Source organism: Hyalella azteca, unplaced genomic scaffold, assembly GCF_000764305.2.
Source record: "Hyalella azteca isolate HAZT.00-mixed unplaced genomic scaffold, Hazt_2.0.2 contig2444, whole genome shotgun sequence".
In the NCBI taxonomy this organism is placed as follows: domain Eukaryota; kingdom Metazoa; phylum Arthropoda; class Malacostraca; order Amphipoda; family Hyalellidae; genus Hyalella; species Hyalella azteca.
The window spans coordinates 7,319-71,856 of NW_025932718.1; the positions used below are offsets into that span (position 1 = coordinate 7,319).

Here is a 64,538-nt window from a genome sequence, read left to right on the forward strand (position 1 = left end):
ATTTGCAGAGCTGCAGCCTTGCTACTTTTTTCACGTTAGTGTTGGGAGGCGGTTGGTTAGGCAGCACATGGGTGTAGAGCTGCAGTGTGGTGGTGGCGACTGTGCCAGAGACAACCTTCTTTCTCTTCTAAACTTAGCCGCGTTTAGAGGCCAAATCGTGTGCTCTGATCTGTGCTCTCATAATGATGTGCTCAAAATATACCTAATTGCGTACAAAGACCCTTTGGACAAAGCGTTACTTGTATTTACTACCAGAAACTAAAAAAAAATGGTTCCTTTTATGTAGCAATTGTCTTTATCATTTGCACGGTTTGGCATCTCATAAAGCGTTTGATACCTTCAGCAAGAATTAGTAACAGTGCATTATATATATGAATATGTTCCTTTGGCATCACGCATGTCGTGAATCTGTCAATCCCTCGACTTGACATCCCTGCATGAAAGATTGAAATTACTTGCAAGTTATAAATGGACTCGTAACAAATTACCCCTGCACGTATAGCTGTGTCGATCTCATTAGTGTTTGATGCAATAAATTTTCCGCAGTGTAAAGAATTATATGATATTTTTGTGTCTTATCTTAATTGTTGCAAATTTATCGTAGTTTCTCGCATCACTCCTACTTCATTGTCGTGAATTCAAGCCGATGTTTGACTCGTGTATCGCTGATTTGAACTATCAATTTATTATTGTTAAAAATGGAGAACACTATTAATCTGAATCATTCAGACGAAAATATCGATGATGATGATGATACAAGCATATCGAGAGTTCCTTCCACGACTTCGCCGTCTTTCGACTTCCCCTCATCATCGTCCTCTCCGTCTCGGAGAATCTTAAATAAGCGTCGCAACAGCGCACAGGGACCCGTAAGTAGTAGTTTTGACGAACAGGAAGAGATCGATCACGAGGAAAGTCTCAGACGTTTGCACTTTGCCACTGGGAACCAGAACTCTGGTGAATCTTGCAGCCAAGATGATGGTAATCTTGGCGAAGCTGTGCTCATTAATGAGGATAAAATTTACGATGGAACATCAAGAAGCTGCATTCACGATTCCGCTGCTAACGAGCGTCAAGACAGCAGCCGGCATATCTTCAGCAACGGCTCCAAGATTGACGTTGATTTCGAGATGGGCATCAGGCCAGTCTCTCTCCCTCTCGAGCCTTTAGTGTTGCCTACCCGCCTTCAGAAAGCCACGTCCGCACACTCGTTACTGCAGCCCCACTCTAATTGTTCTCATGCAGCGCTGCAACATGTATCTTCATCAGACGCCGCCAGACGATCTTCTCCCCATCTGAACTCTTTGTCAAGTGATGGTCCCTGCCACCGTGTAGTACCTAGCAACAGAGGTTATTACGAAGTGGACCCTCCTGTACGAAGAACTCAAAGGTTGAGCAGCAAAAGCTTTGGCAGTAGCGGCAGCCACCAGGTATCTTCACGTGAAATCCTTCAACGTAGGACGAACAGAAGCCAGTCGACGTTGCTGCCAGAAATACCTCACACTGGATTCGTTCGTCAGATATCCCCATACTTTAGTCACATGCTGATGGACAGGGAAACACCTGCGCTCTCTAACCGCCGTTCGAGCGTCAGTTGCAGTTTCAACAGCCCCAGTAGCCGCAAGCTCTCGGCATTTTCTGCGCACAGCAACGGGTCGCTTGCTCCAGACGCCAGCTTCGTCGCCCCACAAGAAAACGAGTCTCGCTGTCATTGTCAATGCCACTGCCATGGCCCGAGCTTCGCCTCCCCTCGTGAGTTCTCTAATAGAGACAGAGAAGGCAAGACCATCAGTGATATTGCTTCCTCAGTCTTCGCCGAAATATCTTCAACAAGCGTGGTAAGTTAGGAGAGTGTTTGCAAAGCAACCACCTGGAGAAATTTGTATTTGTAAACATTTAACTTAAATTAAATCTATAATGACTCTTTAACCCTCTACCGCCTGACATGAGTAATCGGAGCAATATTGTCACTAGCCTACTTCCCAAAAAGGCTACGTTATAATGAGCTCAAAATGACTTGCACTGATGCTTGCCGCCACGTACGACAACTTTAATTAATATGTTCTCTGTTGCGTACAAACGTCCTCAGGTTGATACACTCGATAGTTTACGTATAATTCAAGTTGAAAGTTATGTTCCCGGAGAGTGACATACGGCGGTAGAGGGTTAATAGTTTTCTTTAACTCGGATACCTGCACACAGTGCACAGCCTTACTCATACATATGACTTTGGTTTCCCAAAATTTCTCGTACTATCAGTATTCTACATCCTATCAATAAAACCCTGTCCCCTTATTTTTACCCCAATAGCTTTCAGTTTCTCCTTATGTTGCACCCTTTTCCAAATCTCAATTCTTCCTTTGCTTCCTCCTCACATTTACCCGCATTGAATAATTCTGATGCGTCTGTAACTCGATCCCAAATTGAGAGCTGACAGCAAGGGGCCTATAAGGCGAGTCGCTCCGGGCCTGCCTGAAGTGCTCTTATCGACTGGCCCTTACTGGAAGTGAGGGCGCTCGCACATTAGGGCAGCCATGTCGGTGTGGGTGGCGTGTGGGCTGCACACTTACCCTTTGGATATATTACTATTTTACTGCGTATAAGTGCTCGCCCATTAGTCAGGTATGTCGGTGAGGGTGGCGTGCGGGTTGCACACTTACCCTTTGGATATATTACTATTTTACTGCGTATAAGTGCTCGCCCATTAGTCAGGTATGTCGGTGAGGACACTTTCCCTTTGGATATATTACTATTTTACTGCGTATAAGTGCTCGCCCATTAGTCAGGTATGTCGGCGAGGGTGGCGTGCGGGTTGCACACTTACCGTTGGGATGTATTACTGTTTCAATGCGCATAATTGCTCAAACATTGGACAGGTATGTCGGTGCTGGTGGCGTGTGAGTTGTGCACTTACCGCTTGGATGTATTACCGTTTATGTGAGTGAGGACGCTGGGAAGTTACTAAAACGTTGTTCGGAATGATGCCAATGAAGCTTCCCAAATTTTTCTGTGCAATGCAATGTTAGAATAAAATATTTCGAATGTACATTTCGACATCGCATTTTTTAGTTTACATACACCGAGTCGGCCTGAACAAGGAAGCCGAAATGACCCAAAGTCACTTCGGCAATGAAAAGAAAATATATAAGACAATAATTTGAGCAGAGCTGAAGACAATCGACTGATAACGATAAATGGTGATCGCAGAATGTGGTGTGCACCAAATGTGATTTTTCTAAGCTAGTGAAGAACAGAAACGCCATGAAAATTTTTTGGGGACTTACTTTATTTTTAACTAGTATTGGTTTTTTATCCTTTCTAAATATCAGCGGTCAAAGCGACGCGAATAATAATTTTTATCAGAAGCATAATAATCAACAATACAAATCGATGTTTATGTTCATCAAATCTTTTACTGCAAATCGTTCATTCCCAATTTCTCACGATCGGTTCCGCTGACCGCTGCAACGAACCAGTAAGATTCCCGGAGATTATTTCCCCCTAATCACTCGAGATCAGGATATAATGACCACTAATACTGAAGTCTGTTCACCTCCACCAAGAAGGTCGTCGTCCGTACCTGTCTTGCAGAGTCGGAGGTAATCTTTGGAAAGCCCGCGGGATTTTTGAGATCTGGAAGATAGTTTTGTTCTGATCTTTCCGAGAATCTTATTCGGTCTTCACAACGTATTCTTTGTTCTTGAAGACCGCCAATACTACCTTACATTCTTTTTCTTTGACGCGCAAATATGCATGATAATTGAATGACCAGGATAGTAGTTATTTTATTCCCTTGAATCGCTGGCCAATCGCTTCAAAATTTGGTTCTTAACACGTATTTTCGTAGTTAAACTGTTGTGCAATTTAAAGGCAATTCGATGGCTTTAGTGGTGTGAATACAATAGCGTCATGTCCCTGGTGTGTGGTAGCGTCATGTCCCCCAATATTCTCGTGTCCCCATGTCCCAGCCATGTCCATGTATAACCCCGTAAATGGAACTGTTGATTTAATTATTACCTCTGTTTGTGTCCTACCATTCCATTTGTTATTGATCCTCCAGTTGTTCATTAAATTATCGACCGCACTACCAAATTCGCTCATTTTGTGCTTTGCCCTGGAGATAAAAACTAGCAGAATGTTCTTGCGTGCACAAGCACTTGTTTGTCGGTCTGTGCTCGGACATAACACGATGATTGGCACCAAATTATACCACTTCAAATATCTCTGATTCTCTATCGTTAATCCAACAACGATTTGTGCAAAATATTATTCTACAACATCAAAATGTTGTTGTGCAATTGTCAATTTACAGTACTGCACCTTATACTCAAGAGCTGAATAATTCTTAAAATAGAATAACTATAATTTCATTCAAAACAAAGATGCCACTCCCGTTTGTTATGTGGATATCTGCGGCAACATTTACGCAAAACCTCCCTGTTGGTGCGCATCCTCCATATGAGAACAGGAAGTAATCTGCAATGCGTGCACTACGTGCGTAACGTGGCTGAGTTATTCCCTTTAAAGTCGCTATCGGAAATCTATTATTCATTTTGACTTGGCTAGCGCAAAGTTCCCGAGCTAACTAATGTATCGGGGGCGCAAGGCGACTTGCTGCCTTTATGAGCAAATATCTTCACTAATGGCTCTGATGTGTCTAAATTCGGGATTCTGGTTTACCACATTGGAGGGGACACTCGTTAAATTTTTATTTATTTTGCGAGCTTCCGTGATGCAAGCCGCTTGAATGTCATGAATTCCATGCTCTATATTCCGATCAAACATCATTTGATTGTTACCATAGAGCTTTGTAGAAACTTCTTATTCTTTTATCCTGAAATTTCAATCATTTAACCACAATAAAGTAGATCAAATAGCTTGTTCCTTATCTCATTCTTATCAAATTTTCTTCGAAGTTATTTTTTATCTCATTACGAGCCGTAGTGATGTTTGCAGATTATTTAGTTAATATTTATGTTTAGTAAATCATTTAGCTTAATTTTACCACACACTTGTTCTTCATGCTGGTGTTCCCACATCGCCCGATTTAGTCTTTCATGATCGAAATAGAACCTTTTTTGTTTTGTTTGTAGAATAGTGAAAAATTCGCGCTGACGCTTCTCTTCGATCATCAAACCGGCCTAAGTACCACCATAACACCAAACACGCATGTCCGTTGCACAGTATACGTTGTACGCTGATCAAATCTCCGAGACACACTTTCCGGAAAATATGATTACACCTTTTTACAGGACCTTAATTTTCCTGTCAGAAAATTGGCCTCGTGCTTACAAAGCGCAGCCGTGCTTGTGTACAGAGCAAGAACTTCAATGGACTACGTTTACTCAGACCATCGGCCGTCACTTTGTCGCCCCTTTCGACACATTATCTCATGACACTGTAGGCACTAAAAGGAAAAACTTGAGATACGGGCTGCGTTGCTGGTCCTTTATCTAGGTAATCTATTTTGTGTAGCATCTGACGTACGGTCGCCTGGAGTCATGCTATTAATATTTTTTTTACCGAGGGTATACATGCGTTTAACAGCTTTCATTTTGCTCCCTGAACACTTTACTAGCGGTCCAGCGCTTGTGATAAAAATCCCGAATGGGGTTTAAAAGATCCCGGCCGTAGCTTAGCTGTGTTATGAAGAACTCCCCTTGCTGCCTAAATTGGAAAAAGTTTTGTTTACTTCCTGCAGATTTTCGCGTTTTTCGGGATTTCCGCAGCCTAACACATGCAAATATGCTCATAGAAATTTCATCATTTGCATTTTTTAGGCATGAATCTGTATAGCTATGCGCCTTCTTGGCATCCACTGAACCCTCCCATGCCATCTGATGCGCCAGTCGTAAGTCTAAGATTAATTTTAGTTGCCCCTGAGGAGAGCTTGATGTTCTTGCCGTATAATTACAATTATGCGGCAAGCCTTTGCACCGACGGTGCGCTATGCATGACACATCGGTACATATAACAAATTCGCTTGTGCATCACAAGAGACTTGCTCTTAAATATTATTTTAGTGTGCTGGAGGCTTGTAACATGACTTATAATGGGTGCGATAATTACGAATATAAATACAATACAAAATTTCAATTCGCCCACCAGATCAGATATAAGTAAATTATGTGATCTAATTCCCTAATCCTCACGTTGTTTTCGATCTGCTCGCGTATTGTAACACGAGTCATTACAATTTAAACAATGCCTTCTTATTGTTTTTACAGCCATCCGCGTTAGCTCGCTCTGCCCTTGTGCTGTCTTAATCTGTATTGATGTTTTTAGCAGCATTAACTACTATAATAAGCGGACGTGAATAGAAATTTGGCGTTCTTAATCCAGTACAAGGAAGTGCGACCAATTCTAAGATCATTTTCAAAACTTTGAGTATTCAAGGAGTAAATCGCGGTTTAAGAATTTACAAATATGGTCCCTACGTTATGCGATCAAATAGCTATATTATTAATATATATACATTTAAATATGGAGAGAAAGTAACTAAGTTCAATTTAGTTCAATGCTATTAGTTAATTATTGTATGTTATTGTTAATTATTGAAACTATATTGAAATTTCTGTCTGACCTAAAACTTTTTCTTTAAATGATTATATTTCAAATTTTGAGGATATTAGCTATAGGGTAGTGATGAAGGTCATGAAGTCTCATGGAATGATGGCCAAAAGATTTGTAACAGGCAGATTGGCTTAATAACGCAACCTCCAACACAAACCGAGGAACGTGGTCGGCCTTTCGGCAAGATTTCAAGCGACCTTCTATGTATATTCTATGATAATTTTTTGGCTGAAGGGGGTGGTTAAGGTTGAGCGATCATCGGCTTTAGAGAGACATGATAATGTCTCTTGGATTCAGGAAAAGAAACATTCCATCGACCACCGATCTTTAAATTAATGTTTAAAGAGTGACTGTAATTTATATTAAGGTAATTATTCACCATCTAACTCCATATAATCGATTTTCGCCATTAAATTGTATAAGCGCTGCAACATAAATCCGTTTGCTTTTGCCAGATCCTTTTTGTAATCATCGTCTTACATCGATTCGGCAAGAGTAGTTAGATGCTAATGTGCTGATAATATATTACATGAAATACTATTGTTTGCTGAGGAATGAGGGAGTGCAATACCAAGATAATCTTCTACCTAACATTTTCCTTCAACATTTTATGATGTTCGAACACGAGCGTTTTTCATGTTACTGAAATATATAAATATATCAATATATATAAATATCTTATAGAATCAGACAAAATATTCAGATCATTTACTGAAATGTCAGGTTAAAATATTGTTTTATTTTTAGTAATAATTCTTGCTCATGCATCTGGATTTATGTTGTGATGTTGCGTTTCAAATCATCCAAGCTGGAGGGCAATTCATTCCAGCGTCGAGCAAGCAAATAAACCTGATCAAATTGGTGAAGTTTATTGCTCTAGCAGCCAGACTCTGGATTTATGTTCATTTCGACAAGTCATGAAGCTTACGAGCCTTTTTAATGAGGCATTCAGGCTGCACTCGATTTCAACTTTAATGTTTTGTTCCTAATTTCTTTTAGAATATTCATAGAGTTTACGTACCTCTTTTTAGAGTGGAGAAGCATTTGTGTTTTATTTCCAGGAGAAATTAGCAATCATGCTGGAGATGATGTTTTATTGCTTGACATTACGAGCTGCTATATTTGCTCACTGAACTAATGCTCTTTTCGAATCTCAATGGATAATAACATATTGTTAGAGAACGGCTTTTTGACACTCTTTACAAAATTTAAATCTGAGGTGAATTCTGTGTTTAGACATTTCCATTCTCATTCCTGATAATATTGATAAATTTTATACGTTTTGCGCTAGTTCTAAGCAATGTTCTAGGCTCGGCATTCAATAGGAACGATCATCGTTATCAAGGCTTGGAGATGAAGTTCCTTTTTGTTAGAGTTTATAGCAATCTCAATCTAATGTTGCTGTTATTGTCATGCCAGCGATGCGCTTGATTTTGCAGGAGTGAAGCGTATGTATGTGTGCCACGTATCGCCAAGAGAAAGAATAAAATCGTGCATATTTGCGAAGTAAGGCGGCTTCATGTGTTGTCATAATATTTATAGTTGATCGAGAGAAATGGGCCTTTCAGTCTACCTGATATGACGGCAAATGTTCATATAGGCAGCTCAGAGCAAAGCTGAAAAATTTTTCAGCTATAAACAGTATACAGTAATTTAGTCTTTCGGGCATTCTGAGTGGCTATGTGAAGTACAAGATTGAAAGAGATTATTTGACTTTCTTAATCCATGCATCAAACACAATTGTATTATCTTGGTCTTGGAAAAATACGCTTTCTTCCTGATTCTTCGAAGATACAAAATTATGAATGTTTCCTTTGTACTCGAAACAATCGAACGGTTGCGTCATATTAACTGATATTTATATTAGTTAATATGATAAATAATAAGATATTATTTATCATATTAACTGATAAATCTGATTTTGATATGAAGATCATTTCCTTCCAAATAAGACGCTTGTTAACAGGATAAATGCAATCGCTCCTATGAAAATAAATTCGAATTTTATCAGTCAATTCGTGAAGAACCTGCGGCTGTTTCAGGCGCATCAATCTGCGATGATTACCTTGCCTGTCAATTGATACAATCAAGGCCACTGCGTTTGATGGTCTTCAAATTTGGCGGTACATCAAAGATGAGAAATTCACATGGACTGTGTCAGACCTTGAGAAGAATGCCTGGTTATCATCAAAGGAAAGTCAAGAACTGGTCGGGCAATACGCGTGGAAGTTATTAGTCTGAAATTGTTAAGAAACTATTATTGCACATCAGCGAAACGCCTACTTGAAACTTGTGCCTTGAACTACAACTTCTGCATTGGTGATGCTTGACGTTCAAGGTTTCGCCAATTCTGAACGTTATTGGTTAACTTTATCTAGGTTATGTGATTTATGGCTAACCATTAACCAACAGTTACATTTTTCATTTGACTAAGTTCTTTCAATTTTAATTACTTGTTATCGCAATTTTTTAGAGTTGAAACTTGGTTTCGTTAAAACTAGTATTTATTTTCTATTTTATATATATTTTTATCTATTTACTACTCCTCAGAATTCCTTATTAACTGCTTTCAGAGCTAATTCAACGAAAATTGTGTAATTTGAAGAATTCTTAATTATATGAAGTAGACTCAAGCTTCAGCTAGGAAGATATCTCTGACCTAGAGTGAAAATTAACCGGCAAGTTGAATTATTCAGTTTGCATTGATAAATAATTATTATGAAATAAATATGAATACAATTCTACAATGTCTAACAAGTAATTATTCTTTACCAGCAAGTTGGAATGCCTATATCTTCATATATTTATCCTATTATTAATTATTCATGATTTTCAATTGGAGGAAGATCTCAAATAACCTGCGTACTGCAGCTGGCTAGTAAAACTTTGCGATTGAAACTCTACGAAGAGGAAGGAATTGGTAGAAAAACCTCGCATAGAAGAGGTTGTCTGTACTGTACGTAGGCGGCCATAGAGTTGCATGGAACAGGGAAGAGTAAAAAATATAACTTAGTACTCACTGCAGTAAGTGACAGATAGCTGATTTTCTCGCCGACGAAAACATGAAGTCACGGACGGACAGACAGACGGACGGACATGACGAGTACAAGAGGGCATTTTTTCCATAAATGAGAAAATGCGCTAAAAATCATTACAATATAACAAACTAACCCCGCAGCCAGATAATGCTAGCGCTGTGGTCGGGCTTTCAGAGGAACGCTGCTGCATGGGAACGCGAGACCAAGTTCAACTTTTGATGAGCAAAGTCGTTCCATTAGAATGAATATAATTATTATCCAAATTTCGAATCACATCAGTTGCTGATGTTATTCATCAGTTACTGATGTTATTCATTAGTTGCTGATGTTATTCATCAGCTGCTGATTTTATTCATCAGCAGCTGATGTTATTCATCAGCTGCTGATATCTCTGACGTCGTCTTCTATTTACAAGTACGTCGTTTCGAGAGAATGGGTCTGCATTACATAGAAGGAAGCACGCATTATCAGCGTTCCTCTTTAGAGTCGTTGCTCTCGTTCACAAAAGGAATTTCACTGCATTAAATTTTTTAGAATTGATTTTTTACACTGTCGAAGTCAATAATTATGTTAGAGTATTAATGTGAACAGGTCAATGAGATCCCACTTTCCTGTGATTAGTGCGAAAAAATTGAATTTGATTTATACTTATTTTGTCTATATTAATTATTTTATTTTTTACCTACCTTTCTTATCAACCTTGACAGTAGAATTGATATCTGAATTCTGTACTAAAATATAATTTCGTGTGTTCATAAGAATAATTTGTATATGTTCAGAATAATTTGTACACTTTCGTATGTTCATCGTCTGTTTCCTGATTAATGTTAGATCGTATTATTGTCCTTGGCATTGAGACCAATTATAATGTGTTTACGTTTAATCTAAGAAAACCCAAATGCTCAGCCTCATACGATGAAACGACAACAAATTATGTAGATTTTTAAATCAACAATTAGGGAATTCTTGACCCATATTTTTATCAAAATGACTTTTCATAACATTATTTAGTCTATCGGGTTCAATTCTATCATAATAAGGTCGTCTTTGTCCATATCAAGTCTGGTCGAGTATTAAATTTAATTTTGCATAAGCCCTCTTCAATTTATTCAGCACTTATTGAAGTAATGTGCCACCGGTTTAGCATCGGGCGCTTATAGCCTCGACTTCCATTAGACGCATCACTTCTGGCGACCACATTGAAATGGATGCTCGCGAGGCTTGTGGACGTTCATTGGCCCTAATACATGGCGGGATGTTGTGGAGCCATTCCGCTCTTTTATTTTTTATTATAATGTTGCTCATTTTTCGAGGCAAGGAGCCGTTTCTCTATAAGATTATTTCCTTTCCAATGAATTTATTTATTTTTTCAGGGCTCTTTCATGATATATTCTATATATATTCTATATTTATATATATTTCATATTTTTTATTCATTTTCCGAGTTACTTTCATCAATGAAAAATTTAAACTGATAAAATAAACTGAAGGGACTGATTATGAGAAACAATGCTGCGGCTATTTGTCTTTTAATTTGTCATTTATCTGTCCTAAAATGTAACTCAAATTGTATTCCCATCAACTGCAGCCGGAAAGATCGAGTACTATTTCCCCATCACGACACAATTTCCATGCATTTAGATTTAACACCTGTGCACAATGGATGCATTTAATTAGCAGTCAACAGCTTTGTCATTCATGATATTGGGAATCATTCACTGATAGTAATGAAAAAATTCACCTCCCTGCTCCCGGGTCCCTACATATCGTTGAAAAATTGGTTTCATGATTCCGCTGCATAATTATTACTAATTCAGCTGTATAAGTAAATGTAATAATATGCGTTTAAAATTTTCTTTTTAAAGACAACTCTTCTAAAGAATCCAGTGTCTCCGATGTTACACATGTACGATGAATTTTTAATTTTATTTTCAAATATTGAAAAAATAATTTTTCATTTTTTTAATATATAAAAAATTTAAATTTTCAAAATGATTTATTCTGACAATTGATTCATGCATTGTATCCAACTTTACGCAAGTGTGCAACATTTCAGATAGATTGGACAGGTAGAAGTATGTTAAATATCGATTATAAGATTTGTAGCAAACAAAGAACAAGAAGTGAAGTTAAAGAGAAGTGTTGAAGTAGAGGTAAATAATGGTCAGAAGGGCTCACTATGTGAATATCAGACTTAGAAGCATTTATTGCGAGTTCAAACTCAACTTATTTCAACTCTGACCGCCTTTAAATCTCTTGAATTAATGGCTATATTGGATATGGTATTGGCTGCCAATAGTTACTGTCTAGGATTCGATTATTTATGATACAAGTTTATTTTACGTATACAATTCTTCGTGTCCCCAATAGAACTGGTACTTGAAAATTATGATTTATTATCATTTCTATTTCTATCAATCCATCATTATGTTCACACGATGCCTTATCAATGCGAGATTTTTTGTTTCTTAATAATAGATGCATTAAAAATCCGGCGATGTCGTGGTATTGGTGAAACTTCTTCGTCAGCTGTTACAGGAAGAAATGCACTAAAATCCACGTTCGTACTCAAAGGTTGCTTCGCGTATTCATACCTTTGTAATAGGCGATACCTTTTTGATTTGTGTACGCATTCATACGTCCAGTTAAGCATATTCAAGTGTGTTATAAAATATTTTGTATGGATTGTAGCCAATACACGAAAATTATAATAAGCATGTTATTGAGAAAATTTTTTACTTTATTTGAAACTATTGCAAGGAAAAACTATGTGAGGTCCAAATTTAACGGAAATTTGTACTATTCAGCGCTACTCTTCTGCTTTCATTATTTGCTTTCCGTTTATTAATAAACACTCCTTCATTTTCATTTTGGATTCTGTTGAACGCGCTATTGGAACAATTTGCAATCTCACAGAAGGGCGAAATAAATAAGAAGGATTGCAGTCCTTTGGCTGCAGGGTTTTTTCCTCCTACTCATTCAATCCCTATCCATTTATTCGTTAATATTTTACGAAGGAAACATCTAAACAATTGCCATTTCAACTACGCTAAATAAATTCATTCCCGTCATTAATTATTTCTACATGATTATAGTAGGACCTTTTACTAATAATTAAACTTCGTTTGTAATTTAAGACGTTTTTCTCAAGTCCCATTCACACCTACCGTGCGTTCCTTGCAAACAAAGTTTCCATTCTATTGCGAACAAGTTCGGTGAGAGCACTTACCCCGCCCTCTCGTGACAGGGCTTGCGAACGCTGTTCTCGAACGTTGCCAACCGACCGGCTACTGGTGGGAACCTTGCGAATGCTCCTGAGTTACGCGTTCAGTATGAACGTCATATATTAAAGAGAACTCGAGCAACTATTGTTAAATGGATGAAACTTTGTTATTCCAACTTGAGAATCAGACAATTATTTGAATACTTCACACGGCGAAACTTCATCGGTCAGCCTTCTGAAATTGCATTTAAATTTCCCGGAATCTCGCGGTTTGACTGATAAAGTTTTGATAACGCCGGCGTGTTGCTGGGAACTTCGTCGAATGCTCGCTAACAACTGCTCGTAGAAGTTCTCAGGCTGTGTGCCTGGGACTCCCTCGCGCTTGTTTAGGAATGCTTTGTAACCTTTTAAACGATCGCAAGTCAGCCAGCGTACATACGCTTTATTAAAGATTTTTCCATAATTTTTCCTTTAATAGTCGTTGAATAAAATTCAATTTCAACGACATTTTCTCTCAATGACAACCCTCATAAGTCAAGTTGTTAAATACACGATGAGAACCGCATTTATCCACAACCTAATGAGAGCCAAGGTTATTTTTTATTCTCTTGAAATTCTCACGGCATTCGCAATAAAACCCACCTTTACCTACAATCTAATCATAGCCAAGGTTATTTCTGTTTTTATCTGTGGTTGATTCAGTCCGTGGTTTATAAAAAGCGCCTTTCCCTACAACCTAGTACGAGGCATGACTGTTTCTAGTATCGGTTGCAGTTAAATTTGTACGTGGTTCATAAAAACACTTTTACCTGCAATCTAATCCAAGCATAGATATTTTTTCTTCTATTTGTGGGTAACATAACCAATCCGCCATACAAGTAGCTTCTATATGCAGCCTAATCATAGTCGACCAAGGTTATTTTCTCGTTTATATGCAGTTATATTACTTCACACGCCAGAAATCGTCTTTCCCACTCCCAAATCATGGCCAAGGTTATTTTTTGTTCATATCGCCATCTCAATATTTTGTGTTGGCTGCCACGTTGTGGCTCATCCGGCGCGACAGCCGCGGCGCTGCATGCGTTGGGGCGATGCCAGCACTCACATGATCTATAGCTGAGCTTACCGTCCCTGCCTTACGCTTCACCCACCTTTATATCCGTATGGCATTCATCAGTGTAATTTTTTATTATATGATCACTTTGTGTCCTCTATAATGACGTATACGAGCACATTTGGCTTCAATTTTTACGGTTTAAAATTTTTTCGCGGATATTCTAAAAGCCGCCGCAAGTCGTAAATAGCTCTCGCATGTTCTGATCGGTGGTAGTATTAGATGGTCATTTAAAAAAAAATGATCACTCTTTGTATCATCTGTAATGATGTATACGCATATTTTGCTTCGATATTCTGAGTTCGAAATTTCGAATGTCACGAAGCCGTCATAAAAACGGTGTTGCATTGTACTCAGCAGTTGATATATGAATTAATTGATCTCTGTCGGAGACTTGAAAACATTACTATTCTCTTCCTATCGTGAATATCCCTTTTGTCTCGTCTAATCCTATTTTGGAGGCATTCTATTCTGATGGCATGTTTTTGAAATCACTTCTCTATTTCTTTAGTTCTGGTGACATGAATATGCCATTGTGATTAATACAACGTCCACTTTCTGCCTCTCACCATTTCTGGATTTGCACAATAATATTTCACATTTTCGCCTCGTGTCTCTTCCCTGAATTTTTGTCACTTAAGAGAATATAACTCCGCTCACGTAGACTAAAGCATTGAAGGATTTTTTTGGTGCCGCCTTTACACGCCCGTTGTTGAACTTATAAATCTTAACGTCGCGTCTATTATTGATCCACTCGTCTTGCCATTTGCCGGAACTTTTACACCTTTTACACCTTTTACTCCACTCTTGTCTGCATCTGCAGTGTTCCGGGAGAGTCACTTTGATAAAATTTGTACGACACTAATTGAGCCATATCACAGTCACACCAAAATTAGCGAATTCTTTTAAGTATCTTCGTGGCGTGCTTTATAGTTATTTATAAACTATTTATAAAAATAACCCACTTTTCATGACGATAATCATATTGGTAAGGCTGCTTGTATGTATGTATGGCATCCGCAGGGCAGTTCTTGTCAATCTGACGTGAGTTTCGCTCACGCACACATGATCAATTATCTCTTCGTCTAATGCCAAGACTTTTTAGCTTGAAGAGAAAATGTCTCACTCCCTGGGAGCAGCAGACTGGCTGCACCTGCCCTGAGTAAAACGCCTCATATCCCATGTTGACTTGCTGCACTCTACATATAAACTTGCGCTGTATCTTATTTACGGTGTAGACAAGTGACGGTAATTAGCAAATCAACTTCGTTGCAGTACTCCGCGATGCAGATAATTCTTTGTCGCACAGCCCGCCTAATGAGAGGAGCCATGAAGAGAGAGCTAATGTGGTAAACAAGCTGTTCAATTAGCACGTAACCCTCACTGGTGGCGGTCGTGATGGAAAACTTATCGGTAAAATGGCCTCCGTTCTCATTATCTCACTACTAATTGGGTGCTTTTCTTGTTCGGTTGACTTTTGTTAATTTGTTAAATTAGAATGCCCGTTGTTTGAAACTCTCGCTGTCGTTGTGCGGAACAATGTTTTCATACGAATTCTATGGCGTTGTACGATGTCGGGGTAAAGCTGCGCTCAACTGTATCTTTGCCCGTCGTATTTTTAAGTTATTGCTCGTAAACGCTGGCCGGTAACTCGACTCCCTTGCTACTGAGCCTCATTTTGTTTTCATTTTAACTCCTAACTCACATCCCCACGCGCGCGTCTCGAGCACGGTTGTTAAACTTTGTGCCTTTACGCTCGTGCGAGTGTTTTTAGGAGCCTCCAGATAAGCTAAGACGCACCGAAGGTCGAACTCCGTCTGAAGAATGACGACGACCTGTGTTTTGTGGTCTGAACTTGCCGGGTCAAAACTGCCTAGCTTTCTCGCTGACCCTAACATTGTCCTAATGGGCGTGCATTCAAGAAGGTCAAATTTTTTCATCAAATAAGTGCGAGTTTTTTCCCTTCCACCTCATTTCCAGATATTCCTTCGCCAAATGGTGTAAAGATGGAGCGTTAACTTAACTTTCCTTCTTGTGAAGTTAAAATTCCGAAGGCTGGAAACTTTCAGTGGTAGATAAATCAGTGAATTATATTTTTTATTTCGCGCATTTATTAATATCTGTGGAAACAAATTTGCAACGCTTGACTGACATTGTTTATTACTCATATGCGCCGACAGCAACGTTCAACATGAAAGGTCAAATTCGCTGACATAAATTTGAAGGTACAATTTATTTACAACTGTTGTGACTTGTATATTCAACCACTGGCATAATTCGTTTCGGAACATCGCTCATAATTGACCCAAACTACGTGCATCTCAACGGGGTCGGTGAGACGGGATGTTTTTGGTGCCGGAATGGAGCCCGTCTTCTCTGCCATGCAAATTGCTCCATGAAGGCCATAATTCAGGCTCGGAAATAGAGACATTGCGGATGCTGCAGCAACAATATATTATGACCAAGCTGTGCTACAGCAACTGCCTCTAGGAACTGTTGTGTGCTGTTATTATGTGTTATAATCTTTTCATTACAACATAAATACTGTTGTTCCCTTGAATGTGTGTTTTAAATTTCGTGTACTGGACGCAAATATCACTGTTTGCATTCATCAAGAAACACGCGTTTAGGTGTTCGTCTGAAATATGTACTATAACATCGTCATTATGCACGTATAAACTTCCATCTAATAAATATAGACTTGTTCAGAGCCACAATACGTTCATAGTTTATCAATAACCCCGAACTATGAGCTTAAAACGAGAATTTCATGATGAATAACATGCAGAATGGTGAGTGAAAGTTATAGAAGCTCACATGAATGACCGCAAAAAATTCAGCGGCGAATTTCCCGCCTTTACAGAACCTAATTTCCGGTGTCTCTAGCGACGACACGGTTCTGAGCTGTGCAATTTCTGATGCCACTCGCCATACTCGCCCCAAGCCTAACACAACACTTAAATATGATAAACGATGTTTTATTTTTTTCCTGCCTTTGGTTTTGTAATGGGTGATTGTGCAAGTAACCCGTGTATTATCAATTATATATATTTCCCAGTTAGTGTGTTGGAAGCCAGCTGCGCCTGTAACAATATTGGCGTTAGAAATGTTCGTAATTATTTACTATATTCTGTTTTAAGAATTAAGTTTTTGATCCAGGTTATATCCCGACACGATAAGAATTGTGGATACGTGCTCATATATCCCGATACTGAAGGCGCCAGGCTACAATAGCACAAAATTAAAATGACCTGTTAGATGTGAAATAGAGTTATTTTTAAATGTATTTTACAGGTATTTTTTAAGTTTTATTATTAACAAGATAACGGGATTCTAGGTACCGAAATTCGTGATAACGGGATTCTAAAATTTCACTTATTTTTAACCTCGGGTTATTTTTAACCGGTTCACCTGCTATAGGTCAGATTTTGAACAGAACTATTTGAATGTTTGAACTAACAGAACTCAGCTATGTGAACGTGCAAATATGATTTCTATTTACAAAAAAATGTCATCTATCCCATATTTTGACATTTAATGCCGTCGATCAGAATAAACTTCACCAGCCGTATAAATCCTTATTACACTCGCAGCGTTTGTCGTAAATTTGAGTTATGTAACCGTTACCGCTTAGATTGTGATTTGCAGCCATTTTTATCCGTTACTCGAAATGGCGCAATGAGCTCGCGATCGCATCGCCTAAACCTTTCTCTTCTTTAGCCGTCAAATCGGGCGGATGATTTTACGTTCAGGAGCTTCCTACGCATCTGTGGAGACCTTATAGATTTTCTCTTCTGTTTCGGTAACTTTCTTTATTTTTTGTGCTATTTTACTGAAGTAGAAGTCTTTTATTCCTGGAATACAGCTGCTGTCGTATTTTTAATCAATTTGTGCTTCTCGTTCTGTAATCGAAATATAAGATTGTACGAATGTTATTTTCGTTTGAAAATCTCATTTGACATGTTGGAAACAAACGCGTTTCATCGCTACGGCGTTCATGGATTCAATATATAGAGCATGAAAGTGGGCGATTTTATTTTCCTGTTTGTTTTGCGATTCCGTTTTTTATAAATATTTTGAGTAAGAAATCGGGATCGTGTCGAGAAGGATATTGAAAATATTGCCACTTGCGAATGACTGAAGTACAATTAAGCAATAAGTGACAGTGCATAACATTATTTATACGTCATGATACGAGAATATTTCCTGAGCTTGGGCACATCGTTTTGATTACTTCTACATACATTGTAAACTGAACTTTTTAATTAGTCCTACATTGTAAACTTAACTTTCCGCAACGTGTAGCCTAAATCACGGGTTTTGGTTCAGCAGGTTCGCGGTGTTCAGTTGATCTTGGTAAAGATGGACTTTCCGATCAGAATGACGCTAATTTTGAGCTACTTTCACAGCTCAGCTCTAATCGGTTTAACTTTCATTTAATTTCTGGATGATCACGGTGGATCTCATCCGCTAGTTGGGATCGTGAATCTTCTCGATGATATTGGAGTGAATTTCTGCCGTTGATTGAACTCAACCTTCAAATAGAAGCCATTACGAAGATAATGCACTGATCATTCTAATACAACTCGATGTCAATCACGTTGCCTATTGTATTTTGGAACGATTTACGTCCTAAAGAACAGCGAACCTTTCTATATCTCTGTAGCTGTGTCATTCAGTTTAAGTATAGAAATGGAGACAGAAGTACGATAAAGCTTCGCCTCATCATCGCTGAATGTGACTGTTGAAACACAAATTACGAAGCAGGACTTGAAGCCCTGTCATTCATCACGATGGAAATTTCTCTCGCAATTTAGTTTTTATTCAGTCAAACAACTGAAGAATGTCACGCGCGTCGCACAAATGTGCCATGAAAAATGACTTTCAATTTCTCCACTCAAAATTGGATTCCCGCTTCATTCCAGGGAAGTTTTTTGCGGACGATCCAGCAGGCATACCAAGTATTCTGTACAAGTTCGTTTGCTGAAGCAGACAGACTAGCATATTTCACTTGATTACATTTGCGTGGGCAGGCATGTTTTTGCTGTCTAGTATATATTTCTGAATGATTGGTTTAGGCCAAAAAGGTTCAAATTAATTAGAAGTTTAAAATTGATTTAGGAAAGAATTAAACATTTTCATTAATTTTTTCGCACTGAAATTCATTTTGAAACATTTCTATTTTATTCTTAGATGAAAAGTACCTTATTTTTCCTCATTTATTTCTGGTCCGTGTTTCCAGAGAAAATGCCTGGCTGGGAAAGTTTTCTAGTTTGGCCACATTTTGTGGGAGCGACGCCGATATTGCTTGTCTGGTACGCACTCATATTGTCAGAAGCAATGTTGCCAGCTATTCAGTCTGCGTGTTCTTGACTGATGGATTTCTATAGTCAATATCAACGGGGATTAAAGTGAAGGCTGCTTACTTTGCAGCCTCATGTGGCTTGCATGAAGTTTCTATACAAAGACACTAGCTTATAAATGACATGAATTGAAAAAATTTCTACTGAACTATTTTGACTTGGAAAGTTTACTAAATTGCGCTCATTATTTAGTTGCCTTATACCATATACCAAAGTGCTGTATCCTGTCCCTAAAGAAGATTGTAGTTATTTTATCGCTGAATTTTATTGCTACCGAGTGCATGGTGAAATATTTTCACTGTTATATTTTGACTGTTATGTTTTCATGTTTGCGAAATATTTAATCGCCACTGACGTGGGTCCAATTTCTGTTCTTGTTGTCCTAGTCTATTTTGGTCGCATCTCTTTCAGTTGCCCTAAGAATACATTGTTGGAAGATCGTTCAAGCGCTCCCGGCCTCATCACTTGTTTTTCGGACAAGTTGAAAAATCCTAGGATCTTTTTTGAACGCAGTAAATGTATTCTTGTTTAGCAGATTTTGCGTTGTTAAGAAGGTTATGTTGCATGCCGGCTAATTTTTTTAGTTGACGGCTAGTTTGTATACGAATGGTTCGTTAGCCTAACTTTGACTTCATCGAGTATCTTAAAAATATATATCCTGCTGATTTCTTTTAAGTTGCTTCGTTTATGTCAAGTAGGAATGCTCTTCACAGTTTGGCAGTGATTCCTCATGGACATTTCTTTAATGTTATCAGAATTAAGCAGCACAGCCAATAATATGTCAGTGATGTAAGTTTGGTCTGAATGGTTATATTCTCGAGAAAAAAAAAACATTTGTATACTTTGCAGAAAATTTCCACCCGCTAACATGGAAAATTTCCACGTTATTTTAGCATAATTATAATTTTCGTCCACAATTTCTCGTTGCTCATTCATACATTGTCCTGCTTGTGGTGAATCTTCTGCAGGAATGCCGTGCACTAAGTAATAATTTATTCAATTTTGTTTGATATTCCCCCAGCTTGTTAAGCCAACACAGCTGCTGCCTTGCACCCCGATGACTTCTAATCGCGCGAGCCTCGGTCTCTGCGAGCATTACACGCTACAACTTTATTTCCAAACTTCCATTAAATTCCAAAATGTTCCACAATCTTTAAACTGTTAAGCTTGGGAAAGGCTGATGCTTTTATTTCAAATTTGAGAAAATAGTAACTTCCTGCAACGCGTTTCCAAAGTTCGACTGACTATAACGGGAGATTATTTTTTACAGTCACTGATTAAAATATTGGCGAGGCAAAAATCAGAGCAAATTCCAGTTAACGAATGACAACTCTGATCAGAGGAACAAGTTTCAAATGCAAATATTCATTTGTCAGTGTCCTGTACACATCAGATTTTTGTGGTGCCGGTGTTGTAAAACTTACTATATATAGACGGCCTTCATTTCATGTTTTGTTCTCTTCTTAGTGATTTCAAAGAGGGTGATTGTGAATGCGGCTTTGGAAATGTCATGCATTCCCTGAGTTAATGCACAGGATGAATTAAGTTAACTGCTTTTTCTGTCTCTCAATTAAAGTTGTAACAAGGCTTATTGCAATAGCCGGTTGTGATTCATTGCATGATTATTCTCCCCGGGCATTAACTGAATCGGTCGCGTGCGCTGAATGAAGATCGACCTTTCCATGCACTCTGGCACGAACTGTACTATCACTGCCAACTTACAGTAGGATCGATAGCTCCTCTTCATTTATTAAAGCCATATCAATGTTTAGTATGCTGGCAGCAAAATTAGTTCAAGTATTCAAGCGGCTGACGCGCTACAGCTTAACGAGTCTACATGATACTATGATTGTACACAGTAATTTGGTACACTTCATGTAACTATTGTTTCTAGTGTTGAAAAGACATTTTTATCGTTGAACATGTATTGTATAAATTCATGCAAAATTATTCGGTAATATTTGAAGTGTGTCAAAACTAAATGTGAAATATTCAGTGGAGTAGTGTGAATTGTTAAAACTAAATGACACATGTTTAACTTTAATTACTCCTGAATAATATTTCAAAAGTCTTTAACCTCTCATTGGACTTTATTTTAATTTTTTAATTCTTATATAATTTTTTCGGTTTATATTGTCGTCTATTCATGTATAAATTTTATTTTAAAATATTAAACAACATTATTTTATGGTTTCCTATCCCTGCAAAATTCTGACTATTTTTCTTCTTCTCTTGCAGATTCTGGCTACATTTCAATTATTTTACTTATCTTCATGCAGAAAAACTATATCAAGTTCTAGATGCAGGTATCGTTTCTTTGTTCAACGCTGTAACATTAAACTAAATGTAAATTCCATCAGGGTATTTTTAAATGATCTGTGCGTAATGTTACTTTCAAATCACATAAGTTTCTAATAATTGAACATAACATCTTTGTTATTTTCTTGTCTCTGTAGTTGCGGAAGCCAGTGTCAACGCTCTCGATCCCGGGTGCGATGAAAGGCGCTGGCGCGGGTGGCACAGGCGCCCAGCCTAGCACCTTCGGTGAAGAGGAGGCCGGTATAGCACTCGTAGGCGTCCACTCCGAGTATCCACGCTACGGCGACGACAAAGGCAGCAGCGCACAGAAAAGTCCGCCCAGTTATCTCTCCCGAACCAAACCCAACGTCGGCTACAGATTAGGCAGACGGAAAGCTTTGTTCGAGAAAAGAAAAAGGATATCGGACTACGCGCTAGTCATGAGCTTACTTGGCATCATCGGCATGATCATCGAGAATGAGCTCTCTTCCTTCAATGTTTATGTTAAGGTGAGCTCACTAAGATGTTCGGTATGTTTCTTATGATTTGCAGATAATAAAAGGTTCGAGTGTATTATTAACTTGATTCCAGGCGATGTCGCCTGCACTTATTAGTTCCAATATTGCAATTCCCTGCCAGACGACTTCTCTGCAATAGTGACGCGACAATTGAAAATCGTTAAACGATGTTTCCCATCGAACCATTTATTTTCAATTAGTTCTGAATGCTTTAAATTCAGTATTTGAATTGTATCTTTATACTAGAAGCTTCATCGGTAGTTCAGATATCAGGAAATTTTACTATGCATTATTCCTGTCCACTCTTTATAGTCCGTGACGTAACAGCAACGAATTCATCTTAGAAGAAAAGTTTAATTATCTACTGAAAATGACTTGCGAAAGTTATTTAATATGTAGAATATACTGCAATGGCTCATTGTTGATTTGGGACGCCTACCGTTGGAATTTATTTTATTTCTTTGATCATTAATCACCGCATCTATAATTTCTAGACGAATATTACATTCCCGCTGCAGGCCGCGAAGGTGTCCTTATTTTTCTGTATGGCCTAATTTCCTATACTACTTATCGAATAGAAATTCAAACATGCCAATGATCAGATCAGATCCAATGGATCAGAGATTTTCTAGTAGGTAGACGACAACGTGTCAGTATTAACGGAACCGTGTCAGACTGGGCATCAGTGCGCAGTGGCGTGCCACAAGGAAGCGTTCTGGGGCCTATTTTGTTCGTTGCTTTTATAAATGATCTGCCAGAAGTAGTGTCCAGCGTGTGCTCCATGTATGCCGACGACACAAAAGTTTATTATTCAGTGAAGGATGCGTCAAATAAAGCGCAATTACAAGATGATCTTGACAGTTTAGTTAACTGGGCTGATACGTGGCAGCTACGGTTTAATGCTGACAAGTGTATAGTACTTCACCTCGGGAAGAACAATGAACAGCAAGATTACAGTATGAGAAGACATGGTTGCAACGAAAGAGTAATGATTGAAAAGTCTAGTGTGGAAAAAGATCTCGGAGTTTATGTCGACAAGGAGCTGAAATTTTCTAAGCATGTTGAAACGCAAGCTAACACATCCAACAAACTTCTTGGACTAATCAGACGCTCATACGAGTTCCTAGATGCAGAAACGATGAAGCAGTTGTTTGTTGCCGTCGTGCGCCCGAGCCTAGAGTTTGGAAACGTTGTGTGGTCACCGAGATTTGAAAAGGACAGAAATTTAATAGAGAATGTTCAAAGACGTGCAACAAGGATAATTCCAGGCTTGAAGGGCAAGTCCTATGAAGAAAGATTGAAGATTATGAAGCTTCCAAGCCTCAGTTATCGACGTATGCGTGGGGACCTCATTGAAGTATACAAGTATACTCATGGTCTATACAAGGTCCCTGAAGGGTTACTAGAATTTGAAACAAGAACCAACACCAGGGGCCACGGCTATAAGCTAAAAAAACTGCGCTGCAACTTCTCCACGCGACAAAATTTCCTCTCGCTTCGAATCACCGACATGTGGAACAGCCTCCCCGATGACATCGTTGGCGCTCCAAGTATGAACGCGTTCAAGAACAGATTAGATAAAGCTATGGAAAAATATATGTTCAGATTTGAAATGCCTAGCTCCTTATCGAACCCGGTGGAAGTCTAGTAGCTACTTCAAACTATCGTCAGTCATAGAAAGATCCGGTCAAATGACACGATTTTAGATCTTCTATGAACAAGGCATGAAAAGGAAAAGAATCGGCGACAGGCCACAACAGGCCTACACTTCAGCGCCGACATCACTATGTTATGTTATGTTATGCCTCTTCTGTAGGGTCACTTCCAGAAATGAAACACTCTAGCGCGCATTTTTTGTTATCCGCGATTCTCTAGAAAATTCTCTATAAGGGCGTTTTGTGCCCTTATATCGGCGAATTATCGCCAATATTTTATTGCCGTTTTGTTTGGTGTGCAAGCAATTCGGGATAATTTCAGTTGGCCACTTCATATAAGAGCTTCTATTGATCTTATGATTAATACACCTCAGCGTCTGTGAGTTGGTACCGTTTCTTACTTCGAATCAAATTTTCCGAATTACAGTCGAACTATTCGTAATTTGTTTATAAACATTGGCTAGTAAAGATGCGATCGCCTTTTATTGTCTTGCTCTATGCGCACCATTGTAAATTTAATCATATTAACCGTGCATGGAGTTTTTTTCCCAGATGCTGCTCGAGTTGAGATCACATACTGTTCATAGCAGGTGGCTCTGTAACCATGAGAACCACTCTATTTTGTTTATTATTTAAAACACTAGATTTTGGTACAACTAAGGGAACAGTGAATCCAACTTTCTTTTATCCCCGTGGTTTTGTCTGTCATTTGCGGCACTTGAGTATTAATTATTATCCTTATGTACTATTTATTTTATTTTATACCAAATGTCACTTCATCCCGTGCACTCAGTTAATTCTACACCCTCTTGCTTCTTTATCGTACGTTTACGATCAATCAATGAAGCAACGTGGATGTCAAAGTTTCCTTAAGGTTCATTTCAAGGTGTTTGTTGACATCATAATGTTGACCGAGGACGGTCTTAGCTTCCTCAAATTATTGGCCAATATGTATACAGCCGCTGGCCCAAATATATGAGCCAACAAGCTTCCCTTACACATCACCTTATCCGAGGTAAGCCCTCGCCCCCACGGATATCCCGTTAGAGAATTCTCTCGTTTATAACAACCTAATTCGAGCACTCATTTTCAACAATTGCACTTGTGATGTTACTGACCGAAGTCAGAGTTCAGCATGAACCTTTTTGTTTCGTTTGACTATATCCTAAAAAATGTGGAACTTCTGAAGTTATTAGATTAGTTTTAGAGTCGGTGATTTTGAACATGGCATAGTTCCTGCAAATACTCTGGTGTCATTTATGTGCGTTAGGTGCAATTACCGTAAAGCCCTTTACGTGGCGCGTGATTACTTAAAAATTCTTTGCGAAGACTTCTATATCCGAAACGATTTGCTTTCGGCTAGAACGACAAGACTGTTCAGAAACAAAACATCGGATTGCCAAGTTAGGTGCTGTTCCGAAAAAGCGAGTGCTTTCAGTATACCGACCAAATTAGATGCGGACCCTTATAATAACAGCATTGTATTTGTACACATCTCACACCCGGCGAGTTCATCGTGAGCTTAAATGGCACACATCGTGGCCAATGTGTTCAAATGACAAAAAATTTGGATTTTTAGGACGTTTATAGAGACAATATCCCTTGGGCACATCTTTAGCAACCATGTTCTCAGTTAATTAATTTTTCATGCATTTTTAATGCTAATTTTTTACTCTCAGGCCTTTAGCGCTCACTACTTCACAGTAGAAAATAAGACAATAATTTACAATGCTTCAATTTCACTTCATTCCAGATTCGTGTAAAGATTAGCACTAACTTCTGTATACTTGGAAGTTAGGTTTTGCTGAGTTTGGCCGTAGTGGCTTTGTTCTGTTTGTGTAAATTTCCTTCCCGGAATACTCGACCAGAAGAGAGTTGCTGCAACTTTTGTAGAAATAGTTTTGGCTGGCCTTGGCTAGGCCACCCTAACTGTAAAAAATTCTTCGAATCAACTTTCCCAAATCTAAACGTAATGTGGTGTTTGTTTAAAAATTTCATTCGTGACACATATAATTCCACTAAATTACTTTTCACTGGTCATATTTTCTCAAGATTCACGGTAAGGAATATAAACAGAAGTGATGGCCGAAATGCAGCTACGAACGTCGTAGGCGAGCCGAGTAAGCTGTACAGATGCAGCGATATGTCAGCAAGCTGTTCAGTCTGCCTCATTAGCAGCCATGGTTTTGCAAGAAAATAAATTCTCGGATCCTCAGCTTAAAGCTCTGCAAATCTTCCTTTATTTTTCTAATATTATTCGAATTCAAATTCTTGGAATTTCAGGAACATATTTTTACTCCTGAAGAATTGCAGTGGGTCGAGCTCGAGCTAGATGAATGTGATCAATTTGAGGGCGCTTTTATTCGAAACAATCTTTAATTTCCGCTGTAACCCTCATATTTCTTGTGCCTATATATGGTCACTTTTTCGGCTTTTATTGCTGCAAACCCTTTTTATCAGTTGAATTGTTTTTTTTCTTTACATTTTACAATTTTCATGATTAATCGGATCCAATTTCAGTCCAGATTTTTTTTGTGACGCAAATATGGATTGCCTTGGTTCCACTAGTCTTACTTTTTGCGAGTTGATACTCAGAGCAGAGTATTTAATGGTTGACCCAGCTTTAAACTAAGCGAAACTCTACGTTTGTAGTCTTCATCACAGCAAGTACGTGTATCAGGGAAATGGAGACTTTAGATCGTGTTTCCTGAGAAGCAACGCTTGTCTCGTGGACCCTTTTGGCCAATGCAACTGGAGTAGCGACGCATCTCGTGTAGATCTCTTGACGGAACGTCACCGGAGATGCAAAGCGCTGTACCACCTGAGACGAGAAGCGAGGTTACTGCTTGACGTAACTTTGCGGGAAGATATCAGTCGAGATTTTCCTAAACGAGATGGCAAGTTGCACTCGTTGCATTTAATAGTATTTAAAATATGTGATAATAAAATTTAGACATAAGGTTACTACCATAACCGCTGAACGAGAAAAAAAAATATTTGAACAGGAAATAAAGTAACCTAAACTGTAAAAAAGGCTTTTAAACGAGAAGCAAGACTGAACGAGAAGCACGGCTGCCTAAACGAGAACTAGAGAGAACTAAACTATAAACTTGACTGTAAACAAGAAGAAATGTAGCACTCCCGATATTTTACAAAATGTTTCCCGAGAAGCCATGCACAAACGTTACTCTGGGTTCAATAGGAAGAAGTGTGAGCGTGGGAAGAGGGCACTCGAGCTCAGCTGGAGGCGTTTCCCTTACACACCCTCTCGCTCAGCCCTCGCAGCTACAGCTCTTAGAAATGCTCCCTTCTGCTCCTATTTTTTCAACACCATTCTAGCTGGGTGAACTTGACCGAAGATCTGATCGAAATTTTCTCTCGAGGTGTGCGCAAGGAATGTTATCGTTGCGGTCATCATTGATGGCTCCTCGGTTATAGGTAACTAGAAGAGCGCCTTAGCTTTTAACACACAATCGCACCTTTTTTACTTTGTTGGGAACTCTTTCCCGACCCAACGGAAACGTCGGTAACATAAATATCCCGTTGACGGGAAACGTGGTCTATATGTGTTAGTAAGTTTTTCTCTCTGTATGTCCTTTGATTAGTTAGTCAAAACTTAAAATATTGCTCGTTCGTATCTTGTTATCTCAAAGGCTGGTTTTTCATTTTTAACTAGTATGAAGATCCATTTTTCAAGCATAATTGTGAATTTCTCTGCTTTAATTTCAGCAATTAATTTAATTATTATCATAAATACATAAATAAAAATTTCACACTGGCCACATTACCTATATTTAAGAGCAGTGAAATTTGCTTGGCGTGAAATTTTAATTGCTATATTTTCCAACACTTCTCATTTACAACGCATAGCAATGTTGATACCCGTTGCCAACATCAATTTTCTGCTGTGCCCACTGACGCTTGCTGTCTTGTTCAACAAAAACAATTGTTTTTCAGATGATTCAATATACCTGATTTTGAAGCTCCACATTTCTCCATTATACTTCTATACTCTATAATAAATATTACTATCCGACTGTTACTTACAATAGTTAGGAAATGTTATCGGAACATTAACGGTCGACCATCTCGCATTTCTTGGACATGAAGACTCCGATTCTGATTTGCTGCAATGCAGCTCGAGCGACCTTCAGAACTGAATAGTAAGTGACAGGTGTCACTGCAACGCGACGTGGCTTCTCATCACTTCCGTCCTCATTTTTTCCTTGGGATTCTGTTCTCTGTTTCAGCCACATGTTTTAAAGGATAAATCTAGGCGTGTGATGCGCCTCGGATGTAAACACGATTCGGTAGTTTAATGTGTTATATAACACGAGTGTAGCGCGAGTATTTATTGCGTGAAAAACACTCGACGACACTGCTCAGCATGAGAACTTACATGTTTTGCTTAACGGTGTTGACTGGGCAATAATAAATCGAAAATAAAAGGAAGCTACGAAGTGCGTTATGGAATTAAACAGAAATTCTAGTTGATCATATATTAGCTTTGTGTATTTATTATTCGAAATCGTCCCAATGCGCGTGCGGTTTAACTAATCGGCTAGAGTGTCTCGCCAAAATTAGAGAACAGGTTCCCCGAGCAATATTGGTTGGCGCGCTCCAGAGAACAAAAATCAAGCTTAACAAATGGAGCTAACAGATGGTTTCTATTTAGCCTGCAAGGATCTAGATACGTTTTTAAAACTGGCGGACGTGATGAAAATTGAGGCTGGATTCTCAGTGAGACATTATTTTATCTCTCAACTCACATAAAATGGTTTTCTTTAGAACTGAAATGAAATTTGAAATATTTCTGGTGCCAACGTGAAAGATTCTTGGCAAACTATATGACTCCACCAGGCGATATTTCTTGAAAATTATATATTACAATGAAAAGTTGCTACAATATTTCATCAAGTTTATATCTCTATAAACGTTAAGATCCCCGCTTCTGCGCGGCCACTTTATATTATAATCCTTTATTAATTATTATTAATTTTAATTATAATAATCCTTTATCTTGTTCGACTCGATACCGGTGTTTTTTTTTTAATAAATCTCTTGCGAGAAATCGAGGCATTTGTTAGCGAGCAATATTCGGTCTGAAGTTCCGGCTCTGGTGAGTTTTTTTTTTAGATTAATCAGTGTTGAGTTTAATCAGAAAATAGAGCATTCGCATGCGCCCGCATACGAATCGAGTTCTTTGAAGCGGAATCTTTAGTGAGTTTTCGACTGCATCTAAACCGCATTGCGTCCGACATCCTTTGCAGCCCCAATCATAATCATGCTTGTCCGTTCTCAGCATTTGCCTCTCAAGTTGCTTTGGAAAAATCGACGCACGCTCAAAAATTTTAGAGGCGTTTTCAAGAAGCGAAGTAAGCGCCAATGGACCGAACCAAAGTATGTAGTGTTGTCGTCTCTAATCCAATTCGCTGCTCAAATTTCGATTACAGTTGACCAGGATTTTTCATGTAGCTGATAAATATTCAATTTCCTGTGGACGCTGCGTATTTCTCACTTTATTACTTACATTTTTTTCGTCTAACTTTTCACAGATCTGCCCCGTAAAATTTTTTCCAACATATTCCGTTCATCGTGCTAAGTGCAAATTGTCTGCCTTTATGGCATGGCAATGCTTCGAAGTGTTAATGAATACCAAGAAATCTCATTTAAACAAAATTTATCAAACCTCTTTGCACGTATTCATGAAATACTCGAAAAATTCAAGTCACGAGTCGATTTTTTTACGATGAGAAGGAAGCTAAAACTGACACACAAAATTTGAAAAACTGCAATTTTTTAATGTATGGAGTAACAGTTTGCGGCTTATAGGTTATGCACTCACTGGTTCCACCCTAAGTAATTTTTTATAGTTGGTCATAAGTGCCTCAACGGCACCCGGGAAGCGGCCTGTGAAGCAAGCATAGGGGCAGCGCGATATGCACTTCAGGCCCCATGGGTCGTATGGACTGACCGACGAGCTTTCCATTTTTAGACTAAAAGTACGTGAACAGCGGCATGAGAGCTTAGAGCTCCGCTGTGCTAAAGATCTTTGCTGGCCGTTATGCTAATAAGCTGCGTGCGCCTGCTGCCTCCTCTGCTGCTATCAACATTCGAGAAATCTCGTTTTTTTTCCTTCGTTGCTAACTAAAAAATGAGTTGCTGAAACTCGGAAACGGTTTCGCATCTTGTCTTCGCCGCAAGCGGGCGTTATAAGTTTTCAAACTAGATATTGTGGCAACGACTTACGCTCGAGATGCCATGTTTCTCGGTTAATGCGACGTTAAGAAAGATTTTATCAAATCCCCTGGAACATTACCAAGCGTTTTGTCGGAAAATTACAACTTGTGAAGCTTAGCAATGGAAATATAGAGCAGCGCCGTGTTAGAGCGTAGTTGGCGCTGCTAACGTATAGAGCCTTGATTTTCGTTCGTATTCTGGCAACACAATTCTAACTTTTTATGGTCACATTTTATTTTCAGGCTGATCTCGGCATATTGGAACTCGAGCAGACGCTTTATTGCTAGTGTCGTCGTACAACCTGTTCGCTTTATTGTTGTATCAAATACTCCTTTGGCCTAGTAAAAATAGCCATTGTGTCGCATTGTGCTGCAGAATATTGATAGATATTCGACGGAATTTTTTTAGTTACTCTGATACACATTATTCAGTAAATGTGTCAAAAGAGTGTTCCAATTGATTTTTAAAATAATATCATTCGGAACGAATTTAATATATAATAATAATATCATTCGGGACTGAAGTCACAAAATAGTAAAGCAGAAGTTGCAACCCTTTTCTTGCAGAACTATTTGTTCTTCAGTGCCTTCTCTTCTGAGCTGGCACGTCCGAGTTTGAATTGATTTCCCCCGCCCCATGTATCGGTAGCCAGGGAACGGACCCAAGAAACAAACGAGCGATCACACTCACCCTTTAGCTTCACCGTGGGCTCGGCCCGGGCGTGAAGAGCAATGAATTGCGATCCAATATATGGCACGACAGGCCGCGCATCCTAAAAAAATCGCTTCAAAGCCTCGTTCCTGTTAGATTGTCTCTAAAATTTGTCACCTTTATTTTCCCCGAGAACTGTAACGAACTATGAGACGTGTCACTAATAATTCATTGGTAGGTATATTTTGCATGATTTGTTCAATTTTGCATCACTCAGCTCTTCCAGCGTTTCTTAAAAAGATTTTGATTGAAGCTCCCACACATCGGAAGAAATCCAATATGTGGGGAAATCGCGGATTTATTGCAGAAAGTTTGTTTTCTACGCCTCAATGCAATTTCCTCCTTGCAATGCTGCGAAGAGAAATTGCTACAATTGGAGGAATTGTTTGGCTCATTATTTCAAACCAACTCCTGAATTCTAGTATATATGCTCAATATCTATGTACCTATATCTGATTTATGTATCAACGAAGGAAACATCTTTACATTTAAAATTTTAACTATTGGCAAACCCCGCAGCCAACTTAATATACTAACAACAATTGATAATAAAGGCGAAGTATCATTTTTCACTCTCGCGTGCAAATCGAATCATATTTGAGAAATTATATATGACTCTGCGTGCTCCTTCTCCAGTAATGCCTGTGGGTCCTACTTACAACTGAGGATGTGCGCTGCCTCGGTGTTAGATTTATTGATGTTCTTTTCGTGGATCTCAAGGCTGCACAAACTCAGGTGTTGTGAATGAAGTTTCTTATTTGATCGATTAAATAATTTCTTCGAGAAGCAAATGCTAAGTTAAAGGTAACTGGTTGATGCACTAAAATAGCCATCATTCAGAAAACGAGGGCGTACCGATTACGTCAAATTTTTCATCCATTGCCTATTCATTGAATTTTTAGAATACCTGTTCTATTTCAATATGAATGATTTTTTATTTTTATGCAGTAGTTCTTCGGAGTTTTTTCTTTAAATGGTTTAGATGTGTTAAATAAACTGTTTAAAATTATTCTTGAAATTTAAGCTAAGAAGTATTAGAAAAGTGGTCCAAGGCTATGAAAAATATATTGTTCTCTCTTCTGAATGACTGCTCTGTCCTTCCTCCTCCAAAATGAACAACAAGAAAGTCTCTTCGAAGTTTGTATTTTCAAGTTTGAAGGAAATAACTTTTTCACTGATATTTCCTATGTTTTTTTAATCGTGGAATTTTAATTCAAATGTGCACGTATCATTTGGTCATCCTCGCGTCCTGTCTCGATATTTTTCAACTGTAAAACATAACTTTTTTCCTGACTGAACGCAGCAGCAGCAGCAGCAAACCAATGTCTAACTTTACTCGTCGTACAGAATCGAATAAGAGGTCGCTTAGTGGATGCTTTGTCTCTTTTTTTCTCTCTACGTAAGAGCGTTGTCAAGGAGGGACTTCCGTGAAAATACGGCCTCAAGCGGCCGGTTTTGTCCCATCTTGAACGACGGTCGATGAATTCTCCAGAACATGGATCGACGGGCAATCGGTCATCATTAATCTAAGAACATCAAAAGATCGCTCGTGTACAAATTGGTCGATGTTCATCAGTCAAGAGAGGAAGGTTCAGAGCCTCTGATGTGTTTGTTGTTACTGGCTCGAGCTCCTCTTGTTGCTCCAATCTAGATCGGGGAAACTCGCAAAGAGGATCTTTCTTTCCCTCAAAAACATAAAAAAATTCCTGCTTGCCTTAAAACTTTGCTCCTCGGTTGAAGTGTCACAAAGGAGGACCTTGTCATGAACAACGAAGAATTATTGAAATACTTTGAGAGTCGCATACATCCAACGAAAAATTGTGCCCTTGTTTTTAGATGGGCACCTGTCACAAAGATAATGAATCGCGTGCTAGCTTGGCTCGTGCTTTCCTCTTATCTGACAATCTGACGTTCAAACAAGGAGTAATCTGAATATAAGAAAATATTATTTAGATCTGTTTATGCTTATCTTAAGATCTTCGCCAGATCTACTATTAAATTTTTTTTATAATTAAAATAAACCATTGTTTTCATTACGTCTTTAAAATACTTTATCTTTCGTGCCACAAGCAACAGGAAGCTGCTCTCTTTGCTCTATGTCGTCAGACAGCGCTGCTTTAACGCATCACATATGAATCACTCTTCAAGAAATGGAATAATTTGAATAGTTTCTAGTCTGTCCGTTGCTATGCACATGTAATTTAATGTACCATTAACCGAATACTTGGGCAAAGGCAGCAATGAAATAATCTCAAAGTGTTAAAATTTCTTATAATCTAATCAAAAAATAATTATTATAATTTAATCAAATAATGTCCTTGAGATTATAAGCTTAGGAAATAATGTCCCCGATTATTTTATTACGTACAAAAATATTTAGAATTATAGAGATAAGTTTGCTCTTTTATCCCTTTAGGCAAGGGATAAAAATCATACCAGTGCCCATACTTAACTCCCGCTTTCAATTTCTTCCCATTGTAACTAATGCTTGTTGTTTTTCAGACTTCGTTTCCCTCCCACGCGATCAAGGCCCTCATCAGTGTCTCGACCGTCATCCTCTTAGGTCTCATATGTGCCTATCATGCCTTAGAAGTTCAGGTAAGACTTTCCTTTTTAATGTGATCGCGAGTTTATTTATGGTCGAGGTTTATTATATTCGCTTCAAACCTGCTAACCAATTATCTAGAATGTTTCTATAATTTTTATTAAGATGTTTGGAAAAATATATTTTGTGGGAGATTATATTTAAAAATGATGTTTTATTTCAAAATGATCTCCTGAGCTTCCTTAAGGAAAATGTGTTACAACGAATCGGCTGGAATTATTTCGTTTGACAAATATCGAGTTTTCTTCGCGATTATTTCGGTATTTATAATGTTGGCGTGTGTACTATCGCTCAGTTATACTAAACTACAAAAATAAAGTTATGACTTTCTCAAAAAGTTACCTTCTTTAAGTTTCAATAAAAGCCATGACATTTATTTCAATGCGCTTTTCCTGGGCTGAAGTAGACGTTATTTTTTCCACCGGAGCCTGCGCATTATCCAGCTCAGTGCTTCGCCCATTGTCTGTTTAGTTGCAGTCTTCCTCCGGCTCGGGCGCGTTTCCGGCGCGCAAAAAGCATCGTTTCCTGACCCCAAAAAACACGCCCGTAGAGGGAAAATTTCAGCAAGCGATAGTATGTGCGCTCCATGAGTTGCTCAAGTGGCGGTTGGCAGTAACTCGTATCGCAATGGCGGTTGTACCTGTAGACGGCCGCGTCTCACGATTATTATTCTCTTTATTTTTACCTTTATAGCGTTGAAACCTGAACAACTCTTTGCTCATTTTCAAGGCTTAGTCAGAATTGAAGAAATTTTTTCGCGTTTAGATGCGTCAGTTTTTTTAAATGCAAATGAGACGAATGCCCTGAGCTTGCAGGTTTGCTGGGTTTCAAATTATTTCGTGTATAAAAAAAACGTACAATTTTCGCTGTTGTCTCTTGGATAAATTATAAACTCTGCCGTAATAATTTTCACTGGCATTAAGAAATTTAGCCGTGAAGTATTGTTGGTGTTGTTATTCAACGATTTCTTTTTAAATTCTATTATAAATATGGATCACGATCAGAAATTATTTAAATAGCTGGGTAAATAATTCTAGTTTGATAGACAAAATAGAAGTTGTTACATGGATGTAATATAATAGGATTTTTTATGAAATCTCCCAGCTGTTTATGATCGACAATTGCGCTGACGACTGGCGGATAGCCATGACGTGGCAGCGACTGTCACAGATCTCCACAGAGTTGATCATTTGCGCTGTGCATCCGATTCCTGGAAACTATTCCTTCAGGTAAAATATTGTCTTTTTTAAAGTAATTAATGCATCTCACAATTAATAATAACTGTTTTTACTTCGTTTAAAGGTAGGTTGCGCTGTTGATTCGTAATTGTTTTGTTTTCATCTGATGTTATAACTTACACATCGGAAGAAATTTCTGCATAGGAGAGTATTGATTTCTCTTTAGACATGAGCTATAAATTCGAATAATTTTGATTCATAGTTTAATGTGAATTTTTTTCGATCAATATTGTTTGAGAATTTTAAAATATTTGTTGAAAACACGAACAGAAATTAAGGTGCAAACTGGATTTTTGTATTCAACTTAATTATTGAGACATCCTGATTAAAATCTATTATTATTTATAGATAAATTTTCACCCTCATTTGTTCTATTATTTCTCACTAATCCTGTCCATATCGAGTATTCAAACTAACTGATATTTTTAACCAATCATTTATTTTTTTCACGTGTTTCATAACTACAGTATTTCCCAGTCAAATCACAGTTTCTTTTTACATTAATTATCATCATGTCAAACTCTGCTGTTGGCTGAAATTATCCCTTCAGCAAGCAAGTTGCTATAAATAGTCACTCAAAATCTCCTTCTAAGACTACCCACAACAGCCCGCAGTTTGGGTTCTCTGCTGCGTTATCATGTCTCTACCAATCACTTATTATCAGCACATAGCTTCATCGCCAACCATACTATAGAAATAAAATATGAGCATTTAAATTAAATTTTTGAACCGGAATGCGAAATTTACACTCTTTCCGCATTTTCTAAAAAGATAGAAATAACAATTTCTATTCAATTAATTACATTAATTTCATGAAATAGTTGTAAATTGAAGTTGGATAGTTACCCTTCACATTTGCATGTTTGAATTTAAATTAGTTAAATTTTTAATAGCGTAGTGACCGTATTTACTGAATTATTCAACTGCGATTTACTCCTTACAAATGCCGAATTAAAAAAATTCATATGATTAAATATGTTTTAGAATTCTTCGTACTTTCTTGTAATGGATTTAGAAATTCGAATTTTTCAATATTCCAATACTTGCCCACGAAAGGTTATCCTTTCTGAAAAGAGCGGACATAACCGTAAAAATGTTACTGTGCGCGGTTGACGGATAAATTGTATTGCAGATGGATCACAAAACTACCGAACAAAGGCGGCTCGATCGGTGACAATATCGTCTCAATGGACGTGATCTTGTCGTTACCCATGTTCCTGAGACTCTACCTCATCTGCAGAGTCATGTTATTACACTCAAAGGTGGGTCGAGTCCCATATATTCTGAACATGAAAAAAGTGTTTGATAAATTTTATAACATTGGGACCAATGACAAAAAATACATAATTCAGTACTCACTGCAGTGAGTACGTGGCAGAGAGCGCATTTTCTCAAAATCGACGAAAACGTGAAGTCGCGGACAAACGGACGGACGGACATGACGAGCACAATAGGACATTTTTTCTATAAATGAGAAAATGCGCTAAAAAGGATTTAAATATTTTACTAGTTTTCAGGAGTTTACTTATTATAAATTGGATATCGATTTATAAGTTATCTCATAATTTGTTCTTCATCTCCCTATAATCGTTGATTGCCTCGTAGCTGTTCACTGATGCGTCGTCACGCAGCATCGGTGCACTAAACCGCATCAACTTCAACACGCGTTTTGTGCTCAAGACGCTCATGACGATCTGCCCCGGCACTGTCTTGCTTGTGTTTATGGTCTCTCTGTGGATGATTGCTTCGTGGACGCTGCGCCAGTGCGAGAGGTATGGACTTGAATTCTACCTCTCATGTCTTATCCGCTTTAGATTTTCTTCAGTAAATGAGATCATCTTTTTTTCCAAACAAAATTATAATTTTTTTTAGAATTTGCTTCAATTTTTAAATTGATTTGTGTTTTTTGACAAGTCATCTCGGTTAATACGTTTCAAAGTTGTCTTGAAGAGACCTGATCGTTCTCAGTGCTACGTTGTTGTATTACTTTCAACTTGCTGAAGAATGTCACATCTAATTTTCCTTTGCTTATTTTTCAGCCATATCGTTTTCCTTGATTTAGCTCGTTTATTCTGAGATATTTCAAAATAAAGCGTTTTATAATCATACTTAACGCAATTATAAAAGTATACGGCATTCTTGCGCTGGCACATTAATTCGATTTTTATCAATTTATTCATTTTATTATTTTAAATTGGTTTTTATACACAAACGATTTTGGTTTGCTGGATTGATTGTATTTAAGGAATCGAGTTACTCGATTTTGTGTACTTTTATAATTTAATGAAGCTCTGTGTACTGTATATCTTTTTGAAAGCTGCTGTTTCACACATTTAAAGGCTAAATCTGTGAATAACATTGCTGAATAAATTTGTGGTCATATTTGAATATACTTGAACCATATTGAAATTAAGACTCATGCATTTTGAAATGAAATCATAAAATTTATTGCATAATTTTTTATTGTGTAATTACCGCTTCATTTACAAGTGTTTAACGCAGGCATGTTAGTCATAGTGTGTATGTGTGTGTGTATAATTTCGTTCAGTTTTCATAATGGATTAACATTATTATTATCCAGACAAATTGTCGCTTTGAGTTCATTTCTGTAAAATATCTTTTAATAGTCGGTGTCCGGTTACCGTTTTTTGGCCAATTGTTACACCTAGAAGCGTTTTGTTTGTATGATTCCTCACCATAGATAACGTGGTAGTTAATGCCACTCAGTGTACTAGTGATATTTACTTGGTTACTTACCACTATTCTTATTATTCTTAGTGATAGTAGTGAAATGCTTCTTCAATTAATTTGTTCGTCGGTGAATATTTCCTATTCATCAAAATTCAATTTTTTAACAGACAATATAATGTTGAAGAGAGAAGGTTATAGCATTAGTAATTGTACTTGGTTTCTATTAAGTTATTCTTACCATGCCTACGGCTGCTGCCTTGGTCTCACCACATCAATAGGCCGACGTAAATCATTCGTGAGCGACCGCCCTCCCGCCTCTGCTTTGCTCATGACGTCTAGGGGCTGTACTGTCAAAACTAGCTTAAGTAAACGTAGCGGCTTATTTCTCGTCTGTGATTGGTGGGCTTACCTAGAACAGCCGTCATTTATTGGTTAAAAGAATTACGAACTCGTAAGTATTTGTGATAGTTCAGCCCCTGTTGAACTCAGTCACGGTCGCAACTTGAATCATTCGATCACTCCTTGCCATTCATGAGCCTTTTTCCATGGTTGACGACAAGGTGCTGGTGCAGCTTAGGGTTTAGAGGAAATGCTTCCATTTTAGGTGCCGTATAAAAATGGGTTGTCATTCCTTCGATACAATTTCAAAGGCACTTCGGAGAATTTCCATTAGTGACTACAAAAACTTGCCATCGTCTGCTTTTTGGTGTTCAATTTTTTTGTTTGTAATTGTGATTTTGCTGGATTGACAGCTTTCAAAGGCGGAATATTTATTGTCTACACTGATAAATTACCATGAACATTGTATGTTCCTTTCAGCTTCATCATCTCATTTTTCGAAATTCGTCTTGAATTGCTCATAGCCGAGTACATTGTTGCCAACATGAGCTGTCTCATTAAAACTTTCATCAAATGAACTTCTCAGTCGGAAGAATTTTGGTAAGATTTACACAACATATAAACTCGTTACTCTTCCTATTAATTTTGGGACATTATTAATCTGTTTGCTTCGTCGTTTTACACATTCTCGAGCTTTGTCGTCGTATTTATTTATATTAATTTTTAATTTTTGCGTCGACGCTTTGATCTTTTTCGGACAGTTGCTCTTTACTTCAAAAATTATTCCGTCTTTAGGAACAATATTATCGCTATTACTTCGATTTTAACTTAATGATTTGGATCTGCACCCGATTGTTACGTTTACGTGGAAGAATTCTTTATGCTCGGAATGTTATGTTAGAAGGAATTGATTTCTGTTGCTTCTTTACTATTTCTGATCATATCCGTACAAAGGGACCAGAATTAGAGTTCCTTGAAGAGCAAATTTCAGATGTCGAAAGAACATAAGTAACTTTTTTCAGTTTGAGCATAGTCAGTATATAATTTTTGAGTAACAAGAGATGTAAATTTATATGAAACACTTGTTTCTTCTCAAACTACCCGTTCTGTGTTCTAGTCAATTACAGATGTAAGCGCCAATGTCGTCCGCTTTATAAGATTTGGCGCGGCATCAAAAGAAGAGAAGCAGTTTCTGTTCTTCACGTTTTGTGGTTTTTCGAATTATTCTTCATTAAAAACAAAAGACAGTTATTGCTTTTCCGCTAAAAATTTTATATTTACTGGTTTGTTGAGCGTTGCCTCTGATGAATAAACTTACATGTACGTTTCTTTAGATAATCATTTTCGACCGAATAGTAATAACTTGATAACCTCCTGTTCAAATATCGATGAACTGCTTCAAATACTTCGACACAGCATCGCTTGATGGAATTCTCTTAGAATAATGATGAACGGTCTTCTATATTCTCCGACATAGTATCGCCTGAAACTGAAGCTATTTAAGTGCTCATAATTTTCCCACTTTTGAAGTTGTGAGTGTGGTGGTCACCTTGAGTACATGAGCGCGCAACGCTCGTGTCCTGAGCAGCGTGTCAGGTGGGAGTGGCGGTCACGCTCTTTTTTTCTTGAATTTTTGAAAAGATGGCTTGAAATAAATAAAACATGAACCGCTTGAATATAAAGTGTATGAAAACTTGATGAAATTCCTATGATTTCCTTAATAATTCGAAACTCTGTAGCTTCATAAACTCGATGCACTCAGTCATATTTCAATAGTCTTCATAAAGCTTATTTAAAAAGCAAATGAATTAGTGTGAAAACCCCAGGCCCATATTTGTTTGTGGTGGAATATGAAGGAGCCAAACTATATCGCTAATATAGTACAGCTATGACCCATAAATAAATAAGCCACTGCGGCGTGGCGAGAAACATGTCTGTATCTCCTGCTATCATTCCTAAAAAGTCCTTCGTTCTTTCCTTGGCGTTTATCTCCGTATTTGTGTAGTCATTGGTTCTAGCTTGCTTACTGTGGATAAACATTTAGTATATCCCTGTTATCCTCTTCCTAGCCCTAGTTCTACCCATTTATCCTCCCATCCAAGTTATCCCTCTTCGGTGTCTGCATCATTTCCACGTCTTCCTTTTGATGTTCTAGGAGGAATCTGAAGAAGCGCGTCTCGCTCGCGCTCCTCTTGCCGTTCACTATCACTTAATATCATTTCAATGCCGCCCCACAATCTTATATGAACGGCCACGTTATTTTCTTTAAACCTTAGCACAGTTCTGCCTTATTTACGCGAATAAAATCGCTTATATTAAAGCACAGTTTATGTGCAATGTTCGCATAGTAAGTCGCTGTACAAATAAACAAGTTAAAAGTAAACAATCTTAGCGCTGCTTCAGACTCCTTGTATGTTTGTCACACTGACTTGTTTTCGCTGCAAAGCAGCAATTCCAGAGATTGGTCATGATAATACCTTCTGCAGAGAACCTTTGTTCGGTGTATTTCTTATATTAGCTGCATTTGGCTGGTTAATCCACTGTCTCATCTTTGACTAAAATCGTCCAACATGGTTGATCTCCTTTAGGTATCACGATGAAGATCATGATAACCTCCTTAACGCTATGTGGCTCATCGCTGTCACTATATTATGCGTTGGTTACGGTGATATTGTACCAAACACGTACTGTGGCCGGAGCCTGGCAGTGGTCTGTGGCATCATGGTAAGTTTAATTCAATTGAAACAAAAGCATTATTAGCATCAATAAATATTTTAAAAAGCTCAATTAGGTTCATAGCGCGCTGTAGAACGCAGGTATCCTTCTAGAGCCGTACTATTCTCGAATTATTTTGATAATACATGTTTTTTTATTATTTTTCTGTGCGTGTGTGTATGTCGCGTTACGTAGCGTTCGTTGTTCCGTGATCGATTATGAGTAACGCGTGGTGCCTGTGTAAGTGTTTTCTTGTCTGTGTCGCTCTTCTACAGGCACCACGACGACGACCATAACAATTTTTTAAACTCCATGTGGCTTATAGCAATCACGTTCTTATCTGTTGGATACGGGGACATTGTCCCTAATACGTACTGTGGCAGAGGTATAGCGGTCACTACAGGTCTCATGGTAAGTTCCCTGCTCGTTGTTTCGTGCGTTCTTTCTTTGCTCGTCTGCAACTTTTTGCCCAATGAATGACACTCTTGCTCAACGCTTAATTAATAACTTAATCGCTTCATAACACCTAACATTTATTGCACCATTGCTGACTTTCTTCATTGCTTCCTCTATTTTCTCAGAGTTTCCATTGATCGGTACACTTTGTGCCCAAAATAACTAAAATGATCTTGATAAATTTCTATACCAACTTATTGGGTCAGTAGTTTTCAATAATTTAAAGTTGAAAAAAAAATTATACTTTGCGGTTGACAGATCAGATTCAAGCAAATGTGCAGTCCATATTGTAATCAATAATCATGCCCTCTCAGACTCTACACACTCCATTGCTGGAATAAAGAATATTAATAATATTGGACGAGTTTTCCCTTTCTGGCCTTCAAAATTGTATATTACCAGCCTTCTTTGAATCAATACTTCTAATGCCCAGATGAAGTTATTTGTAGATAACCCAATTTAATTACTTAGTTTCGTCCTATATTTCGGAGCATCCAGTGCTTTAGATTTCATCCAAGTCGAATCACTCTAACTTGGAATTATCTTAGTCCAAATGAAAAAGTGATATTAGTTCTCGTGTACGTGTTGCAAATGTTTGATGATAGTTTGTATATAAATTGATCGCAGCGACTAAAATTGATACAAACAACGAGTCAGGGGAGTAGTTGATAATGTAGAAGCATTCTTTAGTAGTTTATCCTTATTTATTGGTTTATCTTATTGCATTCAATTGGGAGTGAAGAACATGGCATGTGGAAAATGCATGATAAATATGAGTGGAAAAATCGAGTGCATTTCTTTTTTTCCTGTGGAATTAGCTTCTCCTGCCTATATACGTTCTAATGGCTGATATCATTGTTATGACCTCACCAAGACTTACCTTTACACTCACACGGAAATCACCGTTACCGCTTGCTTCAATTACGCGTGATCGTGCAACATTTGGCAATGCAAGTCATTTAAAATTCTCGTCAACAAAAGAATGAACTAAGTTTTAATATTTCCAATCTATGTGGAATTTGATAATAACTTATTGAATAAATAGGTGAGAGGTTATTTTTCGATTGATTGCATCAAAATTTAATTTTATCATTTTTTTGGATATTTGCCTTCATTAATAAATGTAGATCCAATGCAATCATGACTGATCTCAGGTTTTCAAGAGTGATTCAAATTCTCATGGATCGTGGACTTTTTAAACCTTCAAAAACTAGACTAAATATCACAAAACCTTCTATTCATTAATACAGATGCTACTTTAGTTACCACGGAACGCATTGACGATACGAAAATAATTTAATTGAATATCCTATATGCCGTTTTATTAGTCGTTTGTTATATGATATGTATAGTGAAGATACTTATGGCAATTCGAAGCTCTCAAATCATATAATTTGCATTCAATAAAAAACCTTGAATTGCGGTGTTGCTGGACGGTTGTTACGTTTCTGATTATATTTAGTCATCTAAGCCAGGTGACCAATAACAATTAACATTCTTTTCTAATTCCGAGTTAGATTGTTTGTAGTTTCGAGCATTTGTACACCATGTACAGTGTCCTACTTCCGTATAACTTGTTGAACAATAACTTGTTACTAATAATTTTATTATTTAATAATGTTATACGATAATGATGCTCGTCAACATTCTGAACATTTTTCTTTGTGATATTGCCCGACGTTGATGCTCTAGCGCCCTTGACGAAATTTAAATAGTGTGAACAATGGCATATCCAATCAAATGAGTATAATATTTCATCTGGTATGTTGATGTCACATAGTAGAATATGTTTGTAAATTGAATTGAAGAACTTGATTGTGGACGTCGATGATGTGCTCGGCAGGGCGCGGGGTGCACGGCATTGCTGGTTGCTGTCGTGTCCAGAAAAATGGAACTTTCTAGAGCCGAGAAACACGTGCATAACTTCATGATGGACACTCAGCTCACTAAAAGGGTGAGGCGTCGCAGTGCTAAGCTAGATTTTTTATATCGTGTGGTTGTTATATCTTCCATGATCGTTTTAGTTTAAGATCCTACCGGTCGTTTTATAACTGATTTGTTGTGTGACATAAAACTTAGTTGTTGTATCACTGAGTTTTTGCATCCTCGTTACCATCACGATATAGTTGATCAGAAAGATGAAAATTTACAACTGCCTTAAATCTCTAGTCGGTATAGACAATTTTTATGAAAAACTGTTGTTACTCACGGCAGTTGGAATGGTCAGTGCATCGAGTATGTATGGGGAATTAGATTGAACTTATCTATACCATCTTTGAAACCCAAAACTGCTAGAATCTTCATCCAGGCATTTTTCATTCAAAATATATTACTTGCGCTCTCCATATGCATGCATCATGTAGTATGAACTTGAATATACAATACAACATATTTCTTTTATCTCTAATGTGCAGCTCAAAAACTCGGCAGCGAACGTGTTGAGGGAAACTTGGCTCATCTACAAGCACACAAAGTTGGTTAAGAAGATCAACCACAGCAGAGTGCGAACCCATCAGCGCAAGTTTCTTCTCGCCATCTACGCGTGAGTAACGGCCACTCGTGTACGCGTGAGTAACGGCCACTCATGTACGCGTGAGTAACGGCCACTCGTGTACGCGTGAGTAACGGCCACTCGTGTACGCGTGAGTAACGGCCACTCGTGTACGTGTGATTAACGGCCACTCGTATACGCGTGAGTAACGGCCACTCGTGTACGCGTGAGTAACGGCCACTCGTATTTCTCCAAGAAACGAATGTTTCGTCGGTTGCAAGTCGTTCAGGAAGTTAACTTATATAATGAACGAAGTATCGATTTTCACATGTCATTCATCATCATCACTACTTACATTCAAGATCAAATTCAGACGTTACCGAACATTCCGTAACCTTAACAGCTTTCGACAATCAAACACGCTATTAAAGATGTGATGTGAATTGCAACTTTTATGTAATAAGTTCTCCTCTTCTGCAGATTGCGTAAAGTCAAGATGGACCAGAGGAAACTGTTGGACAATGCCAGCACCATCACCGACATGGCAAAGGTGAGCCCTGCTTAAAAATGGTATGCAAAATCACAAACGCGTTGTCGATGGAAATAGATAACGTTAATTCATATTTAAGATTGATTTCGAAGCTTTCACGAACTCCGATTTTTATTGTTCGAAAATTTTCACATATTTACGTCAAATTTTAAATCTGCAGCGTTCCAACTGAGTGCTAACTTGATTTTCTTTAGTGGGACTATCATGGTAAAATATTTTAAAAATATTTTTCGATAAAACTTTCATTCGTAATGTTCCACCACCGTATTCCGTCAGTAATTTCTTGTTTTGTGGAAGGGATAAATTTTACTCGCCCAAATTAATCTAAATTTTTACCTCTATGTAAAAGTAATTTGTTATCAATAATCAAAGTCTGGCGTGGAACTTAAAACCTCTCCGCTAATATCACTAACTATTTTTCAGATGCAAAATAACATGTACGAGTTGGTGTCTGATATGAGCGGCCGTCAGGGTGTACTGGAGGACAGAATAGCCACGGTGGAGGACAGGTTATCTCAACTGCAGGACAGTGTAGACAGTTTACCTGACATCCTCAGCCGCTGCTTGCAAGAATCGCTTGAACAAAAGCGGCCCCAGAACACCCTTCATCCTGACATGGCTGTACGGCAAACCACTCACGGTTCCACCCAACACACGCACACTCTAACGCCGTATAGTCACCCGTTAACACCACACACACACTCACTGTCTCCCACCCCACTCATACCTCACCCTCTAACTCCTCCTCGTACCACTCAGCATTGGTCGCAACAGCTACAACAACAACAGCAACAACAACAGCAACAACAACAACCTACTTCAATTCCCCCTCCTGTATATCCTAGAGCGAGCCTCAGTAACGCCTCTAGTTCCTTCGTAGGCTCTACAGCCTCCTCTACCCTTACTTCGGCGCCTCCTGCAGCTGTGAGCTCGGCTAGTAATAGTAGTAGTAGTGCTGGTGCTACCACACAGTTAGTTGGTGCTGGTGCTACCACACAGTTAGTTGGTGCCCCTGTGGTGACATCAACCAGTAAACCTCCCTCACTACCAGCCAGAAGTACTAGCAGTGATACTTGAGAGAAGTAGAACGATAATAGTTTCCTATTGGATTAGTTCATCTCAGATTTGTTCGATCGTGCTTATGTTTAAATAATTAAGATTTTATTAATACTATATTCATAAATAAATCTTTACTTTACACAATAAATGAAAATAATTATAATAGACGCTTAGAATGTTACTTAGCTTTTAAAATATCGTATACTCGCTTAATATTCTCACAAGAGACTACAGATTTCAACACGTAATTCATAAAGGGGCTGAATGAAGGACAGCCTTTATCAGAAAGCCTGGCGACCGCTGCGCTCTCTTCTCAACCGTCCGGTGTCGCTTGCACTTCGCGCTCGCTCCTCATTCTAGAAAACGTGTCGCTCATACTTGGAATAAAATTTATTAGATAAGTGGGAAATAATGCAGATGGATTAGTAAAAATTATTGTAGATGGATTAGTATAAATATTATATTCAAGAGTTTTCTAAATAGTCACTAAAGCATACGAATACGTACAGATTGATTATCTATAACGTGTCATCACTAATGGGTTATCCCTCTAAATTTCCAATAACTACTTAAGGAAATAAGCTCAAGTCTGTGAAGGAAATGAATAACAATATAGAGTGCCGGCACCTGAAGAAACCGTTGTAATTAGTATTTTTTCGTATCAATTTAATAAACTAAATCTACCTGGTCTCGGTATTTAGGAGAGAAGTGGTTGTTGAATCGAAGCAACTCTTCCCGATTCCAAAGTATTCAAAATTCTGAAAGTTGGCTGGTAGGCTATTTACCTGCGCCAGCCTCTACTGAGGAAGTTCATCGTCTTCTTGAGAAAGGTTGATTATCTTTAATAGGATTGCTAGAAATATGCTGGTGCAGTTAAATTGTAAAATTGGTTGAAATGCTATGCTCGGAATCGCTGACAGTAATGGGGCTCTCAATATTTTCGCGCGTATAAAGTTTAAATCGTTAAAGAAACTAATTAATTTGAACAATCGTATCTGGTCTTCGAATATCCTTGCCACCTCTGGTCAAGCATCTCGTAAATTCATCCACCATAATACACATCAGTTTATTCCTAACGTTCAATTATTCACAATTGTTAGTTAGAATTTTAAATTGTTGATACGTGAGCTCGAAGTGAATAATTTGTAGAATAGTAACAGCCTATTAAATCCTGGACCAATTCTAAAGGCCAACTGTAGAATAATGACTGCCTTGCTTATAGTTAAAGCTTTTAAATTCTACACTTTTCGCTTAGCAGGTAGATAGCGTTGAATTACTTATCAACGTCTGAGAAATGGGGTCAGGCAGAACATTTTCGGCATCGAGATCAATGAAGAAGTCGATTTTTGAACACCAAGGCTTCGAAATTACGGACAACGTATAACTGATCAAAATGTTCACGACCGGGACGCAATTTTTTCGGCCAATTATTTATTGAGAGGCATAATTACAATTATTAGTTTCAGTAGAACTTTTGCCAAGAATAATTGCAAAAATATCCGCATTTGGTTCTTGAAGATTCCAGCAGAGTTAGTGTCATTGTAATTAAACGATGAATTGACAATTTGCCCTATGGTAATGTTGTGTTCACTCAATTCGCGCTATGGACAATTCTGATTATTTGAATCTGCTAACTCGCAGTCATCGTATCGAAATCTTCGTTTAGATGTTCCAATAGCTGATTATTTACCAAGGAAAGGACAAGTTCACTTGCGAAATTTTTCAATCATAGATCTGAATAGATTCGAAGGGACCATCTGCCTTCTATGTCATCAATGGGCTTCAGTAAAACTGCAAGTGATGCGCTAGAATAAAGATATGACGACATGTGTTGGTGTCTTGGAAGTGTAACATGAACATAACGAAGTGAAAGCATAATAGAAACATATACTTATCACGAGTTTAATTAGCATGAGTTCTGTTATAGGCACTGTTAGTTATCACTCTTAATATAAGGAAGTTATTTAGCTATGGTGAATTGATCGTTGCGTTGCCCGTGGCTCCGTTCCGGAGCAGCCTAGTCGTGTAGCGTTTCATTTATTGTTCTATGTATTCTTAACAAACTTCAATGTAGCAAAGAATAAGGTGAAGTCGACACGTAAAGTCAGTCTTATGATTATACAATGTGACGTATATATTTTTATCTGCATGATGCTCAGGAAAAAACACTAGATTATAAATTAAACAAATTTCTATGTTCTATTTGGCTAATAATATCCTAAAAAACAAGTAACAGATATGGTGATTTCAAATGGGAATATAAAATTGAATATAATTAAAATCTATGCCCCTTTAAAATATTGAAAACGTCGTGGGCATCTTGTTTTAAACTTCTTTGACAATAATTATAATGGAAATGTATTTTGTTCATTTAACGTGAGGAACAGAGCAGAGCGTGCGCGTTTACTTTTTACCAAAAGCGCAACTATCAGCAGTTAGTATTATTCGAGACTCTAAGAGCTATACAAGAAATGTTAAAACTCGTGCAGGACGCTGAATGAAATGAGTTTTATCATTTCACGTCCAATCTAAATCAAAACACTTCAGCCGCGTAATAAATGGCTGGACTGACAATGCAATGTGAATGCTAGTGAGTCTGACATTACCGTTTCAAAAATTGACAACGCGCGCAAATGCATCGACTTAGCTCTCAAAATTGCAACTACGCTTATCCGATGTTCTATGCTACTCGTGTGAAATTGTTATATACTATATTGTAGATAGCTAACAATTGTGAACATCATTCGCTAGTTATTTTGATAGTTGGTGATCGACTTCACGAGCTTTGATTGCAAGCTTATGTCGGGTTATCGCTTAAGAACGGTTACTTACTTAACACATATCTTGTTGAAGCTCCCATTATTTAATTTCTTTAATGCAAAAAAGTTACGTGATGAACGAAATTATTATTTTTTTCTTAGATTGCTGCCAGTTTTCGAAATCTTTGAGAAGTACGTTACTATTCACATGAAATGAGAACAACAAGGAATTATGCAGTAAATCTACATTTAGGTGCTTCTCCAAAAATGTACAATTCAGAGAGAAAAATGAACAATTACTATACTTTAATTGTGTAATTCTTAAGGCTTTTCCAATGTTTAAAAAACCTATGAACAGCAGGAATATTTAAATTAAACTAGGTAAAGCGCTAGGACTATAGCTGTGTGATGTTTGTTACATTGTTGATTGCTAGTTTTGTAAAATGCATATATACTTAAATCTATTTATATAAATGAAACACAATTATAATGACATGAAATTAGGCACCTATGGTAGAGTATTTTCTTTGCCATTTCATCTTTTTCACCGACTTTTTCTGACTGCTAAACGGCTGAGGAATATAGTATCCGTCTTATAATTAAAATTAACATCTTGCCTCGACCAGCGTTAGCTATCATAATTTTCCTCATTATTAAATTCATTTTGACTATGTAGGATTTTGTGCTGCATTTTCACTTTATTCGGTATTAAAGTTTATACATTTTATTCACTCGTAAAAATGTAAACGGTTTACTGGACCACTAAATTGAATGACGAGCTAATGCATCATCTCAAAAAGATTATAAATTCGCATGTATTCTTTAAAATTTCAGAACTTTTCATATCAACTTCAATACAGTAGAAGGTAATAATTCATTTGAAATAATTAGAGCAATATTGTATTTTAGATTTTATGTTTGCCGTTTCATTTCTCTTCGATTTCTGTAATATTAGCAAACAAAAAGTTTACTAACAACAGCAACAATGTCAATATTCTTCAAGTAACTTCCTATATTAATACTTAAGAGGTAGCTCTCTCGTTTTTCAAGCTTTTTAGTACCAAATTGAGGAACCTAATTTACCATCTATTACAAATTAATTAAACCAAAAGGGATTCAGAACAACCCCGACCGTTTTTAAAATAATTAGCAATTATTTCAGGTATCGTTTCTATAAGCGATCTGTTATTACTACTCAAGATTTATAATCAAACCTTATTAATATATTTCCACAAATTTTTAATTGATAAATCTTCAGTGGTGCAATGCGCTCGTAGTTCCGGTACAAAAAATTGATTGTCTGATGGAATCAATGCGAAAACAAAGGTAGTATCCAAATTCATATCATATCGATCGTAAAAAACATTTGACTTCTGTATGTTTTCTGTATAAAAGAAAACCAGCATGTAAAACGTTACTCGTAGTAATTCTGCCGATATTCGGTGCACTAGTTCGACTGGCAGTGTTGTTATGAAAAGAGTGGAAGTTATTTGACTGGCTCTTATACTGATAATATTACGTTAATTATTACTGAGAATATTATGTTAATTAAAGCACGTGCAAAGTATTTTCCTAGCACCAATATTGTTAAAACGATTGTAGGTTAGGCCACATCAAGCTCCGCTTCAACTCTGCAACTCATTACTACACACTGAATGCATTTCTTCTACCAAGACAGAAATTCCGTTCGCACACACGGACAACAGGAATCACTTTCATGCTCGTCTTCAAACTTGAGTCAGTTGTTATAAATTACATTTAGCTCGGTTATTATTTTCTGCAGAAATTGGTGGAATTATTGGCATTCTTACCGAGGGCTTTCACTTACTAACAATAATGCATTATAAAAACAATTTTTAAAAGAGCTTTAGAAATTTGATTGCATTCTATTCTCTACTAAGACAGCCAGCATGTTGCGGCCATTATCGTTTCCTCTTATTTCTCGCGGCATTCAAGTGTCATATTGGACACATTGCAGGTGACGCAGAGATATTCGGAATACATTATCTTTGTTTTGTATCGAACTTACCACCATCCTTAGTAGTGCGGCGACATTCAAGTTCAGGTGACCAAAATACGGAATCTTCCCTCCTCCTAAGGATGCCGTAACGAATATTTCTTAAGTTAATCTATCGCGTACTGTCGATTAGAAGAAAAATTGCAATTTCCTGGTTCATGTCCTATCAACATTTTATTTTATGAACTATTTTTATCTGATCGGTGCGAGTAAAATTTATATGTACACATTATACAGTCTCAGGCTTTGGTGGAAAGCAGACTTATTTTTAATAAATTCTTAAATTATCTATCATTTCTGATCCAATCAGCTGAGTGCAATAGCAAAGTTAGATGGATACCATCATCATACCATTGATATGTAAAAGAATATGAATCTGTGGAGCAACTAAACGAAAATTCTCTCACTTACATCCGGCCTAATGACGTACGCATTATAGGAAGCCAGGATACCGTCAGCAGCACAAGTCTTCAGACTTCCAGCACCGACAGCATCTCTCTTACCACTACGTTACATGCCCCATGTTCATGTATGACATTTTTATAATTAAAATTTGAAATACCTGCTTCGATAACCGTGTTTTTATTTTTCTATTACCCAAACTATATTTTTCAATTTCAGTAGGGAAAATGTAGAAAGAAGGAACGTACCGTTCAAAATTCTCAACATTTCGAGCTTACCCTGTATTATGTATATAGGCCAAAGCAGGAGTTTATGCGTATACCTACAACTTTTTTATAAATTCGATAAGAGACACCGTCATACAACAAGACTACGATACGTTTGATCACGAATTACGGACGAGTGAATATAAATAAAATAAGTAACCCAAAACCACATGTATTTCCATAATCCCAAATACCATTTATATACCAACTCTTCGTAAACGAGCTGCGCTTAACATAAAAATGTTAACAGTAAAGAGAGACCGGAACTACCTCACACTAAAAGAAATATAGCAAAGCATTTTACGTCAACATCAAGAAAAAAACGAAATAACAATATAAAAACACACGAGCGAAATAACTTGATACAAAAACACTGAAGCGGAAAACAGTTCAAGTTGAACAAGATAAGGAATCAGTCATTATTATTAACCACTAAAACATAAACTACGCGCTTTAACATAATATATTCCGAACATGATCTTTATTATATGTGTCTTATGGCAGCAGTCGGTGGTGAACTTATGACAAGCACACAATTATTATGTGTACTTATTACAAGCACACCATTACTTTTAGCTTCTTTCAGCCATAGCCCAACACATTTTTGTAACGCGCCAATAATCATTTGATGTATATAAATCTGGTAAAAAAAATTTAAAATTGCAAAATTTGATCTAAGCAACATCGAAAAAAAAGAGTAATCTTAAATTACATAGTAATTTAATTAGTTGGGCGTGGTTTCACTATACTAAAAATTTTTTCACTTTACCCCATTTTCTATGGGTAACTAATAGGCTTCATATGTATAATTAGTAATTAGAGCACAATGCATGCAATGTTGTATGGCACTAAATAGACAAAATTTTAAATTTGAACTAATTTTCAAGAGAGTTAGTTAGTTTAGTGGCCAAATGTTTACTAGCGCTTCAGCTATTTAGCTATCTCGCACCGAAAGTCAAGATGAACATCACCATAGAGATGGAAAGTCTCAATTATTCATCACCCACAAGGAGCGGAAGGTCTCAGATGTCCAGCCCGCTGAAGCTGGCTCGAAGGAAGCAGCGTTAGCATCTCAAAGAGACGAAGTGACAAGGAGGGACAGGTGAAAATCAACAGAAACGAAGACACTCGAACAAGAGTTCGCTTACACGGGACGTCGGCCGCCCGCACGAGAGAGACAGAGAAGGGGAATGTAAGGAATCCTACCTACATAATAACTTAACCCCACAACTGAGACCTGCAGTCAGACACCGCGAGCTCAGCGGTGGGGTGCTCAGGAACAATCCCCCTAGGAACGCGAAATCCCATAGGACTTCTGACGCGCACAGACACCCGTCAGAAGTCCCCCCTGAGGGAAATTTTCAAGCGAAAAAAAAGCGAAATGTAAGTTTCTCTTTGATAAAAACATTGAAAATTTATCAACCAACAGCAAAAATTAGCAAGAAATGCCTAATATTACTAACTTTTTCAAAAGTAAGGCAATTACTGAACTAATTATACAAAAAAAGCGACTTGTCAGCTAAGATAAAACTAAAGTATTAAATCTTTTAGTACGTTGTGGACCCAATACTAAACCTGTACTCCTGTGAACGTAACAGACATCAAAGCATAAATCCCGGAACGTAATTGTTTAATCACAAACTAAAGTCATTAAGCACCAAACAAGACATGTAAATGGCATTTCTATCGTAATAAGCCTTTTTTCAACAATCCCAAACAAAAATTCTCGGCTATAACAAATTAGGACGTCGTAATAACAAGAAGATATTCCCAATTGATTCCTGAACATTTTCTACGAAAGAGGTGAAAGTTTCACCGCATGTCTGATTATATATATAGTCTATATAGACTGGTGAGCAACTCCATTGAAATGAAAAACTGTGCTGTGGAAAGCTAAGGTTGGATCATGTCGAAATGGCCGCTTGACTGAAGGGTTCAAAAATGATGAAAACTTGGTAACTTCTTAGTAGGAAGATAGAAATGTGTAAACTATACTATAGAAATTTAGTTGAAGGCCGCTTCGCAACAATAGAAAAATATAACTCAGTACTCACTGCAGTGAGTGACAGAGCGATTTTCTAGTCGACGAAAACGTTAAGTCGCTGTCAGACGGACATGACGAGCACAATAGGGCATTTTTCCATAAATGAGAAAATGCGCTAAAATGAATTAAAATTAATCAACAACAGTCCATCCCAGTTTTTATCAAAAATAAACGAGGTAAGTCATGAATATTGTTCTTCTAAAGGTAAAATGCAGTTATATTTGCCACGTTAGACTTGTAGCTTACGACCGCGGAAATGCAGTCGATCTCAAGATGGGGTCAAAAATATCCGAAATAACTTCATGTCAAGAGACACGATCACAATTACGAAAACCTAAAAATGTTACTTTATTTATTTCTTAAGTAATGCGGCACAAAATTCACACATATTCAAGTCATAAAACTAAATAACCTGTGTGATAATTACAACTTAAAGCAGACGTTATTGAGCCAAAAGTACAACTCGAACGATTTTGGAGAAATATCAACTTAGTTTGACGAACATAAATATTAATATATGAGAGCATCAACACCATTACAACAGTAGTCTTAAGCAAACACAGAAACCAACCCGAATTAAAGATAACTATGGTTGCTCATAACACTCAATGGCTTACTAAGTTCTTTGAGCCAGATCTCGTGAAAGTATAAATTTGTGACTTTATCCGTCTTTCTATTCTGAGAATTGTAGAAAAATATGTCACTGGTCCCGGCATTGAAAAGAATTTTATAATAAATTATAAGATTCCAGAAGAATTCCAGAGAGAAATAACAGCCCTCGAAGTGTTGGTCAACTCTACCTCAACTCTAAAAAAGATGTAACAAAAATGGTACAAGATACGTATGAAAATATAAATTAAAGAAACAAACAACAAACTCCTCCACACACCAGGGTCGGCTGATTTTTATCTAATCAAATCTACCAGAAGCCACCCGAATATTATTTCTTTTGTAGCCCACAAGACATCTGCAGGCAGCAGAGGACGGCAAGCGCAGTCTCCCAGCAAGTCTGCGGAGCGTCTAGTTTTGTTTAGCTTCTCGCTCGCGGCGCTTGAGGACCTTGCTTCTGATGCCCTGCAGCTCCTTGGTCACCATCAGCTGGATGAACGCCGTGGGCAGACGCTCCACCAGGTACACCTGCCGTGTGAAACATTGCATAAACTTATGTGTGTGAAACATTGCATATGTGTGTGAAGCAGCACAGAAACTTGTGTGTGTGAAGCAGTACAGAAACTTGTGTGTGTGAAGCAGCACAGAAACTTGTGTGTGTGAAGCAGTACAGAAACTTGTGTGTGTGAAGCAGTACAGAAACTTGCGTGTGTGTAGCATGATAGAAACATGGGGTACGCCACAAGGAATGACAGGCACTTGGTGTTAGCCCCACAACCTACAACACTGCTATAGGTCATCGAATTCCAATACTTGCACCTCAGATAGCATACATCAAAAATAAACATACACCAACTATGATACTATTTAAATAGTAGATACTTTAACCTAATTTAAAATTATCAAATTCATCATTGAAGCTTCCTAACACTGTATAATACTACCAATATTAAAAGGTCTTCTAATAGCAAACGGTTAATAATAGCTTCGATGCCATAATTATTTTCTTCAAAGACATTAAAACGAAATATAGACATAAACACTATGTTCATATCCTAAGAACCTCATACTGCGGTGAGTGAAGCAAGTTATTAATTAAATAGCGAAGCTTACGATGATTTTGTGGACTGCATAGCCAGCCGTGCGGGACTCGACGCCCAAGGTGCCGATCGCTTGCTTCACGTAATTTTCCGGCGTCGGTACCTTCACTCATTCAAGCAAACAAATGGGTCATGATAAGTATAAATGTGCAACTGTAAACTCCGGCAAATTTACTGATATGAGTCAAAATAATATTCTAGAGATTACAAAATTGTGTGCATTTTATTAAGTATTAAAGTACTTTACCAAACTTAGATAGATCACATAAATATTTCTCACCATGACTGTATTGTTTTGCTAAAATAAACTTGTGACTTCATTGACAAAAACTAGCAATTATTTGATAGTAACTGGATAAATTACACAATGTTTCCAATAAGATTATTATTGTGAAGCCAAAAATAAGCACCTCGACTCATCTACCTCCCCGTAAAGTCTTACTGATATTTTATCTTTTGCCACCAAATATCAAGGCACAGTTTGTATTCCCTAATGTGTAAAATTAAGCACAAAATTGAACTAAATTAATTGAATACAATGCATGGAAGTTTCAATAATAATGAAATATAATGGTTAAACATGAATAATCACGTCTCAAGCGTGTCAGTATTCTGCACCTGGAAGTTAGGACGGTTTATTTTTGACAGCTTGGAGACCACAAAGCCTGGCAGGAGACACTGCACCGTCACGCCTGCGTCACGAACCTCCCGCTCTAGCCCCGCGCTGAAGCTCTCAACGAACGTCTGCAGAAAATAACTTGCTTATTTCCTGCCATTTAAAAGAACTGTTGTTGTACTGAAGTCAAATTTTCTTTTGTTTACTACACTTTAGATTAGTATTAGAATCTTTCTAAATAATTTTCATAAAAAAGGAATTGCATTTTACATTGATACTAATTACATTACATTAAGTAAGAAGTGCCATATTGTGTGGCTAATCGTCTTGCCGGACAATCGTGATTGGTCATGCGAGCCGACGGGAGCTTCTAGGTGGGTAACGTGGCTGGCGCTAACAGATTTTCGTCAAGACTTAATAATAACTTCAACTTGAAGATGTTGCCAACAGCCAAAAAAACTTTTAAACCTCTGATAATAGTATTACTTTATTATTAAATTATGAATTTAAATGTGTATAAAGCAAAATTATTGTTTGTAGGCGAGGCACAGCTTTTGACGATACGTTAATTATTCCTCGGGTGTCATAAATAGTGGTGATTGGGAGTACAAAAGTTTTTGGGTCAAATTCATACAGCCAGATGCTGGTAAGACACCACCATAGTTGTGAAAATATCAACAAGCCTAACTGACTCATGGAGCATTTGGTTAAACCGGGCGTATGTGCAAGTATCTACTATGGCTCGTGCTCACTAAAAATTATAAGTATCTGCCACGAAACAGAACTTGTGTGCCCTTTTATGAAGACTACTGTGCACTACTAGATCATCAAAATTCAATAAAAATTAACTCCGTGTTCATTTCATCCCAACCAGCAAGAAGAAGTTTAGAGCTCGACCAAATCCTCACGTTTTACCCCTTGTGTTCAAATCAACACGAAAAAACTCTGCAAAGTCGGAGCAATGCCTTAATTATTTATGCAACATGGCGGTTATTAGGTCTTACGCTCAAAAAATAACTGAGAGCTTTCCTTTAAACGTTCAAATGTGACGTTTAAAGCAGTACAGAAAGCATGGGAAATAAAGACAGCTAATACTCGGGATAGTTGTAGCTCATGCCAACATTGACTGAACAAAATGTATGTAAGATTTGATAGCAAGTCAAGAGACAAAAGCTCGTATTAATTACCTTAGAAGCAGAGTAGACGGTGAGGAGAGGAGCTGCCACAGCGGCAGACAGAGAAGAGACGTTAACAATGGCGCCTCTCTTCCTCTCCACCATCCCCGGCAGGACGATGAGGGTCATACGAACCACTGACATCACGTTGATGTTCACCAGGGATGTCATGTAGCTACGAATAACAACCGTCATCAGGTATTGTCTTCAATAACAAGCATTCAGATTTCAGTCGTAGATTGTTAAAACCCTAGAACTAATTATGACATTAGGAGTCTTGGCAGTTACCATGAATTCAGCAATAAATGAAAATAACACAAGAGAGAACATAACATATCGTACATTTTATAACACATGATCACAAAATTATCACTAAATTACAAAGAAACATAACACTTGTAGTTTCACTTCTATCAAGCAAAGGGAGACAATATTGCTCACCCAAGAATATTTAAAGACTTTATTATCGTACACAAAAAAATCATTTTAATGTTTCACAAATAATAAATATCCATGATTTCATCTCAAATGAAACCATGTTTTATTCCTTCAATGAGTTGATACGTAGAGAAGTAGATCACATAAGTTAAACTATTGAGTTATAATAGAGTGGCCCCCCCCACTCACTTGGCTGCATCAGGCACTTTAACAAGATACTCAGGATAGTCGTAGCTCATGCCAACATTGTTGACCAGAACACCGATGTCCAAGCCTCTGAGTTCCCTAGCAATGTCATCATAGATGTCCAAGCGAGTGTAGTCAGCAGCTATTATCTTTGTCTCCACAGGGTATGAAGATTCTGGGAAATTCCAATTTTTTAAAATATGATGCAGAAATTTTTGTAGAATTGATAACATCTTCAAAATGGGTCATTAATACGCTTGAAATGAGACTACTGTACTCTGGCCTTGGTGGTACAAACCAAACAATTCAACCAGAGTAAATTAAAGTTTACCAAGTTTTAGACAAAATTTCAAGGTAATTTTAAAAGGAGTTATCATATACTAATAATATACTGCAGTACCTACCGTACCCATCAACACACTGATGCTGATAATCGCCAATCGCCTTCATCTTAAAATTTACATTTAACCATTTAACTGCCTTCCAGAGTTTAATTCAGCATGCAGTTGTTTGGTTGTTGTTCCAACTAAGATTCTAAAATATTGTTCTAATCAGCAATTTAAAAAATACAAAAAAACTAAAGCAAACTAAAAATATATTAATAGAATTACTCAGAATTTTGGTGTGAGTATTATTCATTTTGATTTAAAATATTTTAAAGAAAGAAACATAATAAATCATTTCAAAACTTCAAGAATATTGGCATAATCCATCAAATGACTAAATTCATACCAGAGAAATTACAACCTAAGTTGCCAAATAAAGAGAAAGAATTAATGAAGTAGGTAGCTCATACTTGAAACTTTTTCAATGAAAATATTAATTATTTACTTAACATTTTCTTTCCTTTCAAATTCATGTATAGTTAATCTATAATAAAATCAATGATATAAACATTATCACGTACTGATTTCCTTAGCAACGACCTCTAACTTGGAAGGGGTTCTGCTGATGAGCACAATATCCAGTCCTCGTTTGGCCAACTGCAAATAAAATGCAATATGAAACTGACAAATATATTTATAAACAAGATTCCTGGCATACGTGAGGAAACAGTCAATGATTAAAAAGAATTTTAACAACTCTAAGAAATGGTAACAGATTATTTGTGATTGATATAACAAGCTGCACAAAATGGCTAGTGAAATTAAACTGGGAAACAAATTTCTGAATCAGCTTGATATTCATTTTAGAATTTGTCGTTTCTCATTGAATGCAAATAGATCACAAACAGATTTCATTGAACATAATTTGCCTAATTGTATTTTCACTATTGTTATACTTGTGTGCACACATAAGCTTGCAGTGCACACAAGCTTCTGCTATTTTTGCAGAAAATTATAATATATTTTAATTCATGGACATTGAATGTGGAATAAGTATCTGAACCGAGCTTCTAATTTCCATGCAAATACATATTGCATATTGAAATACATGTTGAAATTTTGCCATGCGAATACATATTGCTGTAAAAATTACCTCAAAAGCATATGCTTTCCCAATGCCATCAGTTGCTCCAGTGACAACTGCAAAAAAAAATTATCACGATATACCAAGAAGAAAAACATTCATCAGTGAAGTTTAATAATAAGAAAAGGTTATATATAAGCAACCCAGGGATGATTTAAAGGTGAAAAACTTATTAGTTAGCTTAAAATTATCTCTTCTTAACTATGCAAATATCCTTCTTTTGCTGGACATGTGATGCCTTAGGAAAACCATACCTACATCATATCCAAATCTAAATTTTTTCTTGAATCAACAATTTTACATATAATAATTTTTGTCCACAATTGATGCTTCTAAAAAATTACAAAATAAGTGTATATCAATGTACTCAGGTGCTACCTTCCAAGAGAAATAATAAATATTATAAATAAAATGAATACAAATACCTACTGTGAGAGTATTTTAAATGCCTGTAAAATTTGTCTAGCCTGCTAACAACAAAAATTTATTTCTGTCCAGGATCAATATTTTTATTGAAAGGTGGCAAATTGAGTGCTGTGACAACCATTATGTCATTAATGAGCTGAAACATATTGATGCATGTGACACAAAATACATGTAAGAATCTGTTTTCAATGGTATTTCTTAACATTTCCATTTATCTGTAATGTTAAGAATAATAGGAGAAGCTAAGTTATTTTAAGCAACAAACCTGCCCATTTTCCTGTCTTCTGGAAGTTGATATGAAGTCGCAGTACAGGTGCAACAAGTGATGAATATATGCCTTTGCAAACAGATAGAAGGAACTTGAAGATGATGTAAGCAACAGTTATCTTACCAATAAAAGACCACATTTTGTAAGTAAATTTAGCCAAATTACCAATGATAAATCTGAAACAGAATAGTTGAATTCAAATATAAGCATATATATACATTGGAACCTGCAAAAAATAAATTTATAATTAAGGTTAACTAATTTAGAACGAACTTACAGGCAGCTAAAATCTTATCTTTACACACACAACTATTTAGCACTCGACTTCCCCCTATTTTTTGCAAAATATAAACTATATCTATCCAAACTATAACAAAATTACAAAAAAGATATGACCATTCTCTAGATCTTTTCTTTTCAAATCAAATGGTTAACAATTAACAGTTAACTGTTAACACTGTTAAATGTTAACTGTTAACACTGTTAACTGTTAGTAATTGTTAACTGTTAACTATTAACTGTTAACATTGGTAACAGTTAATTTAGTTAATTTTAGACTCCTGCGTTTGGTATTTTTTTTATCTGAGACGAGACGAGACAACAGGCTCTGTCCCGGTTCGCAATAAAAACCGGGACAATTTTCAGCCCTCCGTAGGAATTCCGGGACGATACCGAGACGAGACGAGACATCCCGGTTCAAATAGGTACCTTAAAATTTCCCGGAATTTATAGCCAATAGCGGAAGCGCTGTAGCGGCAAAACCTCGTATCGCTACTTAAATATGTAGCAGGCGCTACCGATACCGCTACCGCTACTCCGTAGAATTGTCGATTGAGCTACTGCTACTGAAATTGTAGCGGCCTCTACATGTAGCGCGCTACTGCCCACCTCTGCATTTATATAACTTGAGACGTATCCTTTCACTATTCTGATTGGAGCTCGGCAATTGAAATGATTTTTGCTACGAATACATGTTGTGGTTTAATATGGTACTTATCTTTACAGGCAAGTGAAATGGAAAAACATGTTTTTTTTTTCAAAAATTGTGTTCTATGATGGTTTGGAGGAGGCCATACTAGCTGTAGCTGTGACATCGGCTGACTGGACAGACTTTGATTTGCCTCTAGCTCAATCACAGAATCAGATTCATCGATCTTGCCTTAAGTAATCTCCTTCAACAAAAAGTTTGGAAAGAAATATCAACAAAATTTTAAAATACAACAAAATTTAAGTTGGAAAATATAATAGTAAGATCTTCAAAAAAGAACTCGAAATATCCATGTGTATCCTTTCTAAATAACGTTAAACAAGTCCAAGTGTTTGATAACAATTCAGAAAACTGCGCAATTGTGAAGATTTCCTGAAGGCGTAGCACAAAATTTTACTAAAGGCAGAGATAATCTAATACTAGCTTTAGTATTATTAGGAATATCTTACCAGGACTCCACTCCACTGTCTACTAATTGGCCGACTAATCTAGACACTGCGTCCCTACTCCCTATGCGCTCCATGGCACCTGAACTCGTTCCGAACGCGTAATAAACTTGACTCATATTCGTACGGTTCCCATAAGTGCCATTAAAGCCTTAGTTAAGACTTAAGAGTAACATTTTTTACTCAATACTCAGCCATGCATACATCGACAGGTTTGCGGTGTTTGTCGGACCACTAATTAACTGCCATGTCAGTTAGTCAGACAAATTTTGCTAAATCTGCAATTAACTCAATTTAACTGGTAACTGTCTATGGCCCTATTAGTAGCAATAAAGGGCTAACTTTTCATTCTTCAACCCATGTTTTCGAACTTATTCGTATCATAATCGAAAAACTTGTTTTGTCTTAAATAATTAAGACAAATCTAGTCTCGTCTTGTTATGTCTCGTTTCAAATCTGTCTGTCTCATCCCGGTTCATAATTTACCGGGACACGAGTTTTAAAGTCCGGGACAGAAGTCTTGTCTCGGTTCATACGTTTATTCCGGGACAAATTTTACTCTCTGCCCCGTTATTTTTTTCCCGGAATTTTCTCGTCTCGTTTCGTCTGTCCCGGTTCATTTCGAGAAAATTATTTCGGGACGCAGGAGTCTAGTTAATTTCTCCTAATTCTGTAGCTTGAAAACTGTAGGAGATAGGTTTGCAGTGAGAGCAGGTGCAAGTGTTCAACAGAGGCGAAAAACTGCCGACCGGTCACCGCGTGCTATATATACCATCAAACGGGGTAATAAGGGACGGTTTTGAGCATTTTTTGTTAAAAACTTCTTACTATGAAACTTTTCATAAATGAGTTTGGGCTCATTTTAAATGTCTTTGCAGGGGGCTATCATATGGCCTCTCCAAAAAATTCCATATGCTATTCATAAGGTGCTAGACACAATATAAAGCCTCCCAAATTAATCTGGGAGTGGGGTAATAAGGGACACTTGAAATAAAACTCAATTTTAAAATGTTTGAAGCATGCAAAGTGTACTCATCCATTACTAACAGTACTCTAAAGTCCTCCTCTTTCATTGTAGATGATGTAGATGTAGAATAAATGACATTTTCTGTGATTTGTACTTGTTTTTTCCTTTATTATTATATCCATTCATTACTGTATTATTGATGAGATATTACCATATCCATGAACATGCCATTGAGCATTTACAATGACTTTGTCCACTGCATGGTTGAAATCAGCAGCCATATAGCATTTCTTCTGTATCTGTAAGCTTACAGGATGGCTTACAATTTCACACCATTTTAATTGGATCAAGTGAATTCACTATAAAAAAATCATAAAAAACCTACCTGAAACAGAAAGAAATGTTTCAGTGACAACCATCATATGTTTTGGAGAAATAAATCATAGTTTAGGTTAAATACTTTGTATAATAAATACTTTAATATACTTTAAATTGTGCCCGGTGCACAATTTTATATATGACATTCTATGCACAATTTTGTGTTGACAATGATGCATTAATTTTTCATTAAGTAAATTTTTGAATGAGTGAGTTAAATGTAATCAAAATTCTTTGTTAATAGGGCAAATATTTTTTGCTACAGACCTTAGCAGAGGTACTTTTCCAAAATCTCACTTTTCACACTTTTTTCATGGATTTTTTAAAGGTAATAAATGTATGATTTCTTAACTTGCTTTATGCTACATAGATAGTAAAAATGTTGAACTTTATGACACTATTTAAAGTTTTGCAATATTTTGATTAGTTTAGCTGCTACAACATTTCTATGAAATGTTGGAGGCCTGTCCCTTATTACACTGCCCGTCCCTTATTACCCTGTTTGACGGTAGGCATTTATCATAGCTAGGATACTAAAGTTAGGCCTTATTTCAGTTGGAAGCCAGTCAAAGATGCAGAGAACAACTGTATGAGCATCTCCCTGCATGATAGCTTGGGGGTGACTGAAGTTCCACACCAACAGAGCGCACAAATATGTGCATGCGGCCTTGGAGGGTGAGGGAGAGGAGGAGGTTGGCAGGAGTGGAGGCTGGGGGACAGTAGAAAGCAGCAGTAATAATGATAGAATAACCAAACCAGAATAATTAAATATAACACAAATAGTCACTCAGGGCTTTAGAGGTCACATAACTAATATAAATGTAAAACTACACAGGGCAAAAACTGTGATTCAGCAATAATAAACCATATGAATTTCCTCTTGATTTCCTTTTCACCTAGCTCCCATCTTAACCATAAGTCCATAACACAAACTTTCACACCCTCCTTGCTGTTTATTGTTTCCCTTTCTTCCTCCTTCCTACTAACAAACTAATATGTGATGCATGGCTGATGGCCATTGCAAATGCCTGACTCAGAAATGTGTTTCTTTTCTTCAGAGTCACCATGTCTCAAATCTAAATCCAATTTTGCCCATAGCAATTTGTTAAAGGCTCAGCGCAACTCAACTCTTTCGCAATCTGTCCATTCTGTTGTGAACGCATAAATCAAAGTACAGAGATGATTTTGGTACCGTTGAATTTGTCAGAACTGCAGCTTTAACATGAGCAAAAATTCTCAATTGTTTATAAAGATGTTCCCCTTAATCAACTGATTACAGCACACACAGTACATTTTAAAATCTGAGGTAACAGGGCTAACTCATTTCAAGTGAAGAGTCTAAAATACAGCAATCCCTTGATTAGCACGGTTTTGAATACCGCGGAAAAAAAATTTGCGACCTACCCTTAATCTACGCGGTGCCAGTTTTGATTAGCGCAAATTATTCCCATATATTCTTAAGTTTGATTAGCGCGGTTTTGCTTAACACGGTAAAACTCGGGGATTTATTAACCGCGTTAATCAAGGGATTGCTGTATTCTTTACTTTGCCACTATGAATTATTTACTGTAAAGTGTAGACTAACAAAGTATCATGGTTCATGGATACCTCATACTCTTAGGCTCAGCAGCCTCAGCTCATACCTACAAGCATTTTCATACATTTGATATTAGTTTAAATTTTGAGTAGATAAAGAAATTAATAATGAACTAAGAACTGATTCTAAAAAATCTCTGGTTTGCCACTATGCCTGCCAGCTGCCAGAGTATAAAATATAGGGTAAACGCACCATATTCCAACATCATGGGTAATTCCAACACTTCTTAACTTATTCCTTCATATTAAGCTTTGTTTTGTTCCACGCATGCGTAGATGGTTCAAATAGTGACGTCATACTATTGCGTGCAGATTCAGGCAAAACACTAGGTCTGGTGGGAAAATGTTAAGATCCTCGGAGCAAAAGTCCAAGTCAACTAGTGAGAACATCGAAACATGTGTCAAAGTTGATAGTTGACCTAGCTCTACCAAATAGTGATAAACTGTTTGTGTAGAAAGAATATCATGGTTTGAGACTTTTAAATAAGTCTGTGAATATATTATGAATTCTTTAAGTATACTTGTATTTACTGATTTTAAGTGGTAAATAAATTAATAGATGATTAAGTTAAGGGACAGTTTTAGACACATAAGAACTAATTCCGACACAGCTTGGAATTGGACACACACAACTTGTTCCTAGCTGTGTTAAAAAATTAAATGTTTCTTAACTAAATCTTATTATCTTAATAGGTAACTCTTAATTAAAAGCTTAATTAAAAAATTAAAATTTTGTAATTTAATTTTTTTTAGTTTTTACATTTTTTTAATTAAAATTTTTTAAATTAAGCTCGTTCCAAGCTGTGTCATATTCTGATACAGCTCACACAGGGCGTCGGAATTTTGAATTAGTAGTAGTTTGAAGAGTTGTCTGAATTAGTCTCACAATATGCCAAATTCACTCATACACAGCGTCGGAATTCAGGGATTTTGTAGATTTAAATTCTAAAGGCTTTTAAATAAATATGGCAACAGTTTGTGACGTTTCATTGTTGTCAGCGCGTAGTGTGGTCTTTTGAGAGTGACGTAAAGCAATCAGAACTCGAGTTGTGCATACGGTGATCTTTTTATAGCCATTCATTTCTTGGTACGTCCTTAATGTGTTGGAATATGGTGTGTTTACCCTAGTATGGTAGATTGGTATTTGGTAGTGCAGCCTCAGGCTCAGCTCATGAGTACAGAGTGAGAGTAGGCTATCAGCCATAGTGGCAAAGCAGAGAGTTTTTTAGACTCTCCCTCAAGTTAATTTTTGAGTCCTATAAGTAGGGTAAACGCGGTATATTCCGACACATTATAGACACATCGAGAAATGAAAAACTATACAAAAAAAACTGTATGCGTTACGTAACTTCTGTTGGCTTCACGTGACTCACAAAACACCGGACTACGTGTCAGCAACGATGAAACGTCACAAAATGTTGCCATATTTATTAAAAAGCCTTTAGAATGGAAACCTACCAAATCCCTATATTCCGTCACTTTGTGTGGCAATATTCGACACGTGGTGAGT

The 64,538-nt window shown here is 37.3% G+C and overlaps 2 protein-coding genes across 2 annotated transcripts; one reads left to right on the forward strand and one right to left on the reverse strand.

Annotated features, from left to right (window-relative positions):
- The first annotated feature begins 21,771 nt into the window (after positions 1-21,771).
- On the forward strand, positions 21,772-45,006 carry LOC108671301 (small conductance calcium-activated potassium channel protein). The gene is made up of 10 exons (XM_047885566.1): positions 21,772-22,118; positions 33,236-33,331; positions 34,443-34,567; positions 35,709-35,838; positions 36,182-36,348; positions 40,195-40,330; positions 42,621-42,731; positions 43,192-43,319; positions 43,749-43,818; positions 44,242-45,006. The coding sequence occupies exons 1-10, from the start codon at positions 21,807-21,809 to the stop codon at positions 44,893-44,895; spliced, it is 1,929 nt and encodes a 642-aa protein (XP_047741522.1). The 5' UTR covers positions 21,772-21,806; the 3' UTR covers positions 44,896-45,006.
- Positions 45,007-52,921: 7,915 nt separating this feature from the next.
- On the reverse strand, positions 52,922-58,881 carry LOC108671318 (very-long-chain 3-oxoacyl-CoA reductase). The gene is made up of 8 exons (XM_018158839.2): positions 58,651-58,881; positions 57,969-58,015; positions 57,397-57,472; positions 56,493-56,664; positions 55,878-56,040; positions 54,693-54,818; positions 54,088-54,177; positions 52,922-53,502 (listed from the first exon to the last, which is right to left on the reverse strand). The coding sequence occupies exons 1-8, from the start codon at positions 58,790-58,792 to the stop codon at positions 53,386-53,388; spliced, it is 933 nt and encodes a 310-aa protein (XP_018014328.1). The 5' UTR covers positions 58,793-58,881; the 3' UTR covers positions 52,922-53,385.
- Between the last annotated feature and the right edge of the window lie 5,657 nt (positions 58,882-64,538).

Coding starts and splice junctions, on each gene's coding strand:
- LOC108671318 (XM_018158839.2), bottom strand. CDS start 58,792: ATGTGGTCTTTTATTGGTAAGATAACTGTTGCTTACATCATCTTCAAG. Junction 56,665..57,396: donor GGTCGTTGCTAAGGAAATCA/GTACGTGATAAT, acceptor GGAATTTCCCAG/AATCTTCATACCCTGTGGAG. Junction 54,819..55,877: donor CCGTCTACTCTGCTTCTAAG/GTAATTAATACG, acceptor TATTTTCTGCAG/ACGTTCGTTGAGAGCTTCAG.
- LOC108671301 (XM_047885566.1), top strand. CDS start 21,807: ATGAAAGGCGCTGGCGCGGGTGGCACAGGCGCCCAGCCTAGCACCTTC. Junction 34,568..35,708: donor CCTGGAAACTATTCCTTCAG/GTAAAATATTGT, acceptor ATTGTATTGCAG/ATGGATCACAAAACTACCGA. Junction 35,839..36,181: donor TCATGTTATTACACTCAAAG/GTGGGTCGAGTC, acceptor ATTGCCTCGTAG/CTGTTCACTGATGCGTCGTC.